Genomic DNA, 71,637 nt, shown 5'->3' with positions numbered 1-71,637 from the left:
GCCACTAATGTGCACATTGCCTTAGGCTGCAGTGCTAACCATGTCTACTTGGAAGTAAGTCTCAATTCAGTGGGGCTTACAGTAAGGTAACTGGAGCTAGGACCACAGCAGTGCCATTCCTTGCTTCTAGGCCAATAAGAAGCACATAGAATGAATATTGCTGCTGCTGCTGCTGCCTTGAAATGGCTACTCTCTATTTAGTTCTTTGTGTGGCTCTACTGTTCTCCAATTTCACACACACACACAAAAATGACAAGAACCAGACAGTGGATTGCACCTGTGTGAATTTTGAGGACAAGGACTGTGATCCAGAAGACCACACTAGGAGATCCATGCAGCTGGTATGGCTGTTTCCACCCCAACTCTCCCCTTCTATCAGTCCTTTAGGTCATCTGCACAAGGCCTAAACACCACATGGAAAGCTGCTTACGAAAAAAGACAGCTTGAAAGGGAGTTTCCGGGGGGGGAGGGGGAGGGTTGACTACAGGTTTTGATGGGGCCCTGGACAAAGGACTGTTCCCTTTATCAGAGGGTTGCCTCCTCCTTCAATAGGTCCCAGAAGACTTTCTTGGTGGTAATCACATCAGCAGTCATCAGCAGCAATGCACTGAGGAGCTCTGGGTGGGTTGCTTCTTCTCTGGTTTTAATGGCATTGCAAGGCCAAGAGGCTCTGGGTGGCTGCAGGTAGGAGGCATTTTAAATCCCCACAATGCACCACATACCCTCCAACATTTCTCTGATGTAAATAGGGACATCCTATTCCACCATCATCATCATATTTATATCCTACCCATCTGATTGGGTTGCCCCAGCCACTTTGGGAGACTTCCAACATATATATAAGATAGATAGATATAAAAACATTAAAAAGCTTCCCTATACAGGGCTGCCTTCGGATGTCTGCCAAAGGTTGTATAGCTACTTATCTCCTTGACTCAAGGGTCACATAACTCCATACCCTCCCACATTTCTCCAATGAAAATAGGGACGTCCTAAGGAAAAGTGGGACATTCCAGGATCAAATCAGAAACCAGGATGGCTTCTGTAAATCCAGGACTGTCCCTGGAAAATAGGGATACTTGGAGGGTCTGGCCCCAGAGTAATGTTGTATTGGAGGCATAGTGGAGAATGAATATGGTGACCAGATCCATCTTCCTAGTGTTGCCTGGAAAACTGAGCTGGTGGAGATCATTTTTAAGGGGGACAGGGCAGGTGTCAGAGTGGTCCCAAGCAGGGCACTGAAGCCCTGGCACCTGCCCAAGGATGGTTAGTGTTAAATACTGGACCTGGGAAAGGGAGAAGGTGGCACCAGTGCTGGTGCCTAAAAGTGGACCTGCTGCAATTTGCCAGCATTTATAACTGTCAAACTCAAGAACCATTGAACAGGCCTGTATTGTTTTATGCCATCATCTTAATCTTTTATTTTAAAGAATAATGCTGTACTCCATAACTTGCAGTGTTTGCCACTGTGAACTGCCCGCAGGGAATTCAGCCATCTCCTGTTCTACAGAGAAATGCACTACTGAGTATAAGTGAAGTTATCAGATGTGCTAAAATTAAATCTGCTTCACAAGTGAATCACTTCATAGCTATTTTCCCAGCACATCAGCAGTTTGTGCACTGGCTAATTCCAGAGAGTTTATCTTGTCATATCCCAGGTTTGCTTTGCTTTTCTATTGGCTTCAGGTGTGTACACACATACACACACCCCAAAGTCCCATCCCAGGATCTCCCGTTGATGCCAAACACACCCCTCCTTCAGTAATTCAATTTAATAGCATTTGGGAAATATGGGCTAGTAAAAAATGTTCCTCTTAATTGCAGTGGAACGAAAGCAGTCTTGTGATATTTATAGATATTTAAAAGTAAAAGCCATTTTTGTCTGGAGGCATGGGAAGGCCAGCGTTCTTTGGGAGCAGGGCCCAAAGAACGGTTAATCCGTCCCTGCCCACACACGACACCTTTCATCCCTATGTCAGTCTTCTAAACTGCTAGAATGTTTTGTTTTGAAAAGGCGATAAAAATGAGGCTCTTTGTATGGTAAGAGCAGGCAGGTAAACAAGTTGTGTCATTCCAATGCTGCCAGTTTGCATCTTAAATGGGGTGTGTGACACTGACAACCTCTGTTGTGTTGACTGTATTTTCATTTGGAGAAATCTTTGGTCCAGAATCACATGGGCAGGGGCTTCAGTTTCTCTTGACCATTTTGTTATGTTTCCAGAATGGACAGAGGTTCTTTAGAACATAAGAAACACACTCAAATTTTAGGATATTTCTTCAAAAACAACGTCATGAGCTCCTCCAGACGACCTTCTTACTGAGCCTCATCCTGAGTTACCTGTACAATACTTTCACAGAAGTTAATCAGTGTCCTGTCTTTATGGAGCATTCCTTCTGTCTTGTCTTGTTGATGAGGGGGGGTTATGCTACCTTGAGCATTCATCCAGGGGCCAGAGCTGTATCCAGCCCCACCTTGTGGACCAACTTTGACAGGTGGGTGGGTCAGACATTATTGCCAGATATCACAGAAGGGGATGGAGAACCATGCGGGCCAGTTTTTGCCCTGCCTTTGGAGAGTGAGGTTTCCATTGTAGCCAAAGAGGTAGGTGGCAACTGGCTGAACCAGAGGCAGAAGGGGACTTGGAGGGACTGACCAAGCTCCTGTTGCCAAGGATGCTTGGCATCCACAGCCCATCCACAGGAGCACACACTTGCAAGCTCAGTCTTCTCGCTTGGGATGAGAACCATGAAAATGACTGGACCCAGCCTGTTCTTTAAAAGTAGAATGGGAGAGATGTGTCAAGTGTTGTGACAACATTTTAGCTATCACCTTGTTGTAACCCCTAGAGTTCTGTTGTAGATGTATGTATCCTGTATCCCATACATTGATCCAACTCCGAGGCCATGTACTGATTTCTTGAATAAAGTTTTTGGGTATCTGCAAATCAAGAACTGCATCTGAGCCAGGATACTAACTAACTTCACCAAATTGTAGAGCTAGTCCTGCATAAATGCACTTGATTCTCACAACACAGTAACCACAAATAATAATAATAATAATAATAATAATAATAATAATAATAATAATAATTTATTATTTATACCCCAGCCACTCTGGGCGGCTTCCAAAAGAATATTAAAATACTGTGATACATCAAACATTAAAAGCTTCCCTAAAGAGGGCTGCCTTCAGATGTCTTCTAAAAGTCTGGTAGTTGTTGTTCTCTTTGACATCTGGTGAGAGGGCGTTCCACAGGGAGGGCGCCACTACCGAGAAGGCCCTCTGCCTGGTTCCCTGTAACTTGGCTTCTCGCAGTGAAGGAACCGCCAGAAGGCCCTCGGTGCTGGACCTCAGTGTCCGGGTAGAACGATGGGGGTGGAGACGCTCCTTTAGGTATACTGGACCGAGGCCGTTTAGGGCTTTAAAGGTCAGCACCAACACTTTGAATTGTGCTTGGAAACGTACTGGGAGCCAATGTAGGTCTTTCAAGACCGGTGTTATATGGTCTTGGCAGCCGCTCCCAGTCACCAGTCTGGCTGCTGCGTTCTGGATTAGTTGTAGTTTCTGGGTCACCTTCAAAGGTAGCCCCACGTAGAGCGCATTGCAGTAGTCCAAGCAGGAGATAACCAGAGCATGCACCACTCTGGCGAGGCAGTCCGCAGGCAGATAGGGTCTCAGCCTGCGTACCAGATGGAGCTGGTACACAGCTGCCCTGGACACGGATTTAACCTGTGCCTCCATGGACAGCTGTGAGTCCAAAATGACTCCCAGGCTGCGCACCTGGTCCTTCAGGGGCACAGTTACCCCATTCAGGACCAGGGAATCCTCCACACCTGCCCGCCTCCTGTCCCCCAGAAACAGTACTTCTGTCTTGTCAGGATTCAATCTCAATCTGTTAGCCGCCATCCATCCTCCAACCGCCTCCAGACACTCACACAGGACCGTCACCGCCTTCACTGGTTCTGATTTGAAAGAGAGGTAGACAAAGGTCTTCACTTTCTGGAAGGAAAATGGTTGTCTGATGATGTCACTTAAAACCATCTCAACCTCAGACTGATACATTGCTTGCACCTTACCCCTGTGAAATTACACTGTGTGAACAATACTTTCCCACCTAAGTGTTGGAGGGGATGTGAGTAGGGACACACTAATGCATATGTGGTCATTCCACTATCTAGCAAACTTCTCTGATATGATTCTGGAAGATCTCTGAAGTAACGCAGCAAAATATCTTGAAGGTGCTTTATCAGCATTACTATCCATATTCACAGCTACAAACAAACATTCCAAACAAAGACCTGGGGTAATGTTTATATTGGTGGCAGCCAGGATAGCGCTTGTTGAGGGCTGGAAGACTTCATTGGGGTTTTCGCTGCAGGGCTGATAGACAAGAATCTGGAACACCACCTTAGCTGAAGGATTCAGACGTAATAATAGATTAGAGGAATGGCACAGTACTTCACTGGATTGCAGTTTCCATTTATAGCTTACGTAAACACAGAAGGGTCTGACATCTGACCTCCATGTTCCTTTTGTCTTTCTGGAAATATGAGCTTGTCTAAGAACTTTTGAATGCCTTCTTCTGGATAATGTGTACTGCTCTCCTATATTTTGAAATCCCTCATCGGAAATAGCAAGTTTCCTATTGTGCAAAATATGTATTGCTTGATGTTTATTGTTTTGAAAAGGACTCTCTGGATCCAAATTGGGATGGGGTATTCATGACAATGTTAACTGCGTAGGATCATATTTTCTAGGGTTCCCGTCTTCACCAAGTGGAATATTACTTCCCTCTTGAAAGGAAAACAGAACTCTAGGATATTCTGATAACATGACTTCATAAAACAGTCTTTCCGGGGCAGAAGAATCATAAAGAACACACGCTTCAGCTTAAAACATATGAGCAATATGCAAGATCCCTCATAATTCCTACAGACTCACCCAACATTGAATGTATTGTATCCACGTGTTGTTTTAATCCAATAGTTCTTAATACAAAGAAAAGGCCATATTGTGCTTCTACCTCAGGATAGTATTGTTCAGAATAGATTTTTAACCATTCACAACAACTCAGCACAAATTGTGGTGGTAGTTTCTTCACTATAGAGTATATTAGTAATCAAAAGCTCACAAATTTCTGTTCCGTAAACAGGGATTATAGACTGAACAATAGTTCTTAAACTAGACTGAAGTGCCTGAGTGTTAGTCACCAGCGGCTCCTTGTGGCTGATCAGTGAAGCAACCTGAAGCCTGTTATCTATTCTATCAACAGGAAAAGCCTTGGTTTCACTGCTGCTATATGTCTGCTGAATTGCTGCTTAAAAAGAAAAGAAGTGTAGCCTCCTTACAGCAGAGACTTTCAGTTCAAGCCATGAACAGCCACTGTGGTGAAGTGGTTAGTGTGTTGGCTTGGACTTGGTCCTGAAGCTCACTGGCAGACGGTGGTCCGGTCTCCAGTTCTCAGTGTAACCTACCTCACGAGGTGCTTTTAGGATAAGGGGGGGGGGAAGAGACATCATCTACATTAGCTCCAGCTACTTGGAGGAGAAGCAGGATAAAGCCATAATAAAATAAGAGATAAATACCATGAAACATACCAATTGAAAATGTGGAAACCAACCATTTTATAAAACCACCCAGAACATCTTTCAAAGCTAAAGCCTATTTAAGAATCAAAGTCATAAGAATCCTCTTAAAGCAAAATAAAGACAGAGCTTGCCTGCAAAAGCTTTTTTTCTGGTTTCCAAATCATCTCTTGAAATAACACATTCTGCTATTGGGAGTAGGGGGTTTGGTGTTGGGGGGGTTGGAGCCAAGAGTGTGGAGCTCAGTGGTTTTGGGGAGGGCTGAAGCTCAGTAGTAAAGCATCTGCTTTGCATGCAGAAGGTATCTGTTTCAATCCCTGGCATTCCCCTGAAGATCTGCTGCCAGTCTGTGAAGACAATACTGGGCTAGATTGCCCAATGGTCTCATGTGGTATGACGCAGCTTTCTATTTCCAAAAGGCCTGGGGACAGAGCTCAGCAAATTTAGAGAGCTTCAGAAATTGAGAGCATCACAAAAGCTGTTGCCTAAAATAAAAGTAGCTAACTCTTGACAAGAGTTGTACCCCGCACCCACCCAGATGCTGTTGGACTACAAATTCTATCAGCCCCAGCTAGCATGGCCATTGGTCAGGGATACCTTTGACACTCAAGGATGTGATGCAGGGCCAGTGAGGGGGGTTGCTGGGGAGGGAGTGTGGCCAGAGGCCGAGCTAGCTGCTCCGACACCCGGAGCGGTGCCTGTGGGGGTGGGGCGAGCGTCCCAGGGGGGCGGGGCGGCAATGTCACCCACCTCAGCGATGACACCCGGGGTGGACCCCACCCACCGCACCCCCTTCCTCCACCAGTGAGTGTGGCCAAGGGGTAATCCAGAGGAGATGGGTGGGTTGCATTCAGTCCACAGGCCTGAGGTTCCCCACCCCTGAGATACACTGCTTTAAAAATGTGGACATGGGAGAGGAAAAACAAGCTTGGCTTTTTGGCAACTGGCCTCAAAGCAAAATTATTGTTTTCCTGCATGGTTGCTGACCCTAAACTTCTCTAGGAAGCAGATTCCACAACTCATTGTTTGGTTACGTAAGTTGCATGGCGAGTTCCTGCCTCCCCCCAGTATAAATAAAGACACATGACACCATTGGATAAGGTTAATGGGCTAGAATTGGCCACAACTTGATTGGTTACAGGTATTAGGCATTGGTCCTATCCAACTAACCGGCTTCAGCCTGATTGCTTGAAGACCGGGAAGGGTTAACAGCAGCAGGGAGAGCCCTGCTGATGCACGTCAACTAGGAACTCCCCCGGGGTCACCGCTCGGGGGCGCGCTTTAGGCCCTGGCCTCCATAGGCTTCGGACGAGGTCACGCCCCCCGGAATCCTTTAACGGACTACCCTTCAATATTTGGGGGAGGTGATGGCGCTCCCCCCCAACACATCTAAATAACAATACCCCTACCAATGCCTAACAGCCAAGACCAAAGAAGTTGTGACGATTTGCTATGAGTTAGGCAAAAAAACAAATGGCTGGTGCCAATTTGCCAAGTGGAAAAAATTCCTACCAGGCCCCTTAACTGCGACCAACCGAAGTCCATAGCAAGGTCAGAGGGAAGCCTGAAAAGAAAAAGGAGCGGGCAGGTGGGAAACACGAACAGCTGCACCAGTCAAAGAGGGAGATCCCGGGGCCACGCTCACCTTAAATGGGGCACGCCACACACCCCAAGCCGGCCGATTGGCCGGCTCTGGGGAATGATGCGGCCCAAGGATTCCCCTGATCGTGCAGGGCTGGAAGCCAGCCCCCGCGCTTGTGTTGGGGGCATGAATGCCCGCAACACCACCTCCTCCGGATGTCGGAAGTGGCTATAACCCAGACATTCCAATAGGCCCTTCAATCCCCATCAATATGGCCAATAAGGGATGGTAGGAATTGTAGTCTAGAAACTTCTAGAGGGCTACAGATTCCCATCCCTGCTATAGGAAGACAGGTTGCAGTTCACTAAACTAGTGCAACATAATGGTTAAGAGAGTGAGCAGGGAGCTAAAAATTAAGTCCATGGTACAACCTCACTACAGGCACAAGCTCTTGTAGGTAGCTTTAAGGCCAGAGGTCAGCAACCTTGTCAGCCATGGGCCAGTCCACCGTCCCTCAGACCATGTGGTGGGCCAGACTATATTTTGGAGGGGGGAAAAATGAACGAATTCCTATGCCCCACAAATAACCCAGAGATGCATTTTAAATAAAAGGACACATTCTACTCATGTAAAAACATGCTGATTCCCGGACCGTCCACGGGCCAGATTGAGAAGGCGATTGGGTCTTAGGTTGCCTACCCCTGCTTTAAGCAACCCATTGTCTCCCTCAGGTCTCCCCCCCCCCCCATCTATAATATAATAATATGAATGACAGTAGCCTACTGTAAGGGGAGGAGAAATTCCATTTGGTTTACATTTTAATGAGAAACTAATTCATACTTCTCAAACCAATGTGGGAACCAAAACACTGCTATCCTTCAAAATTCTGAATTTTGCAATGCAGTTCCCCAACCAAACAATATGTACAAATTGTATATATTAGGGGAGACATGCATAAAACACATATTAGTGAAAATGATATATAAATATGCATTATATCGGGGAAGCTGCTTGCATTATATTGTTAAAAGCGCACGCACAAAATGTTTATCAAGAGAAGTTCACACTATGATGTTGACAAATTTCATAAGGATTTTTTATTTTTTTTAAATGCAAATTGCTGCAGAAATGTAGAGAACTGGGAGGACTGGGAGGATCTTGGTTCAAATCCCCATTCAACAATGAAGATCAATCACTCTCGACTCAACTTGAGGATAATCTCCTCCCATTTGACACTTTCTGCTCCTTGAAGAGGTGTATAATACAAATGTAATCAATAAGCTAGATCAGTATCTCAAACAGAAGGAGAATCTCAGCTCCATTGGAGTTCTATTTCATCCCCAGTTTTCACTCTTTTAGTTACTCATAAATGTATTTAGCCCTTACGGCTGAAGAAATAAGATCTCATTTATTATGTCAGTGTAAAGTGATACTTACTAGAAGCAATCTGTCCCTCCCTTTCCACCTCAAGGCTGACATATAATATGACTGTAGAATCTGGAGTTTCCCTTCATGACACAAAATGGGGCTGCCAGTTGCGTGTCATGGTGATCATAGAGAGGCCATGCCAGATGCCAGAGATGTTAAAACAAGCACATCATGTTATAATAAGAGGGGGATTTCAAAGTATGTGATCTGTGTCATGTGTCATGTTGTATTTCTTGATTCTCTGAGAGTTCTTTGCGAGGGGGGGTGTTGCATCCAGAAATAATAGACTGCTAAAATGGACAGCTGTTTCTTTTTAGGGGCTCCAGAGGCTTTGCTGCAGTCAGGAATACTGAGGGACAAGACTGCAAAAAATGAAATTTTTACCACAGCCCATGCAAGAATTGCCCTCACTACATTAAGTGACATCTGATCTTTGACAACTTTCTAAAGATACTTTCCTTTAACTACTGTATGTATACACACACACACACTCATTTGTGAAAGAAAATAAAATAATTTCTAATATTGTATGCTCCAGTGCTGGGCAAATTTCCTGCTATGAATACCTTTAACTGATCCCTGGGTAAATCCACCCCTTGAGTTATACTTGGCCAGAGAGGCATTTTCTGCCTCTGCCCGGTCAGCCTGGTGTCTTCAGCCACTGTGGCTGCAACCCATTTCTTTTTTACGGGTCATAAATGTTTGATGGGAGGCAGCTGTTATGTGTTATCTCAAGAGGCGGTTAAGGTTTCCAAGCTTGTCTGCAAGAATTAATTAGAAGCTGGCAGATGTTGGCCGGCTGCACCGTGGTGCCATGTGGGATAAGAGCTTAATAAGTAAGTAATTAGATATGGTGCGATAATGGAAGGATCAGAAGAGTGTTATTTCAGTTGAGAAAGGGAGGGCCACTAGTGACTAATAAGAAGATTTGGAAGAGTTCTATCTCTGGATACTTTATTCAGAACTGGAATTTTTCCCCAAGCCAAAAATTTCTCCGCTTCCCTCTTCCTTTGGCTTATGAGGTCCAAACACAACATATAAGTCTGCTGTTTATCACCCTCTCTCCTCATTCCCTCTTGCTGACGTGCTTAGAATTCAGCGCAAGGGGCAAAGTCGACAGAGCTGCTCTTTCAGAGGCCCAGAGTTTTACAGGTTGTGTGGGTGACTGGATTTCTTAGCAGCAAAATCTAAGCCCAGGGTTCAAGTGTACACAAGCAATCTCTCTCCCCCCCCCAATACTTCTCCCTAACATGTCAGTTTTCCATCCACAGAAGGAATTAACTCACGGGCACTATCAAAACAATTTGCCATGTACTTTTTGAGGGAGTACAGTCCTGGGGAAAAAGTATTTTCTCTCTCTCTCTCTCTCTCTCTCTCTCTCACACACACACACACACACAGAGGGAGAGAGAGGGAGATTTGAATTGATTTTTGGTTATTCAGAGACTTGAGTGGGTGGAGTGGAGAGAATATAACACAGCTGTCTCAATGCCCATCATACAAATCTCCATTAAAACCACATTCACACCATACATTTAAAGCGTTATGATACTACTTTAAAAAGTAATGGCTTCCCCCAAAGGACCATGGGAAGTGTAGTTGTTAACGGTGCTGAGGAAACCCCCTGTTCCTTTCAATGAGCTACAGATCTCAAAGTACTTCAGCAATCAACCCCTCTTCTCAGGGAATTCTGGAGATTTTAGCTTGGGGGGGTAGTGTGAGGTCTCCTAAAAACTCTCATTATCCTTAACAAACTACAGCCCCAAAATCATTTGGGGAAGCCATGTCTATTTAGATTGGTATCATAGAGTAATTCATAACGGTCCAAACTCACTCCTAGAGAGAGCCAATGTGGTATAGCGTCAGACTAGGACTTGGGAGATCAAGATTCTGGTCCCACTTGGCCATGAGGTTCACTGGGTGACCATGGGCCATTCATGGTCTTTCAGCCTAATCCACCTCACAGGGTTGCTGTAAGGGTAAAATGGAGGCAGGAGAACTATGCTTGTCACCTTGAACTCTTTGGAAGACAGGTGAGATATAAAAGTAATGAACAAACACATCATAGATACCTATGTTTTGGTGTTTGGATGTGTTTAAAAAGAAGTAGTAGAGTTGCAAATTAGTGCAGAGTTTCCACTCAAGTAATGTTAGGTGGCAGGGGTGAGATCAGATGCTGCTTGGCCTCTAGCAGGGTCCATTAGGTTACTGATTTGTATTAAGTTAGTGGAGATGGCAGCAGTTAAGTTTTCCTAATGGGAAGCTGCTGCTTCTGCAATAGCCACTGCCTCTCCCTGCTTCCTACTCTGTCTTCTATAATGTTCCAGCTGCTAATGGATCTAGACCAAGGCTAGTAAAGCAGAAATTATTTCCTGTGCACCTTAGAAATTATTGTCCATACGCAACCTAAAGGGAAAAAAAGAATAAGGAGGAACCCAGGCAATGAAATCATGGCTTTAAGTCCTCCAAAGAGAGAAAATGTCAGAGGCAGAAAAGAGGAGAGGGTACAGAGTTCACAAAAACCCATGACATTGGGGTCACTGTGGTCACAGGCACAGCAGAGACTACATGGCAGTTGTGATCTCCTAGGAATGCCCATTGCGTTGCCTGTCACAGAGGAGCCAGATTTATATGGAGAATTGTACCCTGGCAAAAGAGGCCAGAGCGTTTTGCAATAGGGGGAGGAAACTGCTGTCTGCATTTACCAGGCCCTAATTATAGCTGCTCACTCTAGGGAGGGGAGAAGATCAACGCCCCACCAAGCATAGAAATAAGGATGTGATTATATACCTCATTGAGCTTTGCATCAAGTTACCTTCCCCACTGAGTTTGTTACAGTGCATGTGGTTCTGCACATGGGAAGCTTTCCCATGTGTCACCTCATAAAGCCCACCACATTTGTACCTTCCGAAGGCACCCAAGCAGAAGAAACTGAAAGGAATTACATGGCACATTTATGAGAAGGCGAGGGGGGAGGGTTTAAGGCAAGGATTCCACGGGGGCATGTGATGGAAATATCTGGTGGAAACCCTGTTAGTTAGCTCTAGTCTGTTATAAAATACCAGATTCCAAGAAGAGAAATGAGCTCTCTCTTGTCCCTGCAGATTGGTGTTGCGGAAATGAACTTTAACTGCAGAATCCCTCTTAAGTCAGGGATGGGGAATCTGTGGCGCTCTTTTTGCTTCCCTTTCCTTGCACAACTCCTCCTAGGCTGGCTAACTAGAACTGGTGGGAGTTGAATCCAACAACATTTGGAAGGTCACCTCCCCCCACCGCCTGCTCCAAGCAATTCCCTGCCACTGTGTGCTATTAAGCATTATGAAAGAAAACAAATGGCTTTGCCAGACTATTCCATGAATTTTGCTGCACAACATCTGGAATTTGTTGAGGAATTTGGCTTCCTGTTCCTGAGCCACCACCTTTTCTAATTCAAAAAGCAGGTTTCTGCCCTGAACACAGGCAAACTCTTGAAAATGTATCCATTGAAAGCCCAGGAACCAATGAAAGCTTTCTGCAGAGCTTCTATTTATCAAAATGCCAGGCAACCTCCTAATCATTCCTTCTACTTCTGATGCTCAGGCTGTGAGTGCTGTTGCTTATATACCGAACACCAACACACTACCCAGGCACAAGAGTGGGATATTAGCAGATTTCAAGGAACCCTGAGGTTTGAAGAAATTTCTTTATTTATTTAAAAGAATGGGGTGGCTCCACAATAGTCCCAAGAGAACTGGGTGTACTTAGTAGCCACATAATACTGACTGATTGGGAGGGGATGGAAAACGGATTCAATGCAATATGAGTGGTTGGCATCCTAGGGCGCACTCCACAAAGCAACATTTTGTTGTAGGCCCCACTTCTACTACTGATGCTTCCCTCTCCCTTACTCTTCTTTGCCTCTTCCTTGAATTCTGCCACCCCTATTCCAAGCCTAAATATTAGATTCTGCAAAAACCAAATGCCTTGCTGAAAAGAAACCATATACACCAAAACCATACTGGCAAAAGGATGTACCATAGGCTACAAAATGTTGCCTTCACCTACCCAAACAAGCACACTCTCCAAAACCAAGCCAAGTGGTGGAGAGATCTCATAGGAGAAAGAAGTTGGGGCCCCAGGCAGCATTCTGCTCCTACTGAAGACATGGATAAACCTGTCGAAAGACAGCCTGAAGTGCCCCATATTAGAGACATCTTGCCTTATTCTCCCAGTGACCCCATCCTCAACCCCATATTGATCCCCAGTTCTTCCCCATCACTCTCTGAGACTCAAGAGCAAAGGTGGTGGCAGACCAGAATGGAATCCCAAAGTCACATATTCTTGTTTGGCAAGAATATACTCAGGAAAAAAGGTCTACTTGGGGAAAGGATCTCCTGGCTCAGCAGAGGATCAAGTCAAGGCAATGATGATACAAGTTCCTGTGGGATGGGTTTTAACGGGTAGGAGAGGCTATATTAATTGCAATTTATCACTCTGGGTACCCACATGTGTGGGATGAACCACTTGAGATCTATGGATGAATGGTGGTATACAGATTTAATAAATAATAATAACAGAGTTTCTAAATTCCATCAATGACAACAAAAGCATAGGAATTAGACTGTAAATCATTGTTTTGAGCAAATCCAGCTGCAAACCAAGCTGGTTCTCCTTTTCAGAATCAGGCAACAGCTTGAGAAGTTAAAAAATATCATTTACTTATAATCTTGCATCAGTTCACAGCAACGGCAGCAGTAAAAGCAGTAGGCAAAATATTTATATTTACAGTATAACCAGCCTCAAGCATGTACCTAAAGCATGTACCTAAAGCGGAGGCTTGCCATGGCTAGTCAAAGGAAGAGGGAGGGGAACAGGAAGTATTATGTGCTCCTTCCTCTCCAGGGGAGGAGCGGAAATGACATCACACAGAGCCCTCTCTACCAATTGTATATCTATGATCTGAGTATCTGCCTAGCAGCGACATAGCTCTGTGGACTTAGTTCCTTCTTGTGCTAATAGGCAAAAATATGCATTTGTTAAGTTTGGCTGCTAATCTTCCCCAGTTCCCCTGTCTCCTTTGCACCTTCACTGAGTTAATAGCTCTCTTCAGAGCTCAACAATCTGCAAGTGCCATAGTAGGTGCTGGTGATGCACACATTCTCAAGTTTGTGCATTGTTCACTATGGTGATCCTGTTTTAAGAGGAAATATGAGACTCAGAAGAGAACTGAACTAGTGCCTCTGTCATGCAGTTGTTGGGCAGCTGGATGGGAGTTTCAGCTGTCACCTTCCCACGCAGTGTTTACTATTACAGTGTCAGAAATTGCTGTTATTCTGGAGAGGAGACAGGATATGATCTTGGCAGGATTTGGTGTTTTGCTCTACTGGCTGCCTCATCGGCTGATCCACCTGCAAGCACAGCAAAGCCCTCTTTCTGCTCCAGGGTAGAGAGGGCCAAAACGTCCAGGCATGAACCCTGCAAGGGAGAACTTCCAGTTTCTCCTTTTACTAAAACCAGGCAGCAGCTGGGACAAAATGTGGAGAGAAGAAAGAAGCTACCTTTGGTGGGAAGCAATGTCCTTTTCTGTCATTGGAGCAACTGGTGGCATTGAGGTCAGTAAAGTAATACAAGGTGACATGGAGGTCAGGACTGCATAGACACATTAGTGGGGGCACTAGACGGGTTCTGCCATTGAGTTTGCAAAGCCCTGACTTTGCCATGGCAGCAACAAAACTGTTGGGAGGGCAGCTCTGTGCTGCTCACTGGCTGCTTGTTGTCACCTGCCTCCTCCACTGACCCACCAGCAGGCATGGCACACACCAAAGCGTCCAAGGTTGAATATTGCAAGGGGGGAAATCCAGTTTAGCTGTGATGAACACCATGCAACACCTGAGACTGCACCTCTGTGCCAATCTTCACAAGCCTGGTACCTCCAATATACTGTGGGCTACATCTCCCAAAAGTCCCAACCAGCATGGTCAGGGATGATGGGAGTTGTAGTCCACAATATCTGGAGGACACCAGATTGCAGAAAGGTACTCTACACACATATTAGTAATCATTGAAGTGTAATCACTTCCAAGAGTAGGCACCAGGGGCATGTCTTTGGTCTCTTGAGCACTAGAGTAAAGCACTCAGTTTGAAGGTCATGAGCCAAGTGGGGTTGAGATTGCTTTCATAAAATGCCGAGAATCATTCTTGTTGACTTGCTTGGAGCAGAATGTGACCAGAGACCATCCAGAGATTTCCTCAACAAATTAGGGATGGTTGAACACCATCACACACAACTCACAAGCCCAGATAGGATTTGTCAGCATTCCTTCAGAGGAATGCCTGAAAAATGCAAATGGGTTTGCCACCTTTCTGTCCCTTGCAAGCAAGCAAGGAGAGTAACCAGCAGCAGGAGGGAGCCTCCTTATCCCAGCCCATACCAAACACATAGTCTAGTTTAGCCTTTCTCAAGCTTGGGTCCCCAGATGTTGTCAGACTACAGTTTCCATCATCGTAGGGAATAAAGGGAACTGTTGATATGGAGTCAGACCAATGGTCCATCTAGTTCAATGCTGTCTACACTGATTGGCAGCAATTCTCCAGGGTTTCAGGCTTTCCCAGCCCTACCTGGAGATGCCAGGGATCAAACCTCAGTCCATCTACATGCAAGTCAGCTGCCATGTGCCACTGAGCTATGGCCCATCCCTGATCATTGGACCATACCGGTCAGGGCTGATGGGAGCTACAGTCCAACAACATATGGGGAGCCACAATCTAGTTTTGCTGCACCACACCTGCAAAAAGAGGGCAGGTGACTGGACTACTGATCACTGTGGCTGCAATATGTTATGCTAGCTCTGTGCATTATGTTTTACTGCCCAAGAGCAAATAAATTGACAGATTCAATTCACAGATCTGTGGATGGCAGGAAGAGGAAAGCTGCTATATAGACTGAGGACAATGAGCTCCTGTCATTCCCTTTGAATCACAGTTCTGAGCACACGGATCAGGTCAATTCTTGGGTGCGTCACAGGTACACAGGTTCAACACACTCTCTGGCAAAAGCCTCTACCTAAAAGCTCCCTTAACGAAGTGGAAGAAGAGAAAGAGAAGCACCTCTGCATTCCAAAATGGCAAGCCTGCTGATATAGGTGCTCCGTTTATCTCCCTCAAATGGGTGTCTTTGAAGCACCAACGCCCTGCTCCTAGCAGTTCCAAGGTCACTTACTCTCACAGTGGAGGTTGAACAAATAAGTTTATGTTTGCAGTGAGTAACTATAGCAACATCGTTCAAATGGATGAACAGCAGCGGAAAGAGCTGCTCCCTTCCTGGTTAACTTTTCACCTGAGATCTGTTATATTCAAAATTAACTAAAGCACAGAGACTGTCTCTTTCACATATGTGGATCTTGGTGCCCCACCCCCAGTAACAACACACCCACTCATGGCCATCTCTCAGGCAGATTTAAAATGAATAACTTGACAATTCACGGTGATGGAATATACATTCATGGCATCTTGTTCTGCATTTTTTTGGTCCATGTCCAGAACAAGAGTGTTGAAGAGTTCAGTTCCCATGATGCACTAAGCTCAAGTGTTCTCAAGCACCCCTTCATTTGTTTCAATAGCAAACACACCCTCTACTTGTGAAAACTGAAGTTTCTCCTCAAAATAATGAAAGCAACTAAGCCATCCATGGTGTACTATTGTTAACCTTCTGTGACCCTCCTGTCTTTGCTGGAGAAAAATAATAATTTTAAAGGCAGTTGGAAAGGGTATGATGAGAGGCTTCCAGGCTTTGGGTATATACATGCTTTTTTCTTTTGTCCCAGTGTTACTTCTGGTTAAATAGGTTTTGTAGGGTTTTAGAGAACTACAAAACCAGTTTATGGGGGGGGGGATCTGTAATACCACAAGCCATCACAACACTGAGAGCCAGTGTGGTGTAGTGGTTAAGAGCGGTAGACTCCTAATCTGGTGCACCGGGTTCACGTCTCCACTCCTCCACATGCAGCTGCTGGATGACCTTGGGCCAGTCACACTTCTCTGAAGCCTCTCAGCCCCACTCACCTCACAGAGTGTTTGTTGTGGGGGAGGAAGGGAAAGGAGAATGTTAGCCACTTTGAGACTCCTTTGGGTAGTGATAAAGCAGGATATCAGATCCAAACTCCTCTTCTTCTTTCAAAGAAAAGAACAAAGCATGTTCAGGCTTTCTTATTGCCAAACTAAATGTAATAGTTCTTTATCTTCATACGTGGACACTGGTGGCGCTACAGGAGTGATTTATACCTTTGCCCTTAGAACCATAGAATTGTAGAGTTGGAAGGGACCCCCAAGGCCTATCTAGTCCCACCCTCTGCAATTAACATGTTAAGGGGGGGACGATAACACACACATCTTTCTAGCAAAGGGATCCATGTGCTGTCCATGCTTTTGAAGCTTGAAAACTGCACATGTCATAGTGGAGGGAGAAGGTTTGTATCCTTCCTTTGTCCTAGAAAAAGACTGTTGGGTGCTGCTGACTCACTGGGAGGTTCCCCATGGCCATGACTAGAAGTTCTGTCAAAGCCCTGAACGATCTCTTAAAAACAGGGAAGTGTGTCATTGACACAATTACTCCAAGAACTCTCCAATGCCAGTAGCAGCCCAATCAACAACTTGGTTTTCTACAGACCCAAGGGTTGTAAAATGGCAGCAGAAGTGCCAACTTGGCCCCGTGACCATGAGTGCCTGGGGCCGTGGGTGACATGCAGCATATATGGTCCCGACACTGAAATTTGTGGGTGCCAAGCCCCTTCATGGGGAATTTTGTGGGTGCTCAGGCACCCAGGGCGTTGACACCTATGAATGGCAGGAACACAGAATCTTGAGCAACAGTGGAGAAAAACATGGTGGATCCAACCAAGCAGAGGCTAGAGTTTAGAACCTACTCTATACCAGTAGTGGTAGAGAAAAATAAAAAAACTTTTTTTAAAAAAATCACACTTCTGTGCCACTGTTGCATCTGCATAGATGAGTGGTGTGAGTAGAGATGTTGGAGAATTCATCAAAACTTGAAACAGGAGTGGAAATTGCTGCAACTTGCATGTTCTACAGAGGTCAAGAATAGAGATCACACAAGCAAGTGCAAGCAGTATTCCTTATCATGGTTTTCTTCTAGGTCCACAAATGTTATGTAAACCCACCACTAATACACTATTATTGCATCAGTGACTTGTTACAGAACTCACCCGCAAATAAACACCAGCCAGAAGAGAGATCTGTGACCAGGATGAATGCTCAATACATCATCTGGAAGAGCCCCATCTCAAAACATGCAAAACCTCAAAGAAACCCCATGGAAAGCTGCTGCACACTCTCCAAGCCTCTAGATGGCACCTCCCTCACATCGCTCCATATTTACTTCTTAATACTGACCATCTTGTAAACAACCTCTGTACTTCACTCTGTCACAGTTACAGGTGGGGTTTTTTTTTTTTTTTAAAAAAACTCTCTTATTGTTCTATATATCCTATGGACTTTTTACACCTGCATTTTCAAAAATCAAACATATTTTTTTAAAAGCACAGTACTTCTTCTGTTGTTAAGACCAATAGATAGCACCATTGCATTATGAGAAAGCAAGAAAGCAAGCAAGCAAGAAAAGAATATTATCTGTTTTTCTTTTTCCCTTCAATCATTTTCTTTTCTTGGCCATTTTACCTTAACTACAGACCTGGGCCTCATCTACACTGGTTGTTCTGTTTGTCGTCATCTGCTGTGGCATTGTTTCAATTTCAATTCAAATTCAAAATCCTTTATTAGGCATATCACACCTCACATTAACAAACAAACATCATATACAGACTGTATAAAATACGGGCTCAGCGAACACAATTTATCCCAGTCCTATTCTTAACTCCAAAAAATAAATCAATGTACATAAATAATATAATACAACACAGCAACATCACCTACCATTAAAACCACTAAGTCTCTTTATCATGGCCCATTCTTTCTTCATGGACAGCACTTAAAAATTCAGCCGCTATTAAAGTAATTTGATCATCGCTGTCCGCCAGCAGGTCCTGAACAGTTGGTTGTGTAAATAACTGTCTATTAAATTTTAGGGCCTCAAATAATTGTCTTCTGGCATAGCTGCCAAAATCACAGGAAAAGAATATATATATATATATATATATATATATATATATATATATATATATATATATTGTTTCATGGGATTTGTATCACGCTTATTCCAGAATGCTAAGTCACACAACTGTGTGTGTGTGTGTGTGTTTGCATTACCACCTTAGAGCAAAGTGAAGTTGTTTCCTCTCCTCCCTGTGCATTTCACAGCTCTTTCACCCCTAGCCACCCACATAGTTTCAATTGGTTTCTGTTTGTTTGTTTGTTTGTATACACACACACACACACACACACACACACACACACACACACACACGCTGCCCTCCCCGGGCAGGCTCAGAGCGGCTAACATCAAATATAAAAACAATTGATTAAAATACAACTTAAAAACAGGATTAAAGTACAACTTAAAATGCAGCCTCATTTCAGTGGAAGCCCAGATCAAAAAACTGGGGGCAGAAATGTCAAATCTTCACCAAGACCAACTATCCAGACTGGTCCTACATGGGCCAGAAAAAAGCCAGGGAAGTCCCCAAATAGGGGTTCCATCACAGAAGGAAAAGGAAAGAGGGGGAGGGGATCAGGCTGATTCCAAGCCAAAGGCCAGGCAGAACAACTCTGTCTTACAGGCCCTGTGGAAAGAAATCAGATCCCGCAGGGCCCTGGTCTCATGAGACAGAGCATTCCAGAAGGCCGGAGCCAGTGTTGAAAAGGCCCTGGCCCTGGTTGAGGTTTGTGTACATACCAGGGGGAATTAATGGGGGTAGGGATGTACAGGATGCATATGCATCTTGGAGAAGGTCATGTGAACACAGATTAAAAACCCAGCACTGTATATGCAGTGAGTGCAGAGTAAATGGGGTGTGAACACAGCTTAAGAACATTGGAAGCACCTTCCATGGAGTCATGTCATTGGTCCATCTAGCTCAGTATTGCCTACCCGAGGAGCAGGTTTACATTATCTACTTTATTTCGTACTATAATCCTAAAATCAACTAATTATTGTCTGGTGTAACATAGCAGCACTTGCACATGCAGCACACACATGCACTCCCCAGACACATACAGACCACAGGCACACATGCATATTTCTCTCACACGCTACATACACACATTCTTAATGTTTGTAAACTTAATTGAATACCAAATGCCAAGGACTATAAGCCCAATGGTGCCAGTGGGAGCTTTCCCTCCATATCACTGGCTGCCATTTTGGAGGTGGTGGTTGTCCAGATTGCAGGTAGGGAGCAAAGAACCAAACCTCCCCTTCCTGATGTGTTGTGATCTCAATGAAAACCAGGACCCTGGTACCTGGTGGTGCTACATTTTTTAAAAAAACAACAACCCAGAAATGTTTGCTAATTTGCAACTAAAGTAACATCTTGTTCGGCTTTAGTATAGGGTGATACAAAGTTTAAAATTGGTGCTACTCCCTCAAAAGCTGTCATTGAGACAATTTCTTTATTATTCATTGTTAAAGGTAACAGTATTGGCTCATTGTCTTAATTTTGCCTTAGATTAAGGTGGTTGTTTTTGCGTAAGTAGTATTTAAACTTCCTGAAGACAAGAACATCCATTCATTAATCACCAAACAAAAAGTTGTCTTTGGCAACAAATCCAGGATATTACACTGAGTAGCAGAAATTGTAACGAGCAAGCTCTGCTCTTTTCAATGAGTGAAGCTATTGTCACATTTTGTATCACGCACATATCCTTGGCACCAGGGTTTTTCAGCCACAACCACTGGAAGTCAGTTCTGGCACCTCTCAGGTGGGCGCCATTGGCATCTAAGAGAACAAGAGAAGCGTTCATGGTGAGTTCCAGCACCTTTTTCTAGAAAAATAGCACTGCTTGGCACGGAGTGGTCTCGGGACAGGTGCCTGAAAGCAACAAGAGCAACCTTCTAACTGAAGCTCCACATGCTTCTTTAAAAACCATTTACAGCATTGCTGGAAATAGATGCATCTTCCCCTGGCTTCACGCTCTCTGACAATGCATCTCTTTGTTTTTGCTGGTACACAAGTACATATAGTCTTGGGACATTCACATGGTAATAAAGGTCTGCTTTTTCTGTGTCACCAGCCTAATAATAGCAAAGATAGTCTTCAAACCTATCTGCCTCCCATATATCTCATGAACCAATCATTGACACTTAAGCTCACAATCTCAAAACTGGAAGGAAGTGACAACTTGTGGCTGTTATTCAATGCACTGAAGTGAAATCACCATGAATCAACATATTTGAATGATTTTGGCATGACAAAGGAGCCTTACTGTGGGGGTTTCCTTGTTTTCCCACAGTTGGGCAATGCAAATTCTGGTGTTCCTGAGTAGGCTCATTACCAGTTGCAATCCTTATATCTGACTTTTGCTAGTGATTAACACAGGAGTGAAGTCTTTGGGTTAGGGTTACATTTTAGTGATACATTTTAACCTCTACTTTCTTGCATTGTGGCAAGTTCTGGAATTCAGATTTTCTTTATTTCTCTTAGTGGCCCATCTGCTGTCCTGAACCCCAGGCCTACCTGGAGGCAAGTCAGTGTGTCAAGTCCTTAGTCCAAGGTCAAGCCACGTGTCCAAACCGAAGCATAATCTGGCAGAGATCCTGGAGCATCCAAGCTGAGGTCAACATGGGCAGTTGAGAAGACACAGCATCTTAACTCTGCTTCCCTTTTGTACTTTGCATGCTGACTGCAGCATCTGGGCTTGATGAGGCATGTGACCCACACCTGTTCCAATCCTACTCCAGCTGAGGAATCACACCCCTCCTCCCAGAGCTAGCAAGTCCCACCTGGCCAGCTAGAGAGCTGGGCTGTGGCCTCTTGCCTGCCTCAGCCTCCTGGAACTCCCCACCCGCTGCTCCCTATGCCTCAGAGCCCACCGTGTGAAGGTCATTATGGCTCTGGTGATGGGTCCTGCTGCTTTGGTTCCTGTGCACTTGACCCCCATCCCCTCATCATCCTCCGTCACCCCATGAGTACTTCCTACATCAACCTCTCCTTCCCCATCCCCGGCTTGCCCCAGTGTGTCCCAGTCCCAGCCACACCCCTCACTGGGGTCTTCTTCCTCTTCCGCATTGTCCTGCCAGTTCATGATATCTGCTCTCTGAGGCTTTTGATGCCAGATTGAGGTGGTTATGATTAATGCTATGTTTCCCCTGTCAGCTAAACATGTTTTAGTCATATTTTAATGTGTGTGTTTTGTAATGAACCGCCTTGTGATCTTGAATGAAAATGGAACTATATTTTAAATAAAACAAAGAAAAAACTTCTCCCCTGGGGCTTTTTCTGTTTAGTAAACGTGGACAAGTTGGGGAGGCTGCAGAGACAGCACTGCAGAAATGCTACAGTGGAAAGAGAGAGAAAACCACATACCACCCTCAGTTTTCTGTTCCCATTAATAAGGAAATTTCAACTTTTGAAGGAATTCTGATGTGACCTCAGAATGAGGAAGAAAAATAGAAGCCTATTTCCAAGAGGAAGAGAATTTCTGAGACAGAATAGTTGTTGGCACAGCCCTTGTGCTCATCACCACCTGATTGTAGCATGCCTTGACCACACACACATAGAGGAAATGCTCCTTTGATTTCACAATCACTCTTTTTGGGTGCGAGTAGCTATAAATGCCACAGGCAAAGTGAGCTGAGACAAATTCTAAGGAGCAACCACCAGCTGTCTTAAGAACAGGAGGGCTGTGCTGAATCTGTACTCAGCATGGGCCGAGCATTCATTTTGACGTGTAAGTTTGGCTTAAATAGCATGTGTATGTTGGATGTTGTTGTTTTGCTAGATTTCACTCATTAAGATATGCTACTGTGCAATGTGCTCTTATTAGGAATGGAGGAGAACTTTGATCCCGTTCATAATGAAAAAGTAAGCATATGTAATTTGCACTTCCCAAAACAATAGGTCAGGCATAGGCAAACTTGCCCTCCAGATGTTTTGGGACTACAACTCCCATCATCCCTAGCTAACAGGACCAGTGGTCAGGGATGATGGGAGTTGTAGTCCCAAAACATCTGGAGGGCCGAGTTTGCCTATGCCTGCAATAGGTGTACCAAAACTCAGGCATCCTTCGATATGTGCACCTATCTGAATTTTGCAATGCAGTTCTCCAGTAAAGTAGGTTGTACAAAGCATGCAAATTCTGGGGTAAAGTGTGCACATAAATGCATATATTTGTGAAAATAATTTTAAAAATGCATTATCCTTGGGGAAATTGCTTTGCAAGAATGTGTATATTTGGAGAAATTTGTACTAAAATGCTGTTGAGTTTTCATAAGGACTTAAAATCACAAAAAGATTTTGATTGAATCTAAAAAGATTAAATTACAGGTCCTATGTTTGCCTGTGCTGACTGATTTGGGCTTCAAGATTAGACCCCATTATTTGAATTATATTCTAAGGTACTATTCCACAGCCGTAGACAACTTTCTCATGGTGTGGCAGAAGGTTTGTATTAAGTGAATTCTGAAAGAAAAGCAGATGGGGGAATGAGAGAGAGAGAGAGAGAGAGAGAGAGAGAGAGAGAGAGAGAGGAGATCTGAATTACTTTAAGAATAAACCACCAGTAGATTGCGTCAAAAAGGGGACTTCGGCTAATGGTGCAAAGGGTTAAGACACACACTGGTTGAAATTTCTCCTCATCCCAACTATTAAAGCTTGAGACCAGAAGCAGTGCTTTCTTTTGCTTCTAGTCATATGAGAAAAGGCAAAGACACCCTAACACTTCATTTTCTGTTTGGGAAAATATACCATCCATCACATTCTAACCTTTATCTGAATGACCTCAAAAACCTTCATAACATTCACAATCATTTTAGCTGTTGGTTATTGGGTTAGCAGGATGGATGAGAAACTATTTCTCAAGCTCTTTCAATAGCACAGGAAATTAAATGTTATTGAAGAGGGGCAAGCTTGAGATTTATGGGTTACAGGACATGTAGCCAAAATGATATCATTTGTCTTTCATTTTGTATATTCTATTGAGGGATTAAGTACCATTGGTACAGTATTTTATAATACATGGCTGGACCTATTGTAAAGGAACACATTATGATGTTCAGGCATGTGGTTATTTGATATTGGTGTTTTAATCATTAGGACAATTCAAGTTGGTGTTTGAGTCTATAAACCATTTTGAATTCAAGTACGGAAAATGCTATTAGTTCTAATAAAAATGCTATTAACAATGATCATAACAGAATCAACTTACTGGAAGGTTCCAAAGAATCCAGCTACCTGTCTAATATCTTCCATTTTCATTTTTCTCTAGGTTTTGCCATCTTGCTGGTTTTTCACTGCAGTAAGTAAGCCTTCCCAGAGTTGTTACTCGCTTAGAACAAGCCAAGTGAAAATCAGGCAGAGTAAAGCTTGGGTTTGTTGGGCTTCGTTAAGACATTTCCTGCTTTAGAATAATCTACCGCATGATGGAGTCGGTTAGACAGAGCCAGGTGTCAGCACCTAGCACAAACACCTGGCATTGCTCACCTGGGCATGATAGTTTGAACATACATATAATGCCAATCCTGGCCCGACAGCATTGGCTACCAAATAGTTTCCAGGCCCAATTCAAAGTGCTGGTTTTGACCTATAAAGCCTTAAACAGCTCAGGGCCGCAATGCCTTAAAGACTCCTTCTCCCCACAATTATCATCTGAGACCCTTCTTTGTGTGTCCCTTCCATCAGAAGACTGGAGGGTGGCAACATGAGAATGAGCCTTTTCCAAAGTGGCTCCCCCCTGGAATGGGCCTTTTCTGTAGTGGCTCCCTCTGCAGTGACTCACCTAGCTTCTTTGTCACATATCTTTAGGTACCAGGCAAAAACATTCCTCTTCTCCCAGGCCTTGGGCTAATTAAACAATCCCTGGCTTTTTAAAGGGGGGTATTGTTTGCTACTATGGTGTGGATTTTTGTGTTTTTATGTTGTAGACTGCCTTGTGATCCTTGGCAGTAAAGATATTTATTTATTTAATAATAGACTCAGTTTCAAACTTTGTCTCTCCCATATATGAAAGGCATATCTAAATTCTAAAACTATAACCAACTTGTTTATCTATTTCCTCTCCACTTCTCTACAAGTATGGGTGGGCAAATATAGTAATGGAACAAATCCAGCCATATGACAAGAGCAAGGCTGCAACCTTAAGGTGTTATGTCCCCACATTGGACCTCTATCATCAGTAAGGCCAGGATGTTTCTGTGGATGCAGGTAGGGCAGATCTGACCTTGGAACTCCCTCACCAAGAGTGGGGTTCATTCTCAAACTTGAAAGAGAGAGAGAGAGAGATTGGGGTGGAGGAGATAGTATGCATCAGTACAATCTCCCAGGAGCTGTAGGAATGCAGAGTCAACAGAATATTACCTCCAGGTAAATTATTTTGTCAACAATTCCAGATAATTCTTACACGCACTTTCATCTTTGCAGGCTCTGCTTTCAAACTGGTTTGCTATTTCACCAACTGGGCTCAGTACAGACAAGGTGAAGGGAAATTCCTCCCTCAGAACATTGATCCCAACCTGTGCACTCACCTCATTTATGCATTTGCGGGAATGTCAGAGAACAAGATCAAAACACTGGAATGGAACGATGAAACACTCTACAAGGATTTCCAGAATCTCAAACAAAAGTATGGAGAGTGCTGGGGAGGAAGGATGACTTTTTTTGAATTTCCTAGAACTAGGATCTAAATTTGTATGAGTGCTCCCATTTTCTGATAAACAGAGAATTCTGGGCTTAAGAATTGTATAGAGTTTGGTTAATGAGATTTGAAGGTGGAAAATTGGTCAAGCCAACACCTTTATATAATGCTGTGTCATTCACTGTTTCTTAGGAAGAAGCTTCACTTCCCCATGGAGGTAAAAGGTGGTGAGACCTAGCTGAGTCTAAAAATCTAATTCTGTGATCTTAACCCCTTCATGTACTAACTAGCCCTATGCTTGCTAGTAAGGTTTAAAAGCAATTTCCTATGCTCCATACCCTCAATCCCAAGTTGGGACTTTGAAAGAAAACTACATACAGTATGCATGATCTGTTTGTGTACACTGTTTTCCATGCAGCTGGGAAATATATGCAGAAATGCTAGCTTCCATGAGCAGCACAAATGAACTTCACTGGGAATGATCAGAGATATTTGTAAGCTCAGCTGTGCAAGACAAAAAAAAACCTGAACTCTGTTCCTCTCTTCCCCTCCTGTCTAGGAATCCAAGACTGAAGACACTTTTAGCTATTGGTGGATGGACATTTGGAAGTCAAAAGTAAGACTTGGGCATGGGGTTTCTAAAAGAGGAACTTCATCATGAGTAGGCAATATGTAATAAAGATGGGTGTTTGCTTCAGTCAAATCCTGAATGCAGAACTGAAATACTGTAGCTGCTTCAGAGAGATTTGGGAGAAGTCCACAGTGAAGTGAGGTCCCTATGAAGTGATTCAGATTGCACCAGGCATTTCCAAATTCCCAAATCAAGGTCCAGACCAAATATTGTGTTCTGTGCTGCTCTGTAGCATATCCTATTCCCTCCCTCTTCTCAATAATAATATGCATCATGAAAGTTTCCTGTTGGAATCCTAGAACCCCATCTTTCTATTTCATTCATTCATTTTTGCATTGCATTGCATTTACCAGATGCCCAATAATGCGTATGTTCTGGCTAGTGTGTAAGGAATTCCAAAATAAATAAAAAGATAACTTTAATGCAAATGATAACAGCACTAAAAGGAAGCTAAAAAAAAATCAAAGTTGGTAGCAATGATGCATGTTTTCAGTTTCATTTGTTTTCATAAAGCAAATGAAGGTTAAATTATCAAATTTAAAAGGAAGCATAAGGTGTGAAGTTCATTAAGCGAACGTTTATAAGAAGTTCGTTTCTTTAGTAGCCACACATCATATTCTGGATGGTGGAAGCACTTAGAGAAGTGTCTCCATAAATGATCTCTGAGCATTTGCAGGTACGTACAGGGAATGGTAGTCATACCAATACTGTAGCATCAAACTGTGATGGGGTTTAAAAGGTCAAAATCAACATTTTGTGATTTGGGCTGGAAGATGATGTATTACCATAATACGCTCAGAGGCAGAGTCCCAGCCAGTACTTGCAGCAATTTTCCATCCTGCTCTCAGTTTCTAGACTGTATTTTAAAACAGCCCCATTTCCAACGCATTACACAGATACAGTAGCCAACATGGTGCCCTCCAACTATTATTGAACTACAACTTCCATTAGTCCCAGCCAGTGTGGTCAGTTATCAAAGATGATGGGAGTTGTACTCCAGCAACATCTGGAAGAAGCACATTGGCTACCTCTGAATTACAGTAATTTGAATAAGGCCTGAATAACAGAAACCAAAAATTCTACTTCATCCATGTAGGCTCATAGTTGGCACACCAGCCTAAGCTGCTATTTAAAGTTAAGTTGCCAATTTTCATGAAGGTAAATTTTTTTTAATTGGGTGGCAATGTTAAGATGCTTTTGGGGGAAAAACTGGAAGAAGGTAAACATGCCTCATTCCCCCCCCCCCTGTACTGAGACAAATAGTTTCAGAATAATTTAAAGGTCACATGACCATGAAATTGAAATACTGAGAACTATGCATATTAGTGCCAATCTTCCATCTCATGTTAACCACAGTGCTGAAAATGCCCACTGAAACCAGTCCTTCAGATTCATCTAACAAAGGCATTACAGTTGGAACATTAACTCTGAGAAGCATATGTTCTCAGAATAATCACACACTGTGGTTTACCTTATTTCCCCCTACTCCCAATCCATTCTTTGGAGACAAATCAGGTCAGGGGCATGCTTTATAGAAGCAAAGCAAAAACAGATTGAACAATGAAGTTTCTCCCATGGCTTGATGGAATAAAAGGAAAGTCTGTTCCTGTGTTACGTATTCTATAGGGACACTGCCTGATTTGCCCCAAGGCTTCAGTTGTGGACCTGTTCTTCATAAGATGGCATTGTTGGTTGGCAGCAGAAATACTGTAAGCACCAGTTATGCTTTTCCAAAATTAACAACTACCAATACACCAGAGTGTGTGTGCTTATGCAGCCAGTATGGTAGCCTTCACCATTCTGGTGCCTTCTGAATGTTTTGGACCACATCATCCATGGCATTGGACTATCACAGTCATGAACTGTAAGAAATAAATAGGCAAAGTCTACAATTTGGTCTTAATGACTTGATTCTCTACCTATCATGGGTGCTGTAAAATTAGACATATATATTTTTTGCATTGGCAGGGGACTGTTAGGGGTGGAATCGAGACCTCCAGAATGTACTGCTGATCATTTAACCCCACACAAGCATCTTTGTGGCTTTGGGAGTGATGAGAGGTGCTACAAGAGCCAACTATGAGCCCAGGTGATGGGTGATGTAACCTCCAGTCATGGAGGGGGGATGTCCAGATCTGATGGCTCCTCAGGGTCACTGGTAGTACAAAGATCTGCTGTGGGCCCTGCTCTTCCTAATTTGCTTCTACGTTTGAGGTCTGAGCAGGACTGAACCAGGACACCAGGACATGGTGACCTTGCAGTGAAGCAAAACAGCAGCATGTTGGAAAACTAAAATCAAACAGTAAAAGCTTGTGGGTGGACAAAGTCTTCTTCAGCAACCATCTGAAAACTAAAAGACAAGGGTCCAGTGGATAACCAAAGGGAAGATATTTTGTATTTTTAGCACCATCACTGTCTTGGGTGCCAAACAAAACAGCCATGATGTGTATCTTTTTGACTTGAATTGCTTCCCTTCTAGGTTCTCTGCTATGGTAGCTACTCCTGACACACGTCAGACATTTATTAATTCTGTGATACAATTCTTGCGAAATTATGGTTTCGATGGCCTGGACCTAGATTGGGAATATCCTGGAGCCAGAGGCAGTCCTGCAGCTGATAAAATGCGTTTCACTTCCTTGGTTCAGGTACAGTAAAACTCAGCAAATCACCACCAACCAATTCTACTGTCTGCCTGCAGATTCTAGGGGCAACTTCTGTGCACAACAGGCAATGAATTTAATAGGAATATCAGGGAGTGCTGCAAAGAGACAATATGAATTATTGTTTTCTCAGTGAACGGATGGAATCAAGTTACAAGATTCAGACTTGTATCAAATCCCAGGCTGTGCCAAGGTGTTGTCCAGAGACCAACCCCTAGATTTGCCTTTGTGTCGGTTATGATAGGGAAGTTGACCACCAGTCAAGATATCAGAACTGGGTATACAAATAGAGCCCTAGACCAGCAAAACTAAATTATGTGAAATGTGAAAGCTTGTGTAAATCACCAGACGCATCTAGAGTGGTTTTTGAGACAATATGGAACAAGGGGCTTAAAGATAGGTTCTTGTGCCTCAAGTAGTGAGCTAATAGGTTGAACCTATAACATATAGGTAAGATAACGTATAAATATTCTATAAGCTAGCCCTACAGTATGGTCTGAAGGTACATGAGGCCACCACCTTGCTCAACTAAACAGGTCTGAATCTGGTAACTGGGAACTGCATGTACTTTGCCTTGGGTTCCAGAACAGAAGAAAGGTATGGGATGTAAATGTAATCAAAGCATATGGAATTTTCAGTTAGTTCTGAGGGAAAGTGATTGAATCAGTAGGTCTCTACCTACCTACACTTCCGCTCTTTACTGGGAAACCTCTTCTGCTTTGATTCAATTTAGATTTCCCTTTTTATGGATTGATTTTAATTTGATTTATTGTATTTCTATGACGCTTTTCATTCAAATGAATCCCAAAGCGGCTTACAAACAATAAATTACAACATGATAAACCATAATAGAACATCACAAATATAGTATAAATCATATAAAATAATTAACAAATCGTCAATGAAGCAATTACAATCTATAAAACAGCAGCTGAAAAATAAACCAAACATCACAATTGCAACAAAAGCCATATTGTATGATTAACAAATCAATACGGCATTTATAATCTATAAAACAATATTAACAACTTAACAAAATAGCAGCTGGGGAAAAAAGCTAAGCACTGTTAAATTCATGCCCACTCTCATAACTCACAATCTTTCACTCTATTTGGTTCATTAAAATAAACATAAAATACAGCACACATAATATACATCAGCTCAACCAAATGCTGTACTAGCTGGGGTCCTCATGCAGTGGGTGATGGAGGAGATAGTGGGGCTCTCAGGCCTACTGCCAGTGGTAAGGTAGATATTGACTCCAGGTAGCCTGCCCAGGTGCCATTGATGAGGAACTCACCCACATCGCTCTCAGTAATAAGGAAATGTGAGAGGAGCCTGTCTCTGTTCCAGCTTCTTCAGCTGCTTCTTGGCCAACCTGGTGGCAGGGAAGGAGGAGGCTGCTGAGGGGAATGAGGGGGGTGGCTGGTTGAGTCCATCAGGCAGGAGGGAGAGGCCATGATTAACATGCTGAGAGAGCCTCAGCAGGATCCTGGAGGCCTGGATGAGCTCGCATCCAATGACTCAGAGCTGTGTATCTGTCTTGGTGTCCATGCAAGGCATGAACCAGAGGTCATCAGCCAGCATGGTTGAAGCAGGAGATGTGAGGGTGGGCCAAGAAGCTAGAGAGTGTGGAAATGGGGATGTTTCCATCTCTTCCACATCCTCGAGCTTTAAGAGAAGGACAAAGGCAAATTTAATTATTGTTCTACTCAACTATTTGCCTTAGGAAATGGTGAAAGAATTCCAGGCAGAAGCACAACGGACAGGAAAGGAAAGGCTGCTGCTGTCTGCTGCTGTGGCAGCTGGGAAGGAAACCATTGACAATGGCTATGAAGTGGACAAGATTTCCCAGTGAGTATGATGAGGCACTTATGAACCATGAAGGGAAATTAATGGTGGCAACTCACAGGCAGCTTGCATTTGATACTTGAGAACCAGTTTAGTGCAATAATTTCAAATCATGGTTGACAAATCATGCCAGTGGGCACATAATTACCCACAATGCATCCACTCAGGATTCTTATGCTAGAGATGGAATAAACATATTCGAATTCCCCTTGCAGGTCTCTGGACTTCATCAACCTGATGTCATATGACTTTCATGGATCTTGGGAACGCGTTACAGGACATGTCAGCCCTCTGTACCCTGACACCGTAAGTGTTAAATATTTCCTAGCAAATTGTAGCCTCTCATTTTAATTGAAAGTAAAGAAAATGTCCAAAGGTACAAAGCAAACCCACTATTTCTTGGTCCTCTAGGTCAGCCTTTGCCAAGCTCTACATCCTGTGAAAGGTTTCCAATATGGAACTGGGATAAAGTTCTTGGCTGAAAAAATGTACAAAAACAGATCAAATACGTATTGAGATACAGTATATGAAATACATTGAGATACAATATATATTGTGATATAATGCATGCTTAAATGCCATTGTTATGGTTTCGTATCGTTTTAAAAATATTCATCATTGAATAATGTGGAAATGGGGTAGACTAAACTAATGAATGGATATATGAGAATTTGATACAGACTGGGAAAAGACTCATGTCTCCATCCATAGTCCATTGAGTCGTGGCTGCTAGGAAACTACAGGTCTGTGGAGCAACCAGAGATCTGAACAGTAAAACTGGGCAACATGCATTGATATCATGCTTTCTATCTCATTCTACCTCATCAAGGACAATGCTGTGAAGTACTGGATGGGCAAAGGAGCACCAGCTGAAAAGCTTGTCCTGGGAGTTCCTCTCTATGGACGAACCTTTACCCTTTCTTCCACACAAAATGGGGTTAATGCTCCAGCCTCAGGACCAGGAACAGCTGGCACTTTCACCAAAGAGGCTGGATTCTTGTCTTATTATGAGGTAGGAAAGATGCTTAAATATATATATTGTTAGGCTAGCCCCACTTCTCTAAGTGGTGAGATGTTCCAGGAGTAGAATGCTTACGAAAGTTTGTTTTTGTTTTTGTTGTTTTGCAATACTGGGTTGTTGCGGGAGGTTTTTTTTTCGTTTTACAAATACAGGTTGTGTATAGGTGGAGGCACTTAAATACTGCAGAAGAAAGCTGCCACATCAGATCTCCAGAGACAGGGCACCCCTGATACCGCTAACTTCCAGAGCCCCCCAAAACCCTTTATTTCACTCTCCAAAAATGGCGACCCCTTTCTTCTTGCAGACCTACGTTACGTCATCCTCGTGACACATGCTCCTTCCCCAGTGTAGTCCTATATTTAAAAAAACCTAGCTGTCCAGCATTTTGTTCTCATGGGGACACATCTAGTGCTGTACTGAAAAATCCCATTCCTAATATTTTTGCAGGGCCATATGCAGTTACTTTCTTTCCAGTTACGGTACTTTCTTGCAGGTGAAAACAGTTAATTGCCATGTCTCCCTCTGCACTGTTGGGCTGGGCACTGGGATGGCAGAATCCAGAGGAAAGTGAGGAGAAATAGAGGGGGGGTGAGGCTGGAACAGATGGAAGCCCTTCCGTTCCCACCACATGGTCCCCTCTGGCTCCAGTGTGGAGATAGGACTTCCAGCTGCCTCCCCTCCTGAGCAGATCTTAATAGAAATTCATTTTCTTATCTAGAATTAAGAGCATCTGCTACTGTGTTTTGATCATGGCAAACCCGCTGCCTTTACTTTCCCCCACCCCAATTAACTAATTTCCTCAAATTTATGGACATATACTTCCCTTTTCTGTTCTGCTTTCCATGCGACACACACCCTCAGATTTGTTGAGAAAGTTGTGGGCAAACTTCAGGACAGGGCTGAGAACACACAATCCAAGAAGGTTCAAAGTGAGATTATTGGGTTGTTGTTTCTGTTTTAATTAGGTATTTTGTGGTTTTATATCTTGATTTCATTCTGGGAACCGCACTGAGACCCCCGGTTATACAGTGGTACCTTGGTTTGCAACCGCTTTGGATTACAACCACGTCAAACCTGGAAGTGTGTGTCCCTTTTTTTGGATTTAAACCAATGGGGGGGAGACCCCATTGGCGAAAGCACGCCTTGGGTTACAACCTGTTTTGGTTTACAACTGGACCTCCGGAACAGATTATGGTTGTAAACCAACGTACCACTGTATAAATTCCATAAATAACAACAATAATAATCTGCACTATACATTTAAAGCATCATGCCTCTTTAAACAATTGTGGCTTCCTCCCTGCCAATGAATGATGGGAAATGTAGTTATTAAGGGGGCTGAGAGTTGTTAGAAAACTCTTATTCCCCTCACAGAGCCACAGTTCTCAGAGTGGTTTAACAGTTACGGTAATTTCTTTTCCCAGGGGCTCTGGGAATTTTAGGTCTGTGAGGGGAATAGGGGTCTTCTAACAACACTTGGCAGCACTAACACTGTACTGTGCCTGGTGGAGACTCTTCAAGGTCTTTCCCAACACCTGTCATGTGCATGTGGCCTACCACTGAGCTATGGTCCCTCCTCAGGTCAGCAACCATTCTCTGTCGTATAATATATTCCCAAAACTTCCTGGAGTAGCGTTAAAACCCCTATTTTGCTTTACTTATTTTAAGGGTAAGGCACCTGATACAGACAGCTTTAAGAACATAAGAGAAGCCTGCTGCATCAGACCAATGGCTCATCTAGTCCAGCATCTTGTTCTTATAGTGGCCACCAAGATGCCTCTTTGAGACCTGCAAGTTGAGCATGAGCGCAACAGCACTCTGGCCACCTGCAACTTCCAGCACCTACCTATTATTCAGAGGCACAATGCCTCTGACAGTGGAGGTGGAAGATAGCCATTGTGGCTAGTAGCTATTGGTAGACTTGTCCTCCATGAATTTGTCTCTCTGAAAGCCATCCAGTTTGGTGGCCATCACTGGTTGGTGAGGGATCATGTTCCATAGTTTTACTATGTGCTGTGCAAAGAAGTGCTTTCTTTAATCTGTCCTATATCTTTCACCATTCAGCTTCATTGAATCTCCATGAATTCTACTGCATGAGAAAGGGAGAAGAACTTTTCTGTATCCACTTTCTCCGTGCCATGCATAATTTTATAAACTTCTATCATGTCATCTTTTCTCTGAACTAGATGCCCCCAAATGCTGAAACCATTCCTCGTAAGAGGAAGCTTGCTCTATCTCCTTGGTCATTTTAACTGCCCTTCTTGCAATTGCAACAGGCTCTGATTTCTACACCTCCATAAGGGGGAAGTTGTCTGACCTCAAGTGTCTCAATTCAACCATGTGGTAACACAGCCATGCTCCAATCAATTTTGTTTCAGATCTGCAACTTTAATAAAGGTGCCACCACAGCAGTGATTCCAGGGGGGGATGCGCCCTATTCCTTCAAGGGAAATCAGTGGGTAGGATACGACAATGTGGACAGCGTTAAAACTAAGGTAACAATTATACATATATTTGCTTTTATCCTTACAAAACATTTAGTGGAGCTCAGTCAATGTTATGCTTCAAAATCGTCACCTGGTAAACATGCTAGCAAGCTACATAATGACTAGATAGTAATGATACTAGGTTATTTAAGGACCACTTTGCTATGTAGAATGCGATTTCCAATAGGAATTAAGGTGTCAGGGGCTGGACTGAGGAGGAATGGTGGGAGTTGCCCCCCCTTTTCCTGAACCTTCCCAAGGGCAGGAGGACAGTATTGATTTAGAACAGCGGTTTGCAGAGGGTCATAGTCCAGAGGGGGAAAGCTGGGAAATACTGGGTGAGGAACAACTAGAAGAGGAAACACCAAGAGAGAGACAGCTGGCAGATTCAGTGTCATTGGACTGCATTCCTGACCCTCCCTCCCCCTTCGCCTAAGACTAGAAGGGCTTTGAGAGTGGTAGAACAGAAAGCGCAGCAGCAACAAGCTCAGATTACCCAACATAGGAGTGACGTAGATTAATGGGTTCAGAGGGGGTGAACCTTTACTGGGAGCACCGCCATTTCTAGAGAGATATGCATTCCTTTGTCTTTCGCTGTGATTTTTAAAGAAACTAACTGGCAAGAACACTCCTTTCATTTGATCTGTTTATTACTGCCACCGGGGGGGAGATCTGATTCCCTGAAGTCTGACATAAGTGGAGATTTTCACTGCACATAGTGATTAGGGTGTTGGACCTGGGAGACCATGGTTCTAATTCCCACTCAGTAATAAGCCTCACTGGGTGACCCTGGGCCAGTCACCATCTCTCAGCCCAACCTTCCTCACAGTGCTGTTGTGAGAATAAAATGTGGGAGAGGTAGAACCATGTACACCACTTTGAGTTTCTTGGAGGAAAGGTGGGATATAAATGTAATCAATCAATAAAAACACATGCAGTGGGTAGCTATGGTTCACCATGCTTTTCCAAGGACAAAATGCTTAATGTTGAACAATAGCAGCCAGTGATAGGGTGATGTTGCAGAGCTGCTCTCCCAATACTGACATCACTGCCGCTTACATGGGTAGGGTGGGGCAAGGCACTGGGCTGCATGGATGTCCTGATGGAAGTGCAGGATTGGCTCTAGCCATAAGCTGCAGTGATACTAGTGTCTGGAGGTCAGCTCTGTCCCACCACTCCAGCAACCGCTCATATTGAAATTGTCAGTTGTCATGATGATTTACTTTTGCCTTGGACTTTACTGTTAAAGGCAGCATACTTACAGACCTCTGAATATTCTAATTTCCTTCTTAAACAGGAGCCATATTCATTGCCCTAGAACGGTTCTCACCATTATTATTACTCCCATAAGCCTTTGAATTCCTGTTTCTGTTTCTCTCAGGTCAACTATCTGAAGCAAAAGAAGCTGGGAGGTGCCATGGTATGGGCCATGGATCTGGATGACTTCAGTGGTTCTTTCTGTGGCCAAGGAGCATACCCACTCCTCCAGACTCTGAAGAGAGAACTTGGCTCCACAGGTTAATCCTTTGTTATTATATTTGTTTTTCTTGAAATCCTCAGTCACAAGGCCTGTAGGGAACTAAATATTTACCCAACACTCTTACTTCATTCTGGCTTCCTGTTATATAGCAATAGGTAGTTGCACCCATGATATAAGAAGAAGAAAAAAGGTCTCTGTGAAAAGGGGAGTTTCTTGTCTCCCTTTAGGCCTCTGGCTGTGCTTAAATAAACTCGTTTAACCTAAAACAGCTCTCTTAGGCTGTGCATTTCTCCTCCTCTTCATGCAACACACCAGGGAATGAACAATCAAGGCTGTGTAAGCACATAAGAGCCCAGTTGGGTCAGCCCCAAAGCCTACCTATTCCACTATCCTCTTTCCCACAGTGGCAAACCACATGCTTCTGAGAAGCACACAAGCAGGACGTGAGGCACTAGGTCTCTCCTACTGTCCCCCTCCCCCAGCAACTGTGGGATGCTGCCTCTGATCTTGGAGGCAGCATATTCTCCCCATGACTAGCAGCCCTAGCTTCCATAATTTCATCTAATCCCTACCTTGAAATCCATCTAATATGGTCAGCGCCATTTCTTGTGGAAGCAAGAAATCCCATTATTTAACCAGTTAACCGTTTCTGACTCTCCCACCCTTCATTGGGTGACTCCAGGTTCTAGTATTATGAAGGAAGGAGAAAAACATTTTCTCCACACCATGCCTTCTGTTTTATGAACATTTCCCACACACCACTTCTCTGCACCAAACAGCACTTTCCCTGGTTCCTTTTCTACTGATATTGAAAGGTTCTCTTTGTGTGTGACTAATTTCACCCCATCCCCATTAAATTTCAAGTTAGATTTCAGCACCATTTAATTTATTTCATTAATCTGGAACATCTGAAGACCACCTTTCCTTGATTGAGCAATCAAAGGCGTACCTCACACTGCAAGCTTAAATTTGCCACAGCATCCTAAAAGTCAATGTGCACAGAAGCCTTGCATGTGGTACCAGAAACGAGAAGTCAGAGGAAGAGGCAGAAGAGGCAGCTCCATTCCTGGAGCCTTTCATGAGCACCAGCTCCAGATATATACAGTATTATTAATACATATATACCGTATTTTTTGCACCATAACACTCACTTTTTTACTCCTAAAAAGTAAGGGGAAATGTCTGTGCGTGTTGTGGAGGGAATGCCTACGGGTGGCATGCCTACGGATTTTCCTCCTCTAAAAACTACGTGCGTGTTATGGTCGGGTGCATGTTATAGAGCAAAAAATACGGTATATATAGCTTTTTTAAAAGGCTAAACTATCTATATTCTTCTTCTGGCAGGCCTGGCACCAAACCCCAAACCTCCAGTTCCTGCTGAACCTCCAAGACCTGATGTGCCACAACCTGATGCGCCACAACCTGATGTACCACAACCTGATGCACCTACAGCAGACACCTTTTGCCTTGACAAGGAGGATGGGATCCATGCTGATTTGCAAGATGCCACAAAGTATTATATGTGCACCCACAAAAAGACTTTCAGCATGCCTTGCCCAACAGGACTAACTTTTGACAACCAGTGCAAATGTTGCAATCATCCTCAATAAGGGGCTTCTAATATAGGCAAGCCCCAAAGATGACATTCCGTTGTCTTCAGAGCTAAGTACTTCAGAGCTAAGTGCTTTGCTGTCCCTGTAAAACTGCCTATACTTCCAATATGTTCATCTGCATATTTCTCCAAGTCTTTAACAAATAGGCTTATAGTATCTGCTTCTGCTTTGCACTAAAGAACAACGCACCAGCCAGCAAGATATGAGCACTTCATAATAGTTTGCTTATACAATATGTAGCCACTTGCTCCCTATTTCTGATAATTTTAGCAAAAGAAAATAAACTCATTTCAACTAAAAGTAGTTAGAGGCTTGTTTTGTTGCATACCTAGCAGGCAACCAGCTCCGTGAATTCATTTTAATAATAACTGGTACTAAACATGTATTTCAAAACATTCTCTCTGTTTGGTTCATTTAAAAAAAAAAACCCCACAAGGAACAAATTTAGGATCCAAAAGAGTGACATTTCTGCTTTTGCTTTAGTATCTAATAACTTTGCAATTCTTGGCTCTATGTATGACGTGTGCATACACACGAAAGCTTATACCAGAACAAACTTAGTTGGTCTATAAGGTGCTACTGGACAATTTTTTATTTTGTTTATTTTTATTTCGACTGCGTCAGACCAACACGGCTACCTACCTGAATCTAGAAAGTGGAAACTTATTTCTGGTAGCTGTGTCCAGCATTTCTGCCAATAGATGGCACTCTACACTTCTCTAACAAATAATGTTCTATATTTTATCAGATAGTTGTTCCTTTTATCTGAGTAGCTCAACCATGCTCTTGAATTTAAGCTTACAGCTATTTTGTATTTATTGTTTCCACTAGGGCTGAAATATACATGTGGCACAGAAGAACTGTGATTAGCCTCCCAAAGATAGTTTGATTCCATTTCTGAACCAAAATACAGCCTTGTGTCTGCTTTCATAGCTGCAGGGGAGAAAATACAGGTTTTCTTGAGGTGGCATTTCAGTTTTAAAATGCCTATAAATTAATCACAGTTAGGAGCATAGGAAGAAAAAAAGCTATCCATCTTAAGTCTGTATAACTGAGATGAAAGGTTAGAAAACAATAGATTCTGTTTGAGTCACTGAGGTCTTCATGGACTCATGAACAGAGGGCAGGTTAGAAAGGAGTCATGATCAGAAGGCTGGCTGTCCTTTCTTGCCAAAGCCACAGTTCCAGCCACCTTCTAAGGATTCGTCTTTCTTGACAATGAACCATCCTTTGCAATGTTTACTTAGACATAAGACCATTCAGTTCAATTGTGCTAGCTCCCTTGGATGTTTAAGATTGCAGCTATAATTTTGGGATTCTAAGCAGTTGATTCTGATTTCATGTAAGCGATTTAGAGAAAATTTCCCAAATATCAGAACTGTTGCAAGCGCTCAGCATCCATCATCAGTAAGAAGCAGTGAAGCATATACACATACAGTTTAACTTGATTCAAATTTATTCTTTTACCACTGAGTTTACTGTGTGACTCTACTAAGACTATTGATATAGACTTCAAGACCTCTTGCTCCTTTATTTCCTTAACTAAAAGAAGCCGCTATGGACTAATTATTGTCCTGGTCATTTAACCAAGTTATTCTGCTATTATTTTTATTTGATGGATTATTTGTTTATTCATAACTAACATCGCTGGTTTTCTGGTTGTCTTTATCCAGCATGGAGTGAGTATTAGGCCCTTGTCTGATGTTGAAACTACAATTACTTCATCTGCAACTACATCATAGGTCAAATCAGTTTCATTCAAAATGATTCCTAAATATGTATATAGGACCAATACTGACTCACTTTTTAAGCTGAGTTCATCTTAAATGTTCTGACCTTAAAAAAAAAATCCTCAATTGCTGCTAATATTCCCTGAATTAGTTACAGAGTCTTAGAAAGCTGTGTATGAATTAGGAACAACATTTGCTATATCACTTTCGCTTCTGCAAATAGCTTTCGCGCTACGCTAGATTCTGCGTCAAACAATGAAATGTAGACTCTCATACCAACTGTTAATCACTCTGGTACTTGAATTTGCAGAAGTAGGAAAATGTTTAATTACCCAGTAGAGCAGCTTCTCTGAGAATCTCTACAGTACTTGCAAAGTCACTTAAAGGGAAAAGAATAAAATGAGAGAAAACACAGTTTGGTCCTGACTCGGCCCCAGACACACTGACCAGATGTCTGGAAGCTGTGGCTGGATGGTTACGTGGGAGCTGGTTGAAGCTAAATCCTTCGAAGACAGAGGTCCTGTGGCTGGGACGGGATGATATGGGATTGGGGGGGCAACTCCCATCTCTTGCGGGGGCGCAGTTAGTGCCAGCACCGTCCGTTAAGAGTTTGGGTGTAATCTTCGACACCTCCCTTTCCATGGAGGCGCAGATTGCAGCTATAACAAAGGCGGCATTTTTCCATCTCCGCCAAGCTAAGCAGTTGGCTCCTTACCTCTCTCGCCCTGACCTAGCCACTGTGATCCACGCGACGGTCACCTCCAGACTGGATTATTGTAACTCGCTCTACGTGGGGCTGCCCTTAAGACTGACCCAGAAACTCCAGCGGGTGCAGAATGCTGCAGCGAGACTCCTTACAGGGTCTTTGCTGCGAGATCACATTCATCCGGTGCTATATCAACTGCACTGGCTCCCGGTGGAGTACAGGATCAGGTTTAAGGTGCTGGTTTTAACCTTTAAAGCCCTATACGGCCTAGGACCCTCGTACCTACGGGACCGCCTCTCCTGGTATGCCCCACAGAGAAACTTACGGTCTTCAAATAAAAACATCTTGAAGGTCCCAGGCCACAGAGAAGTTAGGCTGGCCTCAACTAGAGCCAGGGCTTTTCGGCTGTGGCTCCGACCTGGTGGAACACTCTGTCACAAGAGACTAGGGCCCTGTGGGACTTGACATCTTTCCGCAGGGCCTGCAAGACAGAGCTGTTCCGCCAGGCCTTTGGCCAGGGCACAGCCTGACTCCCTCCCTCGGCAATCTTCGCGGAGCTCTGGCCCAATGGTGGCCAGTGGCTTGAATTTAATTAATTTTATAATGAATGATTTTAGAGTGTTGTTTGTGTTGTACTTTTGTACTGTTTTATTGTTGTTAGCCGCCCTGAGCCCGGCTTCGGCTGGGGAGGGCGGGATATAAATAAAATTTATTATTATTATTATTATTATTATTATTATTACACAAATTTCCTTCCTTTCACAACATTTGATTCTCTTCCCTTACATCTCTTGGTGGCTGGATTAGATCTATGAGAAGGAAGTTTTTAAACCCTTCCAGCTGTTGTTGGGCTCCATTTCCCATCAGCTTATTGGATTGCTGGGTTCTTCAAAGATATATCTGGCAATAATCTACCATCTGTCAATCGATCATGTGGCCTGCTATTAAGGTCCACATTAATTCAATCAAAACAATATAATATCATTCCTATAACAAATAACATTTATCCTGTCATAAAAAGAGCCCCTAATTAATACTTTGATCCGAGCATGCACCTGCAAATACCTTTTAGGAAGTAATGGTTATACCATATTGCTGGACCACTGTACAGTTCTGCTTCGAACACCAGGAATGACAACAGCACAGGTTGGTCATATATACAGTACATGCCTAGCTCACACATCACAGCAAACCAAAATGGAGGGTAGTCTTCAAAACTATTTGGTGTGCACTTTTTTTTGTGATGAGATCCAAGTGTGCCTGATCAGTGCTTTTGGTGTGTTAAGCTGATCAGCACTGGAAACTGATATCTGAATGCTCTATAAATCAATGTGTAACTATAGCCCCAGTTCACTTATTAGTGCTCAAATATTCAATCCATGCAAGTCTGGGTGCTTCTTACACCTAGAGACACCCCCGCCACTGCACCCCCCCCCCAGCTTTGTCCTTCTTGAACTCCATGATGTTATGGGTTCGTGCCTGGATTTAGTAAAAGTTTGATTGAATAATGGTTTGATTAAACATTGCCAAACAGGGAATCCCCTGGATTTAGTTATGCTAACAAGCCAAGCCAGCTCAGGAGAGCTAGCTGGATGGTCCCCTAGCAGTGGACAAAGGCTGGAGATGCCCCATCAAGGAAACCACCAGAGGACAAGACAGCCAGGCAAAGAGTAGTGGGACTCCTCCTATGCTGGGTGCTAGTGGGCAGAGGCAAAGGCCAGGTTTAGGGTTTCAGCTTTGAATGAAGCAGGCTGTGAGGAGGTCCTTGGAGTCAGTTAGCAGCAAGAAGGAGAAGGAGGGGCAAAATTCCATGTGAGCTGGGGCTGACAGGCTAGTACTAAGAGACACAGAGAGTGGCTTTTTGCTGTTCTTTGAATCCAATGCTGCCCTTAAGAGGGAAGCCAGGATGCTCTGCAATCCCTCCATCTAGGTGCAGGTTGTATATATGTAAAAAACAACAACAACAAAGCCATATATCATAAAGACATCACAATCTTTGCTGTGCCTAATTTCTGAAGGAAACACAAAACTTGGGTAGGTACCTGGAACCCCTGGAATCTTGCATCGCTCAGAGATAGGGGTGGCATCTAATAATATGTTAGCTACAGACATTTGCAAAGGGGAAAGCTTCATGTGTACAGTTGTTTATGCAAAGGCTTCCACACAATTTGGAACCCATGACCTGAAAACCTTCATACATGTAGCTAAACAATGTATAGCACACATGTCCCCTTTGCTGATGTCCATGTCAACATGCAGGTGTCAGGGGCATGGTTGGTCAGGCGAGTGGTAGCAGTGGAACTAGCTGGCACAGTCCGCTTTCCACCCATGCATTGATTGAACATGTGAACTGTAAGAAGTGAAGAGGGCCAAAGTATTTTGGATAAACCTGGTCCCGTATCAAGATTTAAAATGTGCTAATCAAGCAATCTGGAACACATAGGAAAGGATATTAAACTTGTTTGGTTTGGTTTTCCCATTATGTCAGCTTCAACCAGCATGCTGTGAAAAATAAAAATTCCACAGTCCTGATTGCAACACTTCCTGGCTAGACAATTGCACAATCATTCCAGGAACAGAAATGAGGACATTTTCACTCAAGTGTGTGAAAGCCACACACTTGTTACATGCCTTCACTTCCTCTTCTAATTTTATTTTTAAAAGGTTGGGATCAGCGGTGTGGAAGCACAATTGTAAAGAAAGCAACGTTGTCATTGTGGTACAGCAGCCAGGATGGGTCAGGCTTCCATGTGGGCTGGTGAGTTTGGCAATGTGATTGAAGGTTAGGATTGGAGACTATCCTGGGCTTTCTCCAGCTGGAGTTCCAAGGATTTGCTTTGGCAGGACAACAGTGACTGATTGCATGTTGTTGATGTTGCTAATTGGGTACAAGTTATGGAGAGGGTAACTGAATACTATTTTGAACGTTTATGGTTATGTACCTTTTAAAATTTCATGGGCAATACAGAAAAGCCCGTATCCCTGTGTGGGGAAATCCCATGTAGCTAACCATCTAAGCAAGTTTGAAATCCCTCTCTGCCTAGGGTAATCATGCTCATTGACTTGAGTAGTTTTATTAATCAAAGTGCATGACTTTGAACATTCAAGAATTTGAAAAAGGTAGTGATAATATGGTATTTATAGCAGGTCTGGTCTTGTCATAACATGATTTTCTCCTCTTGACTTTTTGCAGTAAGCATCACTGCGCTGATCTTTCTGCAGTCTGGTAAGTTATTTTTTCCTCTTTTCTCGGCTTTCGGAAATCACTCTGGGGTTGGAAATTCCTTGTGTCAGTCTCTACTAGGGTTCTAATATGCTCACATTCCCTCATTTCAATCATTCTACAAGGGTTGGTAATGAGGGAAGCTCTCCATGATGGGGCTTTGGCCACTGAACAGGTATCCCAGGATGTCTGAAAGTGCCCCAACACTTTCCCCCTCCCCTGGAAGGGTCTGAATCAATGTTTTATTTGTGATATGCGCAAAATTACTAAATGGAGATAGAATTATTGTCCTTGCCTTCAACCCAGAGTGTATGCAGTGGGGCAGGGAGAGGTTAGGAAGGAAGGAGCATATCTGTAAGCCCTACTCGTGATATAGATACAGGCTGTGTGAAGTGAATCTACATATGTACCAACTGCCCAAGCAATTGCAGGTCCTGCATTTTGCCCTTTTGTGGCAGGTTCCCACATATTATTTGACTAAGGGTGTGTCCAGACTTTCATTAATTGTGGGTGGGATTCAAGCGCATACAGACAAATGCAACTTGCACAATTAAAGTTGGTTTGGTGCACTGACTTCACCTCAAAAATGGACTCTCTGTGAAAGGGAAATTCCCCAAAGATTGTGAGATAACAATTGCTTGATGCAACATCATATAATATCCCTGCAAACAAATCAGTATGGATGCTCAGGGAAGAACTGACATCCTCTAACCTCCCCACAAACTTTATGCAAACGAATCAGGATCAGAGGCGGTTTTTGGGTGGTGTGACCAGGGCAGTGGCACTGCAGGAGGTGCCACAACAATGCTGTAGAATGGAGAGTAAGAGGCGGGGAGCACTGAATTTTAGCCTCACGCAGGGTGCTGCTGAGATTTGAGAACCTAATGTCCACCACTGTCAGGGTGAATGAAAAGGTCATTTTGAAGTATGGCTGTTGGAGAATTCTGGTAGAAATGCCAGTGGAAATTGCTGGTGTTTGCTTATTCATCCCATGCCCAGAACAGAATTGATCTAGTGAAAAGAATCAGTATTCACTGTTGTCTTCAGTCTGCAAACAATACATACATAATTGATTACTCCCCACCCCAGTTTGTATTGCACTGCCTTTGCATTGAGCTGAATGGTATGGATCAAAACAATGACAATGTAATTAATGATGTGAAATTCCACCACAGTGGACAGCAAGACAAATAATGTAAGTTTTGTCAGAAGAAGCCCAAGAACAGAGGGATGGAAGGAGCACTGCATGCAATGGACACTGGCGGCAGCGGAAAGCGATGCTTTCTTACATCTCTATCTGGAAGGGAACTAACTCTTTTTTAAAAAATTATCTCTCCTAATTATCTTAACCTAATTACCTCTCCTAATTATCTTAACAGTTTCTGCCTCTAAGCTGGTTTGCTATTTCACCAGCTGGTCCCAGTACCGGGAAACTTCAGGGCGTTTTGTCGCTGATCAGATTGATCCAAATCTCTGCACCCACATCATTTATGCTTTCGCCAAAATAAGTGGCAACCAGCTCGAGCCCGGTGAATGGAATGATGCCACTACGTATGGGACTCTCAATCAGCTTAAAAGGTGGGTAACATAAGAAGGCACATACGAAACATGAAACACAAAGGGGACCCTACCTCCACAGCACCCTCTATTGTTGACACAGCCCACGCTGAGCCTAGCTGGGAATTTTCTTGCAGGGAGTGAGTGGGCCTTGGGTCAAACTACATACGAAGATGTAACTTAACCTCATATGTATGTTTTATAAATAGTCACCGGGGATGGTGATCAGAAACATGGTGTGTGCTTGGACATGGCTTGTTTAACCCTTCCCCTCCACCATGGTCCCAGTGATAATTAGCCCCTGATTTTGTATCTAAAATGAAGCTCTCATTGGAGCCAATGGAAACTTTCATCTTCAAAAATGAATGCTTTGGGACAGTTCTTGGTATAACCATGGCAGGGAGGTTATATCATATCCACCATGATTCCAATCCTAGTTGCCTCCCCAGCAGTAGCTAGTGTTCACTGTTTTCAGAAGGGTAAAACCCAAGTGTTATGTAGCATGCAGTGTGGACCCCCAGACTCTATCTCTTGCAAGACACCAAGTGCCTTGACTGTTTCCTCAGTGCAAGTCACTGCTCTTTCCACCAGCAATGGAATCAATAATGCTGATAATTAAACCACTGTGAAAGGAGAGGCCTCATTTACTTAACTAACTTCACAGGTTGATGGGTATTTGGGGTTCAAATATCACATTGTGTTGAGTTGTATTATTCTTTCTCAAACTTTTTTAAAGTAAAAGCCTTGAAGCAGTCTCTGGCAGGTTGTTTCTGAGCAGAAAAGGAGTGTATCAAGGGACACAACTTTACTCTAACCTCTCCAGCTGTTCATCAGCTGAAACAATTATTTAAAGTACTCAACACTGCTTTGGTAGCACTAAATGAGGGATGGTGAAAAATATGCTACTTCCAAGTGTATCAAATGCTCTGATTATTCCATACAGCCTATTACTCAGAATGCTTGGCCTACTGCTAGTCTCCCCTCCCCTTCTGCACAATCCAGAGAAAATTAATTAACTGTGCACATGTAACACTCTGGATGATGTTCTGAGCTATAAAAAACCCAAAGTTGACTTCTGCTTTGCTGAAATCATTTTTTAAAAATATCCTAATACTCTTTATTTTATTCACTCTTTTCTTTTTTAGAAATCGCAACTTGAAGACCCTTCTCTCTGTTGGTGGAGCTCTCATGGGACCTGAACCGTAAGTCTAGAGCTATCTGTTTACAGTCGTACCTTGGATCCCAAATGCCTTGCGAGTTGAACGTTTTGGATCCCGAATGCCGCAAACCCAGAAGTGAGTGTTCTGGTTTGCAAACGTTCTTTGGAACCCAAACATTGGACACGACTTTTGCGGCTTCCGATTGGCTGCAGGAGCTTCCTGCAGCCAATCGGAAGCCATGCCTTGGTTTCCAAACATTTTGGAAGTTGAACAGACTTTCGGAATGGATTCCGTTCAACTTCTGAGGTACCACTGAACTTAATTTTTGCTTATGCCAGTAAAAATCGTAAGTGAAAAAAAGCCAAAGGTTTCTCTTCCAAAGTGGCCTTTCCTTTCAGTATAGCAAGTATACTTCTCAGAAGTGGGGTTGACACCTTGCTGTAAACTCTCTCTCTGAACATGTGTGGTGATGGTCAGAGCCTGGCTATTTCCACATTTCTCCCTGTCTAACTGTGAGACAGCCTAATGCTTCTTGACACCTCCAATGGGAGGGTGAGCATGGGCAAACCCTGGTGTATAAAGTTGCACAGTGAACCATTCTTCTCTTGGATTTTAGATTACAATTCATCTCAGCAAGTGGGACCTGCAACAAAATGTGTATCTTCTTCCTTTAATAAGAGTGCTGCTTTCCAGTGCTCCAGCCAGTCAAGCCCTCCAATATATACTGTGAGCTGTAAAAGGACCAACACAGGCCAATTCACCTTCCCAATTTGCTTCCTTGTTTTTCTATAGTCATCACCAGGGCTGTCTTTAGCATATGCACTGCCAGGGTGCAAAGATCCACCCAGCGCCCCCAAATTAACTTTTATTGAGCTTTTTTGGGAGGGGGGAAGCCAAAGTTGCTGACCTTTTTTTAGGGGGGGAATCGCTCACCTGTAACAATGATGCAGCGGAAAGCGGAATAAATTGCTTTTGTTTCCCGACTTGCCGGTGATATTTGATGCTATGGAGTAACAGAGCGACGGGGGGGGGGGACTTTCGCTCCTGTCAGGGAACTGCCATTGGCTCAGAGGCAAGAAATAGAAGGGCTGTTGTGTTACAGGGAGCCTCCGAAAATCTTGCGCAGCAGTTCCTCTTCTGGGGAGGAGGAAAGCCCCACCTCCAGTGGGGAAGAAGTGCAAGGACCAGAGGATGCTGGTAGGAGCCTTTACACCGCTCCTGGGCAAGCCAGACAGGAGGAAAACACGCCCTTGCTATCGCCCATCTTGCGCAGTAGTCTGAGGCTCAGAGAGGGGAGGAGACAGTTGGGGGTAACGAAACTCTTATGTTGGGGGAGGTCCAAAAAAAGACCACTCCTGGATTCTGCTAGTGATTGAGCCAGACATGAGCTTTTGGGCTCTTCACTGTAAATAGTGTGCACCCAAATAAAGCCTGTAAAACACAGGTCAGAGTCCTGCCTGGTTACTCTCGAGCAATCGCAACAGCCACCTGACAGCTCCACTGCTTTTCACGGCCGCCGATCGAGAGGATGTATACAGTAGGTATACATTTGGCACCCCCCCCCTCAGAATTCAGTGCCCGGGTGCCCCGCACCCCTTGCACCACTGGGTAAAGATGGCCCTGGTCATCAACAAGTTTTTCCAACCCTTCTGTTGGCTCCCTTTTGTTTTCCAGTGGTCCATTTCTGTTGGCATGGTGTACTGAGTTTTCTATTGGAGGGAGTGATACTTTCAATATGAATACTTCTCTGCCCGTGGAAACTTTTTTCCAGTTATTGTGGAATACTTCAATCATCTACTGTAAAAAATAATAATAATGGCTTCATTTTATTTCTATGAAAAATACAAAGTAATCAAGAATCCCTCTATGTTTTTGTCTCCTGTCTGTAATAGCTTTAGAAGAATAACTGCATCTCCTGCCACACGCTCAGAATTTGTGATGTCTGTGTTGCAGTTGCTTCGGACAAATAACTTCGATGGCTTTGATCTTGCTTGGCCCTTAGCAGAACTGTCTGATAAAAGCCGTTTGACTAACCTGGTTAAGGTAAAGCAAAATACAAATCATCCTTAGGCAAATACATTTAACAAAGAAATTGATTCAAAAGACAGTGATGGGAAGGAATTACAAATAATAACTTAAGATTTCTGTTTTGACTATGTCTTTGTTTTGTTTTTGCTCCACCGCTTTCTCTGCAAAACCCCGCTCTTTACTACTGAATTGGCACAAACAGCAATCTACAGAAAAAATGAAAAGCCATTTGCTTCAATTCAGCTTTAAAGATCAGGTTTTTCTGGGGAAAGATGTGGGGCAAAGGGGAAAAAGCACTTGGATCCAGAATGGGAAAATGTGGATTGGTGCCTTGAAAATGTGGGGTAGAAGATAACTGTGGATAAGTCCTCAGATGTCTGAGAAGTGGCAGGCCAGGAGAGAAATTTCTCTGTGGTAGCCCCCAATTGTAAAACTCCCTCCCTACACAAGTCAATCTAACAGCATCATTATTCAGCTGAAAAGGCACCTCTTTGCCTTTGACAGGCAAAATTTATTTTTGTGACCTACTTGAAAACTAGGAATTAACCTGATTGGGGTGGGGGTGTGAATGGTTGGTTATTCTGTTTTAAGTTGTACTGCTCTATTTCTTACCCTTCATTCACCATAACATCCCAGGGCAAGTTACAATAACAAAATTGCCCTGGGATGTTATGGTGAAGGAGGGGTAAGATTCATAGTAGTAGTAGCTGCATTAATCCTCTGCATCACCCATTAGGATCTGTCTGTAGCATTTCGGAGGCGGGGTCAGAAAAGACTTTTACTGAGTGTTGCAATACCCGCTGGAAGGGAAGCCATTGACAAAGGTTATGATATTCAGACAATCTCAGAGTAAGTACTTTTTTAAAAAAAGAATCTACATTAAACAGAATGAACAGCATACTGGGTGGGGCAATTACAGTGAGCAAGTAAAGGTACCCCTGCCCATACGGGCCAGTCTTGACAGACTCTAGGGTTGTGCGCTCATCTCACTCTAGAGGCTGGGAGCCAGCGCTGTCTGCAGACACTTCCGGATCACGTGGCCAGCATGACAAGCTGCATCTGGCGAGCCAGTGCAGCACACGGAACGCCGTTCAGTGAGCAAGTAGTACATTTCTTTAGTTCCAGTTTAAATGGTTCAGGCAAGCAAACAGATGCTATAATGATGATTTAGGGCTTATTTGCACAACTTTATTTGTGTACCCTGAGAAGGGTGGTATACAAATATAATAAATAACAGTAATTTACTTTCATAAATAATATTTATTAAGTTTTTCAATTTAACAATCCAGTAAAAACCACATAAAAACATTTCAAATTATAATACAACAAAACAGCCAAATAATCATGCCAAATTATAAATCTTTGGTTGACTTCGCATGCTTTGAAGTTCAGGGAGTGATGATCTAATGTTGTTACTGCATTCCTTAATTAGTCAGATAATCCTGATAAACATTTCCAAATGTTGATTCTTTGTTTATTTTTAACATCCTCTGAGTTCGTTTAGACAAGCGGATTAATCCTTTGTAATTTTGTGTGAAATATTGTCCTGTAATCCAACATTCTCATCCACTTTCACTTTCTGCATTTCTTACTGCATCACAGCCAAGACCAGAGGAGATGTTGCTTCTTCGCCATTAGCGCCCGGCAGATATCTAAAATTCCCTCCTGTAATCTTTTTCCAACTGCTAATGAGTTGATGTTTCCGTAAAAAACACTGCAGCTCCCATCATAAATTCTTTTTATCATTCAATTAAAGGTCTTTGCCAGAATCATACTCCAAATTCCACACAGTCAATTTAGTAGTTAAACCATAGCAATAATGATAGCAAGACTCTCTTTCAGTTCTGCTTGCTTATTTCGAACCGTACTTCAGGGGACATTTGCCCAAAAATACAGCAAATGCAAAATATATCAAAAGGAAGTAATGGAGACTCACCTCCCCAACATACCAATAGTTGCAACAAAAGTCCTTCTCCAGGTCGAATCCTTGGCACCCAGTGGCTGAATCAGTTAGCAGAGTACTTTATCTTCCCTAGTTCAGAGCATGCCTGCTAATTAAGCCCGAATTTTATCTTAAAAAACAGGTGTCCGCTGCCCATGGCAACAGCTTTGGAGAGTTGCCAAGAAGTGCAAGTGCAATGCACCCAGCGCCCCCTGCCCCCCACATTAAATAACAGAAATTTAAAATCCTCAATATAAAGTGCCTTTTTCAGTTGTAAGGTAGAGGTGAGACCAAAAAATGTCAGCTCACAGTTTTGCTCCAAAATGGTAAGTAACTACAAATAGATTTCCATTATGGAAGGCTGGAAGTGTGGGTGACATTTATTAAACCTAACAGAAACTGAAGATAACTGTAGTTATTCCCCAAGGGTCTCGGGTGACCATTTGTTCTTCTTTCTCTAGATATGTTGATTTCATTAACTTCATGACCTTTGATTTTCACGGCGCCTGGGAAAGTTTCACAGGCCATTTAAGCCCCCTTCAGAAGAGCACAGCTGACAGTGGATCCGCATCCTACTACAATGTTGTAAGTTGTCAGTCCAAGGACTTTGTTAAATATTTCAAAGGGCTTTTCCATAAGCTTTTTTTTTAAAAAATGCCACATGTTTTCTTTACTGTAGCAATAGTAAAGCTAGCCTGGTGGATAAGGTTCTGAACCAAATATCAGTGGTAGAGCTGTTTACTTTGCCCCCTCCATCCATTGATTTAATGACTGGCACAAGATAGATTCACCTCTACCCCCATTAAACAGATGATTAACTCAAGCAGATGGATAGGGGATAGATTTCCCAAAGAAAATAGTCTGGTATTAAAACAGCCTGGTATTCAGGATCCTGCATTTTTCCAAGGCACATGCAACCCGTAGATAATAGCATTAAGCAACAGATCTGCAACATGTGCTGAACAGGCAGGTCTAGGAATTAGAAAGTTGACCTGTTTAGCATGGGGAGAACCTCACTTGAAGGAAACATTTCATAGCTTAAGGAGTACTCCTTGATTCAGCATTGTCTTTGGAGGTCTAAATGACATCAGTGGCTCAAAGTGTCCTTTTCCAGCTATGTCTGGTAAGCTATGGCCATTTCTGGATCATAAGAGCCCTGACAGAGTGATCTATGCTCTGGTAACCTCTTGGTAGATTACTGTAATATGTTCTTCACAGGGCTACCCTTGAAGATAGTTCGGAAGCTCCAGCTAAGGGGAAACACAGCTGCTAGAATCTTGAGTGGTTCAGTCAGGTCCTTCTTACCCTGCCAATTGGTGAAGTTTAAGATAGGGCCTGTTCTGTGATAACACTTTGGTTCTCCCTCAAAGTGTGGTTGGTGCCATCAATGCTTCCTTTTCAGCAGCGGCTAAAAACACACTTCTTCAGCCAAGTTTTTGCTGGGAATACTTTACTGGGTCACATAGAAACTGATCATGGTGCTGCATTATGTTTTGGGTCAGGGATGGGCAGGAGCATGAGGGCTGAGAGAATGTGTGGGCAGAGGAGGCAAGCGGGGAGGAGGAAGATCTAGGGGAAGGGGTCGGTGATGTGTGGGGAGCTGGAGGAGGTATTGGAAGCTGAAGAGCCTGTGGTGCGTCCAGAGAGAGTGGTGCCTTTGGAATCGCCTCCATCCTTCCCCACCACTGTCTCCATACACAAGGAGGGACTTGAAGTGACAGGAGAAGCTGGAGCTGTCACTGAGGAGGAGCTATTGGGTCCTTGTGTTGGCCATGTCAGACAAGGGCATTTAAGAAATCAGGAAGAGGCGTGGCTATGTTGTTGCTCAAATGTCCAAGATGGAACACAGGTCTACAGAGATAGATTGCCTAGAGAGCTAGTTAGCGGGGAGTGGTGTGTATATCCCTTGCAACTTAGGAGCTGGCATAACCGAGTGCTTTGCTGATAAATAAATAACATTCAAGTCAATTGTCCTCATCATGGGTCTGGGTATGAGCAGGACGTATTGTCATTTTGTATATTTTATCTGAGTTGTTAATTGTTTTAATGGTGTGCTATGTTGTTAACCATGTTGGGACCATGAATGAAGGCTGGGATAGAAATTGAAATAATAAATAAAGAAATTTAGAAATAACATTCAGTGTCCCACCTAATGTATGCAGTAACTAGTCTACTCTTCCTTCTTCAGGACTACGCTGTGAAGTATCTACGCAGCATAGGTGCCCCAGCTGAGAAGATCATCATGGGAATCCCCACTTATGGCCGGTCTTATACCCTTTCTACCAAGCTGACTGGAGTTGAAGCCCCAGTATCTGGTGCTGGGACACTAGGTCCTTTCACAAAAGAAGCGGGGGTACTGGCCTATTATGAGGTAGGGAGGATTTCATTTAAGTTCCCATTTAGCCTATAGAAACCCCGATTCCCTTCTGTCTCATCAATCTCAAGGAGATGGATTCAAATTAGAATTAGGATGGGAAGAAGGCAGGAGAAATTTAACACAAAGTTATCTCATGCTCTGTCTTAGAAATGGTACATAATTAGATATGTATGGCTTCATAGACAACCCAGACATGACATAGGGGTGTGTGGAGAGAGAGAGAGAGAGAGAGAGAGAGAGAGAGAGAGAGAGAGAGAGAATGCACACACCACTATGTCATACAGTCGAAGCATTTCTTCACTCCCATACCCTCTGAGTGTCCTGATTTTCCAAGGACAGACGGGGAATTATGAAAGCCATCCTAGCTTCTGATTTGATCCCAGAATGTCCCTATTTTCCCCACCAGTGCTGCCACTGCTGAGCTCGAGGAGGAGCTAGCACTGAGCAGCAGTGGCAATGAGGGATCTCCGTTGCCTCTCCATGGCCTCTCCATGGCCGCCGCTGCCTACCTCCTCCCTTGGGCAGCTCATAGCAGCTGCTGGATAGCAGGTGAGGAGGAGACGCTGCTGCTGCCGAGGCCCAGGCCCACATGATGTGCTGGCTCTGAGGAGCAGGCAGAGCACAGGGCCGCCCTGGGCAGGAAAAAAGGGGAAGCGGAGCAGAGAGCAAAGAGTCTAGATTTTTTTAAGCTTTGTGCACCCACATGTAATCTTGTCCCTTTCTAAAATTTATTTATTGGTGTGTGTTTTTCTTTTTAAATCTACCAAAGCAAAATAAAAAAGGAATAAGGGGTTTTCTCAGGGCGTTAGCGTGTAAGCTGTGTCCTGTTGGTATTGTGGTGGTGGCACTCACCATTCTTCTGATAGGAAATCAGGAAATTTTGGCAGGACCAAAAAAGAGGGGTCAAGGAGAGTCAATTGGTGGGGAGGTGAGCAATGTTCTTATTTTCATGAGGAATGTTGGAGGGCAGTGTTTTTTCCCTTTAAAAAAATGTTTAGGGGTATTCTCATTTCCCTACTCATATTGAAATGCTGCCCCTCAACAAGGCCAAACTTAGATTCACAAAATGTTTAGGGGTATGTGTACCCCCACAAAAAAGCACTGTTGGAGGGTATGCACTTCCAGTCCCAAAGCAATGGGAAAGCTAAAGTCCTCAATCTGAAATAAAGCATTTGCCCTAAAATCAAGTTTAACTGGCAAGAATTGGGAAAGTGGGGGAGTGATGTGTCCAAACTGTACCACTACCTGTGGAATCCCTTTATGGACCTCAAAGCAATGGTATGGGGGAGGGCTTTAAATCTATATCAGATTTTCTCTTCAAAAACATGTGTTATGGTAAAACTTTAACTTACTTTTTATAGCTCACATATATATTGTTATAGTGTCGTGAGTGCTGTGGAAACGTTGTGGAGAGAGTAGTCAGAGGATAAATGGGAGGACTTTGGAGAACTAACGTGGGGGAAGGTCCTAGCAGGTTGGCAGGTGGAGATCTGGACACAAGGGAAGGGTCTAGTGGCCTATTAGAGGAGAGACCCACTTCTATGAGATCAGACTCCCCAATCAGATCAGACTCCAGCGCCTTCCATTTTCGGTGAAAAGCCTTTCCATCATTGGCAGGCAAAAGAGAGATGTCAGGACAAAATGGTGGCTAGTCCTGTCCTGCAGTAATAGACAATCTGCTAACATCAGCATTCATGTTTATGACTTTCAATTTATTTCTGTCAGATCTGTGGCTTTAATTCCGGTGCCAAGAAGGAATGGATTCAGGAACAAAAAGTCCCCTACTCCTATAAAGGGAACCAGTGGGTTGGATATGAAGATGTGACAAGTGTTCAGATCAAGGTAAGTACTGGCAAATGTCTATTCCCTTTGTCCGTTAAGTTGCATGATCTACAGGTATTGGTAAGGAAAGTTATGAAATTGTGTGAGGATAGGTCCTCTTATTCTTAAAATAGGCCATAGTGGCTGAGCACCTGAATGTCATACAGAGAGATGCCACCACTCAATTTTATTTAGAGGGCAAATCTTGTTTCCATCAAAGATGTACATCAGGATAGGAGCTGGATGATCCCAGCTGCCTACACAGACCATATCTGCAAGAACTAGCAAATTAAGTGGCAAGAAGCAGAATAAAAGAAAAACTGTGACGGGCAGTACAGGTGTCCCCCGCACTTATGTATAATCAATTTGGTAACAATTCACTAATTCAATTCAAACCCAGAAATGGCAGGAGAGAGCTGGAGAGCACTTGCGGTTCATAAGGATACCCTTTCCAGAGCCCAAAGAGAATATCAGTGAGGGAGGAGGAAGCCCCAAACAGACTGGAGGCACAACAGGGATTTGTTTAGGCTGCTGAACCTCCCCACCTAGCAGCTGATATATGGAGTAGTGCAGCAGCAGCCGCTTTTCCAGCCTCCAGCCAGCCCCCGAGTTTCAATTCTAGTTGTAGGCATTTTTGAATACAGTATTTTTGGTATGGGTGAAGAGAGAGCAGCAGAGAGGGTGTTTAAAGGGTATTTAGATGGTACTCTCCACTTTACGAGATTTCATTTATGCACACGGGGCTCTGGAACGTAACTCCTGCATAAGGGGGGGACCTGCCTGGACAGGTTTTTACAAAGATTTGACTATTGGCTTGGTTTCAATCTAATTTTCTATTTCACTGGGCAATGATACTCAAACTAGGTGGCAAGCCATTGTACAAAGCTGCGTGGCTGTTAGATATGAGATTGTAGCTTGGATTGCTATACGGCTAAGCAATGTGCAGGCCTGTTCACAATTCTATTATTTTATCAGGCTGCCAACATCAGAGAATACAGAGGCCCATAAAAAAAATCCCAGCAAAATATCACTTTGCTGCTTTACATGTATGAGCTGTCACAGAATACATGTGTGCACTTTGGGATCATATGGGAATTAGTTGCGCAATGTGCATGAATATGGTGTTAATGCTCTGTGCTGTGAGTGTGAATGCATGTGCATTTGACTGCCATGTGAAAATCCAGCCCTAGCAGAAGACCTATAGAGGTGGCTGGTACCATCCTGGAAGATATGTTTGTCAAATGTGTGCATGTGCAGTATGGTGGCCTTCCAGCTGCTTGACAGACAGATGTGTCTATATTGAGGAAATGACAGCAGTAGCCTGTTTTACACATCTGGACCACAGCATAGACTAAGCCGCTTCCACAGCCCAGGTTGTACACCATGGTAAGCCATATTTAATGGTTTGCTGTGGGTTGCTCTGTTCTTCTCTGCTTTGTGTATGGAGAACACAAAGTACTACAGACTGGTTTGGATGTAATGTTAAGAAAGGGGGTGATTTGTTTTCAGCCAAGCTAGCAAGAAAGGAACAAAGCAGCTGTGTTTGGTTCATGCATGGTAAGTCATGTTGTATGGCGTGCCATGATGTGTGAACAAAATCCATGTGTGGTATGCAAAAAAGTTCCATAAAATTTTACATTTGATATAGAATTTGTTTTTGTTTTTTAATTCTTTTTTCCCTTTCTTTCTTTTTTAATCTTCTTTAGGTTCAATACATGAAGGATAATCAATTGGGAGGTATTATGGTTTGGACACTTGAGCAGGATGATTTTTCGGGTTCTTTCTGCAACCAGGGAAAATACCCTCTAATTGGTGCTATTAAGAAAGAACTGGATAAAAAAGCTCCAGTTTTTGCAAGAGGATAATCTTGAATATCAGGAGAACTGTGAAGGCATGCTGGAGCTTATCTGTTTCTTCTAGACATGAATGCAGATGATCCATTTACTATGTGGGAAATGTCAGGAAGTTTATTTGGTTGTTAGATGCATGTTAAAGTGCTATAATGTAGTTGGCCATAGCAAGTTTTCTATTATTTCTTGGTTAATGTTACTTCCTAATTTGCTGTACTGCTGTGAAGTGAAGACATCGTTTCTCCACATCCCACTCTGTGCTTCTGCAGTTTTCACCACTATTGCCAAGTTCCTGGACGAAGGGCTATGACATTACTGGTTAAGTCTGTTCTTAGCTGTCTTAAAAATGAACTCTCCGTTGTAATGGTGGCGCTTGCATTGGTTTCCAAATATATAAATAATGCATTCAATAAAACACTCTCCTGTCTTTTTTCAGGGAAAGCTTTCTTTTCTTATCCTGCAAAATAGTTATCTCGGAAATTGTGTTTGTGCGTGTATGTCTTGTAATGATGTGTTGGGTGAGGAGGCGTGGCATACAGATTCATAAAAACAGAGAGTTGGAAGGGACCCTGAGGATCTGGTCCAACCCCCTTGCAATGCAGGAATATGCAGCTGTTCCTTATGGGGATTGAACCTGCAACCTTGGCATTATCAGCATGGCACTCTAACCAACTGAGCTATCAAAGTTGTGCCATTAATCTGGTTTAAAATATGTTCAATGTGTAAATGTAATTGCTTTTTAAAAAAAAACACTCACAAACAAGCATTTGCACACACAGGGTGGTATTCAACTAGTATTTACTCAGAGTAGATCCATTGAAATTAAGCAACCTGAGTCATATCTATTGATTTCAATGGATCTATTCTGAGTAAAATCTAGTTGAATGCCACCCATGGAGGTTGAAATTGTCTCTCAGGTCCTTTCCACACAATCAAGCAAAATCATTTGCACAAAACTCCTGCAAGCCTTAATCTATTGCAAATGTGCTACATTTGAATTTAGGTAAGTGTGCATAGCATTGCAACCATGCCACACAGTGCTATGTTTGTTACCAAGAAGGACAACACCATACCAAGAGGACTACACCATACATTTCAGGCACATTTTACCCCAAAGAATCCTGGGAATTGTAGTTTATATTTCCCAGGATTCTTGGGGACAGGGTTGCTTTAGATGTGCTTTAAGATGTGCATGCAACCTCTCTCCCAAGTGTGTAATCTGGATGAGAGAATGTGTTGCTATCTTCAGTAATCAACTGCAGTCAAGTGCAGTTCTGTATCCAGAAGTATGTTAAGGGTTTAAGCAATTATCATTATAATTTGTCCAATCCCATTCTTATTAAGTTGAGATCATATTTATGTCCTCTGTACAAGTTGGGGTTATTTCAGCACTAGGGCAATTTCCAAAACTTGCCAAGGTCCTAAGCAACATTATATCTTATCTTAATTTTCTCCCAGTAAATGTTTTTATAGGAGAATTCCAAGGACAAATGCTTAATGTTACATTTGCTTTCTAAGGTGTGATTCCTTCAAAGGCCCTGGTCAATTCCATTTGCCCCTTTCTTTCAAGGCCGAGATGGGGAGCCTGTAGTCTTGCGGATGTTGCTGGATTGCAGCTCCCATCGTCCCTAATCACTGGACATGCTGACTGGGGCTGATGTGAACTGGAAGTCAACAACATCTGGAGGATCACAGGTTCCCCAGCCTGGTTTGAGGACCATCAGAAAAGCTAATTGACTTGTTTCAATATGCATTAAGTCTATTGTATAGAATGAAAGCATTTTTCAAAGCTGGCTGGTAGATTTTTTTTTGCAGCTGGGTGTTTTTGGCAACTGTCCCTTGCTAAAGTATCTATTTTATTTAACTATTTCAGCAGTCCAGGTGTAAGGGATTTTTGTTGTTGTTGCTGTTTAGCTTTCTTTGGCCTTTGTTGCTGTTGTTAGCTTCAAAGCGTTTTTTTAAAATGACAGATTCTGAAAGAAGTACCTATGAAGCAATGTTTACAGCATATGTTGTTTCCAGCAAAGATAATCAAGCACACGATGAGCAATGGCATACAGCTTTGAAGCATTTTAAATGTGCTAGGTTTGCCCTGAATCAGAAATGTAGACCCAATTTGTAAGGCATGTAGTCAGCAATCATGTAGTTTAGCTTCTGATTAACTCTCCCATACTCTGCAAAATTGGTCCATGTTAGCAATTTTATGGGGTTCAAAGCAGTACAAGCGTTCGTACATTCGGAGTGAAAGCAATGTAATACAGGAAGCACTGCACTCACTTTGAACTGACTTCATTCAATTTCAGCGATGTAATTGTGCAGAAAAATCTGATTGGCTACATACACCCTTTCTGCAAATTAATTGAAACAAAGCATGTTTTCTATCTTACTCGTAATCCTATACTCAAAACAAACACAAAAAGTCAGTTCATCATTATGGTGTCGGAAACCTGCAGCCAATGCAAGGGATGATACACTCACCACAATATATTGAGGTTCTATGAAAGAGAGTTAATCCAGAGCTGGAAAAGATATTCCCCAGACGTAAATCCCATTGAGAATTTGTGGGCTATATGCAAAAGTCTGCTCCGTGCTGCAGACTGTCCAACTATGGAGAATCTCATTCAGGCGCTGATTCAAGTGTGGTACAGGGATCTGAAAATCAACAGTGACTGTTCGAAACTAGTAGACTCCATGCCAAACCATGTTCAAATGCTGCTTAAAAATAGCGGAGGTCATATCCATTACTAATGTACGTATATATGAGTTTTGTACATGTATATGTGAGTTTTGTACAACAAACTACTAAATTCATTGTTTGTTTCAATTAATTTGCACAAGGGTGTAGTAATGGCAGGAAGAAGGGTGAGTTGGGGTGGGGAAGGAGAATGACACAATGGCAGCAGATGGCTGTGAGCAGGACGTTCAGGGAGCCTTTTTAGCCCTCTCTCTGACAGCTCCCATTATTTAAGCAACCTCTGACGGCAGGGGATGCAAGACATTATTCAAGTGCTGCAATAGAACATAGAAAGTTGCCTTATACTAAATCACACCATTGGCCCATTTGACTCAATATTCCAGTCAAAATTGTATTGACTGGAAGTGGTCCTCCAGGATTTCAGATAGGAGTCTCTTCCAGCCAAGGATCAAACCTGACTGGGATTGAACTTGGGACCTTCTGCACAAAGAGCAGGTGCTCTACCTCTGAGCTATGACCCTTCACAACATCAGCTTAGCTACAAATTAGAGACCAGCAAATAAAATATGAGATGCAACACTAGTAAACAGTCCATCGCTGTCAATGTGAATGCAGCAGCACTAGCCCTACCATTAAGCAGAATAACACACTAGCTCAGGCAGCTGATTTGGGGTGTTGTGAAAGGGCAGTGGACTGTTAGCTAATGCATTGTTTATTTGTATTTCTACTGCCAGGAAGAGGGAGAGGAAGTCATGGGATACCCTGTCTCAGGGGCCAAAATAACTGTATAGGTTGTTAAATGTGCCGAGACTTGTTAGGAGACCCTGTTTCTCTCACAGAGTGACAATTGCCAGAGTGGTTATCCACAGCAGGCACTGCACCATGAGGAGTGTTGGCTGCTAATTTAATAATGGCAGGAACGGAAGTAACATATAAATGGAAAGCATCAAATGGTTCTAAACAGTGCAACCCTTGACACATCGGCTCAGATATAAGACCCCATATTAGTTAAATGGGACTTACTCCCAGGTAAGGAAGTAGAGAATTACAACCTTGATTTAAAAATAGACTAAGATAATTGAAACTACTCTGCATGTGTTGAAATTTATTGCCTTAATTAGATTTGGGAGGAAAGAAGAAACAGGATTAGGTTAAATGATATTGAAAGTTGGAATCTTTTTTTATCCGATTGTAATGTGTTATTGAATCAAAATATTCCACTTGGAAATCTTATGGCTTGGAGTTGATTTTGAGTATGGAGAAAATGTATAAATGCTTATTTTAAATTTATATTCTAATTAAAATTGGGGAAAATATGTGTTACTGAGGATGATATGCTTTTGGGGTGAACGGAATTTGTACATGCATGCCTATGCACAGCCATAGTACTTTAATTCTTGGTGGCAGTTGATTAGAAACTGGCCTGAATCAATAATTAATTTGCTTCCCAAATAGCTGTTATCTCTCATGCCTCACTAAGGGCTCGTGGGTTTGTTTCCAATGTCATTTCTCTGCAATTAAATGGTCCATTTTCAACACTGTAATTGCATAAGCAAATCTTACTGATACATATGTTTGCCTTCCTTATCCAATACCCAATGTCTTTGGTAAATTTTGAGTGGAAGGGTATAACATTGATTTAGGATCTGGGATGCAAAAATAACCTTCCTCTTTCAATGCATGCCTGCTTAATCCCAAACTTCAGTAGATTGGGATGAAAGATAATATTCCAAGGTGAAGAGGACGGTCGGTATAGTAATTTACTTTAGTTGTGTCTACCAATGATTACATATTAACTTTCTATTTAATTTTGGGGGGTGAGGGCATCTGAAGTCACATGTGTTCAGAAGGAGGTGGGAACTGAATGTTTCTTATAAAAAGGAAACAGAAGATGAAACAACCTAGTACACAGGTATCAAAATGGGCAAACTATTCCTTCTGACTGGTGAGTAGGACAGGCTCAACTTACCACTGAGCTGGCAAAAGTTTCCATCTCTCTGTCAATCTATCTCTTTTTGTTGTTTTCTGCCTTCGTCAACACACTATTCTAGTCTGACCTAGCTTACTACATCTATAGACTACCTAGCTATAGTAATTTGATGGCCGTTCTAAAAAATGACTAGAAACTGTGATGGTTTAGGAAAAAATAGACCTCTTACTAAGAACATAAGAATAAAAACAAATTATAACAGATGTTTTTAGGCTGGATAACAAGAAATGCTTCCAACAGTAAGAACAGGCATAGATTAAAATAAGTTTTGGAATTCCTTGCTCTAGAGTTTTAAGAGACTGAGGGAAATCTCTCAGGATGTCGCTTAAGTTTCAATAATTCTTTTAATGTGTGGAACTTGGGTAGGTGATCCACAATATCTTTTTACAGCAACAAATGAGTCAGGATAAAGCTACACAGTATCTCAACAACCACATATTCCCAATCCTGCATTTGCTGAGATAACGTCAATGTGGAGGGAGGACACTTGAAGGAGACAGAGGTGGACTGGTGGGGCAGATTGCTGGGCTACAACTCCCATCATCCCTGATCATTGGCAATGATGGCTGAGACTGATGGGAGCTGCAGTCCAGCAACATCTGGAATTGTTCCCCACCGCTGCCTTACTTGGGAAACAGGATTTGGGGAACCCCATGTTTTCCTCATAAATGTGAATTTCAACCCGTTATAGCTATGCCATTATGAAGAGGATCCCATAATCCAAGTATTTATTTATCATACATCTAAGACAGGACCAAAACATATAACAAACTGAATTGTCTGTCTCATCAAGCCAGTAACCATTGCTTGCAATATATCAGGACAAGCCCATGGCTTGCTTCAAAAGCTTCAGAGATCTACAGCAAAACCACCTGATGAGAACACCATTGACTTAAACAGGCTTAGGAGTAATGCTGTCTCTCAAAGGAACCATGGGTGAGAAAGCCTAGGGATCTATAACAAAGTATTCTCAATTGATCAGCACCCTTAACAAACTACACTTCCCATGATTGTTGGGGGAAGCCATGACACTGATGCAGACAATGCAAGTTTGTAGTGTAGATCCGTTCACTGACTTGAAGTTGGAGTGAACTAAGAAATACACACGACTAGCTTTTGTGTTTGACTAACAATGGAACTTTTCTTTCATAGGTCTGGCTCTCCTGCTGCATGTGCAGCTGGGTAAGTTGTAGCAAATTTCTTTTTATTTTATTTTATTCCATGAAAAGCAATAGCTAAAAGAAGCTTCTCCTCTAGTAAGCAATTTGAATGCATTGGTTGACTTTAACCTTTCAAACTGCAGGTGCATCTACCAATATTGTCTGCTACTTCACCAACTGGTGCCAGTATAGACCTGGTATTGCACGTTATATGCCCGAAGATCTTGACCCATGCCTATGTACTCATGTCATCTATGCTTTTGCGGGCATGGCAAACAACCAGATCCAGACCATCGAGTACAATGATGTGGCTCTCTACGGTGGCATCAATGGACTCAAAACCTAGTAAGATCCAGCAGTTTGACATACAACATTCAACACAAGGGGCAGAATCAAGAGAATTTCCAGTGAAATAAATGGGGATTGAGCATTAAGTTTAAATCCCATGAACTTCCATGCAACTTTAGCTCCATGTTTTCCTATGGCTTACGCCTAATTTTTGCATTTCCTATTCCATTTCAATAATATACCGGTACCTGTCTTTCATATTAGCAAAAATCAGACATATATGATACAGAAGGGAAAAGAAAGTAATAAATGGGTGTGTCTGCTCCTTTTTCCAGGCAACTTTCTGCCCACTTTCACAACAGAAGCACACTTTTACATTTTGCTTTCTGGTTTCTTGAAGCCCTGGACAGGCTCCCTCCTAAATTTGCTCCAAAACTCTCGCAACTCCCCAGATTCTGAGGGGGTGTAGAGAGGAATGAGAAGCAAATGTCCAATTAGATCTTGCCATCTGTTGCATTTTTATATTAACAATCGCCCTTTCTATACAATTCTCAAAGGGTACTGGAATTCTCTTTGGATCTATCCCTGGATATTTCAATTCTTTCTTTTTAAAGACAGCCTGCTTGTAACTGTTTCCATATGGTTCAGAGTCCCTTTAATGACCTTCCAAATAATTTGTTTACAGCAATCCTGACCTGAAAACCTTGCTGTCTGTTGGAGGCTGGAACTTCGGTACCCAAAAGTAAGTTCCTCTAGGAGATCTCCTCCCGTATTTAGCACTAGGATGATTAGGCGAGAAAGAGGACAGGGCCCCTGCACCTTTCATAACTGACCAGAAGAGAGAACCTCCACAACTGCTAAAATTTCCTCTTCTACACAACTGGTGCAGGTGCCCTGTCCTCTGTTCCACCTGGACATATTGTTTAGCATCATCTCCAACCTTGCTCTACATTAGCTGTTCTATTTCCCTAGCCCATAAATTAGCACATCTGAGAACTGTTTTTCCTTCCTCCAGCTCCTTAACTAGTGCAGTATGGTTCTAGATTAAAGAAGCCAAGGACCACTTTTACATGTACAAATCTAGACACATATATGTAGATGTGTGTGAGAGTTGTGTATTGTGAGACTGTTCTCTGCATTTCTCTTTTTGTTTCCAGCTCCTTGTGTGCATCTGGAAGTAGATTCCATGTTTCTGCTTCCAAGTAGTCAGAAAAAGCAACTTCCAGGGGCAGGGGGCAACTTTCATCTCACAAGATACATACACACATTTCTATACTGGATTAAATCCATAGATACACTGGATATGCTGGGTACACTGCCAGAAACAACAGGAAAGTATCTTCAAGTCCAAACAATGAAGATTAATGTAAGCTGTTCCTCACAAGGGAGGGAACTCCGGTTCACAGCCAATGCAATTGTACTTGGACTGGATACACTTGGGTTCAAATCCTTGCCCAGCTATGGAATTCACTGGGTGGCCTTGGGCAAGTCACTGTCACCCAGCCTAACCTATCTTGCAGGGTTGTTGAGGAGATAAAATCGGATAACTCAGTTAATATCACACTTAACACCTTTGTAGGCATGTGGGAAATTAACATGCCTTAAGAGATGTGAGGAATATTATCAAGAAAGAATAAATATTTGGATTTTAAGGTTAAGTGACTGAAGATATCACCTTCCTATCTAAATCAGGGATAGCATTATGGAGCAGGAAATCAAAATCTCTAGTTCAGGGAGGAAAACCTATGACGCTGCAGCTGCTGTTGGACTCCAAAACTCCCATCAACAACAGTCAGCATGGACAATGGTCAGGGGTGACCAGAGGTGGGGACCAGCAACATCTGGAGGGCTGAAGGTTCCCCATCCCTCCTGAAGTCTGTGGAATTCAGAATTTAACGATCTCAAAAGGCTATGCTGTTTGCAATAATCAAAGTATCTGGAGAGCACTAGGTTGGTGAGAGCTAGCTCAGACCATCAGCAGCAGATCTAATTAAGCTCTATGGTTTCAGATTTGTGGAACTGATCATTCCGACCTTCCTCTTTGCAGGTTTTCTGACATGGTTTCCTCTGCTCAGAACCGCCAGACTTTCATTCAGTCTGCCATCTCCTTCCTGCGCAAGTATGGCTTTGATGGGTTGGATATTGACTGGGAGTACCCTGGCAACAGAGGCAGCCCCGCTGATACCCAACAACTTTTCACAGTCTTGCTCAAGGTTGGCTTCGACAATGTGCTCTCTCTGTATCTAGGTGACTAATATAGCAATCAAAGGTTTGTTATGGAATTTTACCTAGTGCTATTTGTCTAGGCAACACAATCACTAAAACAGATATAATAACACCTCCATGTCTTTAGGGTAGGATACCTTTTTTCTCATCTTTCCTGGGCTGGATCTAGACACATCAAAAACGTGTTTCAGGAAAATGAGTTGTGAGCTTTATTATGGGAAATATAATGTAGCTGAGTACCCTGTTCGTGTTCCAATAATCTGCATCTCAGAAATATTAACAGCGTTTGTGATGCTCATAGTTTGAGGCAAATGGTGGGTAGAGAGCTTCAGAAGTGGATATAGAGGGAAGTGAGACTGTGATTACAGTTTTTGATTAAATAACTGCATGAGTGGAATGACTTCTGCTTCTGCCCCCTCCCCCACCCTCTGTGCATGCCCAACACCATCCCCATCTCTACTCAGGAAAGTTAGAGGGGGGACCCAGAAAAGATTTTTTTGGCGGGGGGGGCATGCAGAAAGTGGAGAAAGTTCCATCAAGCAAGTGGAAGCCATTCTGCTTATGCAATGAGCTACTTAGTGCTATGTTGAATACAACCCAATTTTCTTAGTTACCCTGTGCCTTACATTCTGGAACATCACCTCATTATGTCCGCAAAGCCAAGCATGTTAAACATTTTTTTAAAACCATGACCCTGAAATTAAGAGTCTCATGCTCTACCAAACAGACAATGAAGATTTTAAAAACTCAGATAAGGGTGTGTGTGTGTGTGTTCTTAAAAGAGTAGCTTAGTGCTGGAGTTACAAATTTTCTCTTAGGAGCAAATGTCTGCACTGCTGCTCCCTTTAATCCTCCTAGTGTGCTTACTCCAGAAGCAGGGGAGAGGTTGAAAAGGATAAAAATTATTTTCCCCTTGACCACCATTCCACTCATCCATACGCACACAGGAGCAGGCACAGCAAGTCTGTAGTTTTTCCACCATCCCAACCTACCTCCTGGGGCACTTGCCCCCTCTTGCCCCCTACGCTCGATCCAGACCTGGAGTAGCTTGTGACAATTCACTTCTTCCAATAACAGGAAATGTATGAAGCTTTTGAACAGGAGGCTTCTCAAACCAACAAGCCCAGACTGTTGATCTCTGCAGCTGTGTCTGCTGGTGTGGGCACCATTGAGACTGCTTACCAGATCCCAGAGATGTCTAAGTAAGTTGCATGTGGATAGCTTGGCTCATTGTGAGCTAGCATAGACAATACGGAGGTAGCTGGCCCAATGGTTTCATTTGGTATAAGGCAGTTTCCTATGTTCCTAAGAGGAGATAGGCGTACACAGTGGAAAGACACTGGAATTGGGGTAGACTGGTCATTATGGCAATTGCACCATAGCTTAGGCCTTCTGCTGCAGTGATCACCCACTATAGTAAAAGCTGAGAGCTTCTTGGGTTGGAGTGGGTGCCTCCTCACTTTGCCAAACACTAATAAGAAAAATCCAGAATATGATGGCTGGTTTCCTGGTCGCATATCAGGCAAGCAGTGGTGATGTCTATGGCTCAGCACTTTAGTGAAATGTGAAATAACAAGAGCAGCAGAGATTAAACAGAGACTACCTGCCTATCTCCATCTACTGTATCTGCCTGTGGTCTTGCCTATACTTGTCAGTTCAGGAAAGAGGAAAGAATGTGACTTATGTGGCAGAGGACATGCACAGGCCAAATTATGTTTCAGCACGGAATTCTTTACATCCTTTAGCATAGTCTGAAGTAGATACATAACAGTTTATTAATGTGTGCATTGGAGCATATTACTGTGTTCACCAGTGACAAAAACAAACATTAGCAGTAATGCTGAAGTGATTGATGAAAGTCTCTGTGTGGATCTTGTGTATATTGCATCTATACCCTGCAAATCTCACAAATCTTGAGAGGCTGCCCCATGCTCAGTGATTGGGAACTTGGCAATATCTACATTGTATTAATATTAACAATTAAACTCTATTGCAGAAGCAGACACTTTGCCTTCTTACTTATCAATGATTTGAATCATGAGACCAAACGAGATAGGGACCTGAGAATCACCAGAGATGGCTGAGGATATCATATAATAATGCCTCCTGGCTAGAATCCTAACCAACTGAAATCTGATACATTTTCAGGGTGAGGGGTACGAGATGACAGCATCAATGCATGCCAAATGGCCAGTTTTAAATTTGCATAAATTTAAATGAATTGTAATGTTGAATACACTGAAACTGATATATAGAAATGTGCAACAGCCATGATTCTTCCCTTTTCTCTGATAGAAGTGGCAGTGATTAGTTAGCAGAGTAAACACATATGAGGAAAGGGTCCAAAGTTTTCCTTAGAGGAAAATAAATTTCTGGACTGACATATTTGCCTATTTGCTTCCCTCACGTCCCTCCAAGGTACATGGATCTGATCAATGTAATGACTTATGACCTCAGAGGATCCTGGGAAGGTTTCACTGGTGAGAACAGCCCTCTGTATGCAGGCCCTGAAGACCAAGGCTCCTATATTTACTTCAATGTGGTAAGTGACTGAACAGAAATGAAGGGTTTCCTTTATCATCAATCATATCCTACATATTCAGCTGCTGAATATGTAGTTCAGAATTGTCCCATGATTTGCCTTCTGATTGCCTCCTCAATGTTCTTTCCACCAGGACTATGCTATGAACTACTGGAAGAAGAATGGTGCACCAGCTGAGAAGTTGATGGTGGGATTTGGAGCCTATGCTCGCACCTTCACCCTGAGCAACCCTTCTAACCATGGCCTGGATGCACCAACCTCTGGGCCAGGGAGAGGTGGGGCCTACACCCAAGCAGCTGGGACGCTGGCCTATTTTGAGGTAAAACTCTGGCACAGTTCTTGCAGCGATCCTGAACATTTGTTAGTTATCATGATGTCCTGCACTTTCATTTTTTTAATTATAGCTTTTTATGTACTACTGATGCAGTTTTGCATCTGGATATTGCACTTGTGAGCCAATTTTATTTCTGTATAGTTTCATGTTCCTGTTTTTGAATGGGTGTTTATTTGTTGCTTTCTGTGCCAAGGAGCATAATGGCCAATTCTCGCATTCAGAAAGTGTGCTGTTTTTAAGCCAGCATCTGCTATCCTGGTGCCCTCCAGATGTTTTTGACTAAAATGCCCATCAGCCTGCTTTAAACTATGGCAATGTGCAAGCCACTCTTTGCACTGTTGGAGCTGACATGGTTGGAAGGAATGAAATTTTGTTTTGTTTTTTTTTTAATAAATATTTATTAAGATTTTACAGAACAGAACAAAAAATTCATCATTTCAGAACGTATCATTTCCATACATAAAGTTCATATAAAAAATAATACAACAGAAAAACAAAAATATATAGCAAGAAAAAAGAAAGATAAAAAGAAAGAAAAAATGAAAAACCCTTTTTCTTAAATTTATAAAGTTCCATACCCCTCTGTCTTGACCTCCTCACGTCCCCCTTTTTTGTGTTCCTCTTTAATCCAATCCAATTCAGCAAATTCAAAACCTTGTTTAAGCCATACTTAATTTTATATTCTTCTAGTTATTATGTCCCAATTTTCCATTATTTATGATCCATACCTCATCTTATATACTATGACATAATAATGTTCTGTTCATAACCCCCTATCCTTTTAAACATTCTTCTTTTAATTCACATTTAACCAAATTACACCAACCCTGTTACCTTCACTTCCCACATCATATTAACACTCAAAGATTTTACAATATTTTTGTAGATAGTCCTTAAACTTTTTCCAGTCCTGTTCAATCAAATCTTCTCCCTGGTCACGGATTCTGCCAGTCATTTCAGCCATCTCCATGTAGTTGATTACTTGCGTCTGCCAGTCCTCCACGGTGGGTAGATCTTGTGTCTTCCAGTACTTGGCAAGCATCTGCCTTGTTTCCCTAATAAAATTCTAAGGCCAACTATGATTTCCACATTTCTCTCCTGCTCACAGCTAACAAACCCACATATGATTTCTGGAAATGGGTGTAAAGTGGAGATAACCCAACATAGTTTAGCTAGCCTTGGGTAACTAGATCAAACAGTTTCATTGGCTTAATCCAAGATATTGTCTCCACAGGTCTGTACCTTCTTGAAGGAGGGTGCCACTGTTGTGTGGAATGCTCCCCAGGAAGTCCCTTATGCCTATAAAGGAAATCAGTGGATTGGCTATGATAACCCTAAGAGTTTTGGTATCAAGGTAAGCCTGTTTATTGTCTCCATATTCTGCCCTTATTCAGCACTCTTCTAAAATGGCCAGAGGCTCCTTCTGGAAGGCATCTTGCCTTTCTTCTCCCACCTTCCCCATTCCTGTGGAGCGTGATGCCATCAAGCTTTCTTTGAAGAAACTGCAGGTTTAGACTGTGTTGAGTCTTAAAGAGCAGAGCAGAAGGATTTCTAGGGAGCTCAGGAGGAACAAGCTTCCCCCACCCTCCCTTTTAGAAGCCTAATGGGGAAGTAGTATCCATTATGTTCCACCTGTATATTTATGCTCTGCCTGTATATTTGTATAGAATATGAAAATATTACACAACATCTTAAGTCTCCCATGACCATATACAGTGGTACCTCGGGTTAAGAACTTAATTCATTCTGGAGGTCTGTTCTTAACCTGAAACTGTTCTTAACCTGAAGCACCACTTTAGCTAATGGGGCCTCCTGCTCCATTGCGCCACCGCTGCATGATTTCAGTTCTCATCCTGAAGCAAAGTTCTTAACCCGAGGTAATATTTCTGGGTTAGCAGAGTCTGTAACCCGAAGCGTATGTAACCCGAGGTACCACTGTAGAAAGAAAACTGCACCCAAGTACACACGCCCAGGAAAACTTGGGATAGTGGAACAATTATATAGTATTTTCCCCCTAAATAAATAAATAAAAATTTTTAAAAAACTTTGAACCGAGTTTCATGCATCTAACAGTGCAAATCCAAGTCTGTTTTTTTTATTAAAAAAAGTAAACTCCATATAGTTCAGCTGGCTTTTTTTCTCCAAATATGGTTAGGATTTTAGACTATCTGTTTAGGATTTATGTACTGTAATACCTTAACCTATTTCCTGTAACTGCAGTTTTAAAAGTTACAGACCACAGCTCTGGAGTGTAGAGTCAGGCCGTTTATGCTCTCTATCTTAGCAGCTCAAGGGAAAGATAGCTCTGGTTCTCATTTATTACATAATGCTTAACCGTCTAACTCACAGGCTAAGTGGCTGTTGGAGAACAACTTCGGAGGAGCCATGGTCTGGGCTATTGACTTGGATGACTTCACTGGCACATTCTGCGGGGAAGGCAAATACCCCCTGATGAATGCCTTGAAATCTGGATTGGGAGTCACCACACCAAGTGAGTAGCATACTCCTGTTGGCAGGATAGAACTAAGTGCATGGCATGCCCAGAAACCTTCATTTTGTCTGTATGTGAAATAGTGCTACTGACTCCTATTGTGTGTTCATCTCTGTCCTCTTTGGCTCATTTCTTTTGAGGCAGTATGGCTGGTCCACTACTGAAAAAGCCACTGGGTGTGATGATAATTATCTGGATTTCAGCAGATGGGAGGTGGAATTTAACCCTTTCCTTTTCTGCTATGGTCCTTAGGAAAATCTTTCCTCTGAAGTCCTTACTTACCGGTACTTTGGACGCCTTCCTCTCAATGCAAATACTAGCTGAATTTTCACAATGGAGGGAAAGGTTACATTTCCCCCTCTACATGGGCTGCAGCCCCAGTCATTATTCTGCATACATTCTCTGCTGGTTATATTTTTGCAAAGATGCTGTTAATGTCATGTCTAGTCTGGCCAGGGCTTCTTTTGCCACGCTCTGTTAAATTTTAAATTCTCCTTGAATGAGGTTTGTGTTTATGAGACTTTTGTTCCTCACTCCTAGTGCAGGCAATATTGAAAGATATTCCCAAAAGTCTGACTCAGTTTGAGGCAGCCTTCTGTGTTCCTAAAGTTCTAACGCCATTCTCATCTTCCTTTCAGACTGTAAGGTGCCTGCAACAACCCTTGGCACTAATGCTAATCAGCCTGCCCAGGCTACAACAGCAGCCCCATCTGGTGGTGGAAGCTCTGGTGGAAGTGGAAGTGGAAGCTCTGGTGGCAACTTCTGCAATGGAAAAGCCAGTGGCCTCTACCCAGATCCCACTGACAAGAATAGCTTCTACCATTGTGTGAATGGGAAGACCTACCAACAATATTGCCAGAGTGGCCTTGTATTTGATGCCAGCTGCTCCTGCTGCAACTGGGCATGAAGAGAAAAGCCACAGAGTAGTACACACACCTTCCACTGCAGTCAACAGCAAGGAAAGAATTCAGCATGATAAATAAAGATGCATTGCATTCACATCATAGTCTGTGGTTTCTTCTGCACAATTTCAGTATCTCTTCCAGTTAAATCGAGTACTTCAATTACACTTTCTTGCAGTGCTGTAAAAAACAACAACCCAATACTTGATCAAATGTGTGATTTATTTAATTTATTCATTTGCTTTGAAAACATACTGATCATTTTTACCATCCCAAAAGTGTCCAATGAAACATGCAAGAAAACTGTCAACAAAGGAATATAAAACATGCTGCAAGAGAAAATCATGACAAAGATTACAATTCTGAGACAAAGTATGGAGCTCTCATGTAAATATTTAGTTAGATATAGGGAAATAAATGTAGCAGCATAGTGGTCTTGTTGGAGTCTGAAGATCACCATTTTCCTACAGTGAGGAAAAATCCTCTATTCACACACTCCACAAACTATAAAAGGTGCTACAGCATTCTTTGTTGATTTTGTTACGGCAGGCATAGTAAGGCTGTGTATATACAGTACCACATCTTCAAAGCACAGTCTTTTCCTTAAAGAATTATGGGGAGTGCAGTTTACTCCTCAGAAAGCTACAACTCCCAGCAACCGTTAACAATCTACAATGCCCAGAATTCTTTGAGAGAAAGAATGTTATTCAAATGTGCTTTAAAGGCATAGTATGTACCCAGCTACCCCTATGGATGCTATTTCTGGGATTGTAGCAATCGGGTGACCAAATGCAATTAAATTGTTTATTCCCTCTAACTTCCCCCAACCCTCAATGCTTTTCTTGACTGCCACTACAACATATAAAGACCTCAATTAGCAGCAACCTTTAATGAATTCAGGCCTGGTGTGGCCATGTGTCCTGCTTTCCAGAGGGCAGACTTTTATTTGAAGGACTGTCAGAGAGAGGACAAGCCTCTGTTTCAAAATATCCTCCATCTGAAGGGTCTTCCAACCCAAGTCTGGTCTAAATACAAAGAACAGTAAGAAGGGAGAGCAGGGGCCTTGAAGTCAGCACCTGGACAGTGGACTGAGCAGGGACCCAGGTCACCTAGTCATGTTCTTCTGCACTATACTGAGATGTACCTATACACACAAATCAACATTTGCCAGTTTTATGCAGATCTGTGTAATCTTCTGTCCTTTTTGTTGATAATGTATTTCCTCCTTTGGGACAATGAGTGGAGTTCAGAGCAGTTGCCATCACCAACACACAGGGAAACAACAAGAAAGAAAAAATCTACAAAAACTTTCCATGTCCGACATGGAAACATTTCAAGCATTAGGAATGGAAGGATTTCTCCATTTCCCATTTTCCTCAATCTTCAATTTAGTCTTCCACTTTTCTGCAGAAATTTGTGGTTAAAAAAAAAATTCTCAAGAAAATCCTTCAGCATTTTTGTTCCACTTTCTCCTAATAAACATGTAAATTTTGACTAATGCACACATTTTTGCAAGACTTTTCTCTTAATATAATGC

The 71,637-nt window shown here is 42.8% G+C and overlaps 3 protein-coding genes across 3 annotated transcripts; all 3 read left to right on the top strand.

The window, feature by feature from the left end:
• The first annotated feature begins 22,327 nt into the window (after positions 1 to 22,327).
• Positions 22,328 to 37,378, top strand: LOC128416075 (chitotriosidase-1-like). The gene is made up of 11 exons (XM_053393157.1): positions 22,328 to 22,435; positions 23,972 to 24,001; positions 25,123 to 25,324; positions 25,896 to 25,952; positions 28,447 to 28,612; positions 30,357 to 30,481; positions 30,694 to 30,784; positions 31,308 to 31,490; positions 33,878 to 33,994; positions 35,367 to 35,502; positions 36,810 to 37,378. The coding sequence occupies exons 1-11, from the start codon at positions 22,411 to 22,413 to the stop codon at positions 37,073 to 37,075; spliced, it is 1,398 nt and encodes a 465-aa protein (XP_053249132.1). The 5' UTR covers positions 22,328 to 22,410; the 3' UTR covers positions 37,076 to 37,378.
• Positions 37,379 to 42,113: 4,735 nt separating this feature from the next.
• On the top strand, positions 42,114 to 55,887 carry LOC128416076 (chitinase-3-like protein 1). Its single transcript, XM_053393158.1, has 10 exons — positions 42,114 to 42,272; positions 42,708 to 42,740; positions 44,117 to 44,315; positions 45,440 to 45,496; positions 47,347 to 47,497; positions 48,219 to 48,331; positions 49,886 to 50,009; positions 51,613 to 51,795; positions 53,527 to 53,643; positions 55,329 to 55,887. Exons 1-10 carry the CDS (start codon positions 42,248 to 42,250, stop codon positions 55,485 to 55,487), a joined length of 1,161 nt encoding a protein of 386 aa, XP_053249133.1. The 5' UTR covers positions 42,114 to 42,247; the 3' UTR covers positions 55,488 to 55,887.
• Positions 55,888 to 60,036: 4,149 nt separating this feature from the next.
• LOC128416074 (acidic mammalian chitinase-like) lies at positions 60,037 to 70,197 on the top strand. Its single transcript, XM_053393156.1, has 11 exons — positions 60,037 to 60,112; positions 61,310 to 61,339; positions 61,461 to 61,662; positions 62,291 to 62,347; positions 63,653 to 63,818; positions 64,909 to 65,033; positions 66,250 to 66,373; positions 66,507 to 66,692; positions 67,942 to 68,061; positions 69,057 to 69,198; positions 69,837 to 70,197. Exons 1-11 carry the CDS (start codon positions 60,088 to 60,090, stop codon positions 70,103 to 70,105), a joined length of 1,446 nt encoding a protein of 481 aa, XP_053249131.1. The 5' UTR covers positions 60,037 to 60,087; the 3' UTR covers positions 70,106 to 70,197.
• Positions 70,198 to 71,637: the final 1,440 nt, after the last annotated feature.

Source organism: Podarcis raffonei, chromosome 6 (genome assembly GCF_027172205.1).
Source record: "Podarcis raffonei isolate rPodRaf1 chromosome 6, rPodRaf1.pri, whole genome shotgun sequence".
Taxonomy (NCBI): Eukaryota; Metazoa; Chordata; class Lepidosauria; order Squamata; family Lacertidae; genus Podarcis; species Podarcis raffonei.
The sequence above is the reverse complement of the archived record's forward strand: the minus strand, read 5'-3'. Positions and strand labels throughout refer to the sequence as shown.

Excerpts from the sequence above, each read along its gene's own strand:
- LOC128416076 (XM_053393158.1), top strand. The coding sequence starts at position 42,248 with ATGGGTCAGGCTTCCATGTGGGCTG. Across the intron at positions 42,741-44,116 it reads GCTGATCTTTCTGCAGTCTG|TTTCTGCCTCTAAGCTGGTT; the intron begins GTAAGTTATTTT and ends TTATCTTAACAG. Across the intron at positions 48,332-49,885 it reads GATATTCAGACAATCTCAGA|ATATGTTGATTTCATTAACT; the intron begins GTAAGTACTTTT and ends TTCTTTCTCTAG.
- LOC128416074 (XM_053393156.1), top strand. The coding sequence starts at position 60,088 with ATGGGCAAACTATTCCTTCTGACTG. Across the intron at positions 60,113-61,309 it reads CAAACTATTCCTTCTGACTG|GTCTGGCTCTCCTGCTGCAT; the intron begins GTGAGTAGGACA and ends TTTCTTTCATAG. Across the intron at positions 63,819-64,908 it reads TTTTCACAGTCTTGCTCAAG|GAAATGTATGAAGCTTTTGA; the intron begins GTTGGCTTCGAC and ends TTCCAATAACAG.
- LOC128416075 (XM_053393157.1), top strand. The coding sequence starts at position 22,411 with ATGGGCCGAGCATTCATTTTGACGT. Across the intron at positions 22,436-23,971 it reads CCGAGCATTCATTTTGACGT|GTTTTGCCATCTTGCTGGTT; the intron begins GTAAGTTTGGCT and ends ATTTTTCTCTAG. Across the intron at positions 30,785-31,307 it reads GCCCTCTGTACCCTGACACC|GACAATGCTGTGAAGTACTG; the intron begins GTAAGTGTTAAA and ends TACCTCATCAAG.